Source organism: Bos mutus, chromosome 13, assembly GCF_027580195.1.
Source record: "Bos mutus isolate GX-2022 chromosome 13, NWIPB_WYAK_1.1, whole genome shotgun sequence".
In the NCBI taxonomy this organism is placed as follows: domain Eukaryota; kingdom Metazoa; phylum Chordata; class Mammalia; order Artiodactyla; family Bovidae; genus Bos; species Bos mutus.
In genome coordinates this window covers 44,602,065-44,673,653 of record NC_091629.1, presented here as the reverse complement: position 1 = coordinate 44,673,653, position 71,589 = coordinate 44,602,065, and the positions used below count along the sequence as shown (strand labels likewise).

The 71,589-nt window shown below is 48.6% G+C and overlaps 1 protein-coding gene across 1 annotated transcript; it reads right to left on the bottom strand.

The window, feature by feature from the left end:
- Positions 1–24,614: 24,614 nt before the first annotated feature.
- Positions 24,615–60,755, bottom strand: RSPO4 (R-spondin 4). Its single transcript, XM_070382104.1, has 4 exons — positions 60,677–60,755; positions 33,226–33,414; positions 32,173–32,313; positions 24,615–26,206 (listed from the first exon to the last, which is right to left on the bottom strand). The coding sequence occupies exons 1-4, from the start codon at positions 60,753–60,755 to the stop codon at positions 26,103–26,105; spliced, it is 513 nt and encodes a 170-aa protein (XP_070238205.1). The 3' UTR covers positions 24,615–26,102.
- Between the last annotated feature and the right edge of the window lie 10,834 nt (positions 60,756–71,589).

Here is a 71,589-nt window from a genome sequence, read left to right as displayed (position 1 = left end):
GCACAGGGCTCAATGCTCCACATACAGTATTCATTCATTCACTTTTGTATTACTTATATTTTTATTTATTTACCTTTTGCATACTGTGCCCAGCACTTCTCTCTAGGCAGTGGGGAAGCACTGTGAACAAAATGGCCCCTCCTCAAGAGCTGGCTGACTAGACGGGTTGATGCTGAGTAGGGTAACTAAGTGGATGTGTGTGTGGATTTTCTGAGGAAGTGGCATATGTAGAGATGGGAAGGAGACCCCACTGGTCCAGCTTTTGGGATTTAGTGGGCCCTTGCCTGAACTCTTCTTCCACAAGGGGAATAGGAAGCCTTAGCAAGTTCATGGGCTGAAAACCAAGGAGCTATTAAAAGTGAGGTTGCTGGAAAGATCCATGATACATTAATTTACAAAAGCAACCTAAGCCAAGATTTCTAAGGACGCTAAAAGCATGACTCATAACAGAAAAGTTTGATAAATTGATAAAACTGTGGTATTGGCACAAAAAACAGAGGTATACCTCAAAGACTGATAAACTGAAAGTCATCAAAGTTAATTGTTTTTATGCTTCTAAGACACAATGAAAATAATGAGAAATCAAGTCACGGACTACGAGAAAATATGTGCAAAATATATATCTGAGAAATATCTGAGTATAGAAAAAAGTCTCAAAACTTAAGAACAAGAAAACAAACAACCCCTCACAAACATGGCCAAAGTTTTGAACAAACTCTCAATGAAAGAAAAGATACAAATGGTAAATACTCACACGAAAAGGTCTTCAGAAGCATTAGTCATTAAGTGTTAGTCACTCAGTCATGTCCAACTCTCTGTGATCCCATGGATTCTAGCCACGCCCCCCCCCAACCCCCAATGGTAAAGAATCTGCCTGGCTCCTCTGTCCATTGGATTCTCCAGGCAAGAATCCTGGAACGGGTTGCCATTTCCTTCTCCAGGGGCTCTTCCCCACCCAGGGATTGAATCTGAGTCTCCTGCATTGCAGGCAGATTCTTTACCGTCTGAGCCACAGGGAGGAACCCCATTAGTCCTTAAGGTAATGCAAATTAAAGCCACAGTGAGAGACTACCACATATTTCACCTAATGACTCCAGTCAAAGAGACTGAACATGTGGAGCAAATGGTGCTCCCGTTCATTTCTGGTGGGAAGGCAAAATGGTACGGCCACTTTGGAAAACAATTTGGCAGTTGTTTTTTTTTTTTAAGTTAAACATATACTTACCATAAAATTCAGCAATTCTCCTATTAGGTATTTATCCAAAGGAAATGAAAACATATGCCCACAAATATGTATACATATGTTCCTATAAATAGCATTATCCAAAATTAAAAATTGCCCTCAAGTGAAAATTACCCTCAAATGAAAACAACCAAATGTCCCATTTTGTGACTGGATAAATAAATTGTGGTATGCGCACGCCATGGAGTACTACTTAGCCATGAAAAGGAATGAACCATGTAGAACAACAAAGATGAATCTCAAAAGCATTATCCTAAGTAAAAGAAGCCAAAACCACAAAAGAATTCATACTGAGTGATTCTATTCATACAGAATCCTAACAAAGACAGAGCTCATCTATAGTGACAGGAAGCAGGTCAGTGGGTGCCTGGGCTGGGGACTGAAAGGTAGAGATTGACTGGAGAAGAACATAACAAAGGAACATTTGAGGGTTATGGGGGTGCTCTATTCTGGATCAGAGTGGTAGGCACACAGATGTATGAATTTTTAAAATATAATGAACTATAAACATAAATGCACGACTTTTATGGTATGTAAATTATACCTTAATGAAGCTGATTAAAACAGTAACAGGTAGTGTCAGGAAGAAGAAGCATGACTCTTGGTGATCATTAAGGTGTTGGACTACCAAGGAGAAGGCACTGTGCCTCATCAGCAAATGAGAATCACCACCCACCTCATTGTGCGATCGCCTGTGAGGACAGGAAATGAGGCAGAAAACAACACTGAAAGACCATAGTTAGTGATGGTGATGACTGTTACTCCTAATAAACATTAGGGTGGGCTTCCCTAGTGGATCAGATGGTAAAGAATCTGCCCGCAGTGCAAGAGACCCCGGTTTGATCCCTGGGTCGGGAAGATCCCCTGGAGAAGTAAATGGCTACCCACTCCAGAATCCTTGCCTGGAGAATTCCATGAAGTGGGTTACAGTCTCTGGGGTCACAAAGAGTCAGACATGACTGAGCGACTAACACTTTCACTTTATTTTCAACATAAGGATGAGTGAAGGTATTCTCCGCATCTACTAAGAATTCATCCATCCATGCCTCCATTCATTTATACATCCATCTGATACATATCTATCGAGCAATTGCTACACGTGCAGAACTGTGCTTGGCCCTGTGGATTCAAGAACAAATGAGAAGAAATGTGATCCTTGTTGGTTCATATTTTAGTGCAAGACAGTGATGTCAAGCAAAAAATAGAAAATTAATCCATTTGTGACAAATGCTGGAAAGGAGGCGGCTCCAGGGAACCCTGAATCAGTGTAATAGGGTCTCAACCTAGTCAGGGTTAGGAAATGCTGCTTTGGTAAAGAAGTATTTGAGCTGGGTTGGAGGGGTGGTCAGGGGTGGTTGGGCACCTTCCAGCAGAAGGCAGAGTAGGGGCTAAGGCTCAACACAAGAAAGAAAGTGTGAAGAAGGAAGGCCTGCTTCGTATGTGTATCAGGAAGACCTGGGCTTCAAATGGGAGTGGAATGGTCCCTCTGTCACTTCATTTTCCCACAGGGCTGGGATCTGGACAGGCAGGGAGGCTGCCTCCAGTTTTCTGTCCAATAACTTCCCCATCCATCCCCACCTACTGCAAGAGCAGGGGGAATCAGATTCAGGAAGGTATTCGGGGTGCTGGGGACCTCAGGGAGGCCTGACAGGGTATGGGATGGGTTCAGATCTGGACCAGGAACATAGACTGGTGTGGGAGTGTGAGAGCTGGTGGCATGACCTCCCCTGGGATGCTTCAGGTAGGGAAGAAATGCATCTGCCAGAGAGAAGAGAGTGTGGCACGAAGCCATCATTTTGAGCTCAGCTTTATAGACAAGCCTTCCTTGGGCACCCTATCAAACAAACTCTTTATCCCTTTCCCCACTGGAGTTTCTTCATGGTACTCGAACCATATGACATCATGTTTTAAGTTTATTTGTCTGTTGTCTGTCTCCTCCATTATAATGTGGGCTCCCAATAGCATGGACTGTGTCTAAGGCATTCACCTCTGTCTCCCCACCGTACACCTGGCACACAGTAGGAGCTCAGTAAACATTCGTTGAGTGGATAAGTGAAATATTGCAGTCTCCAGGCATTTCCTGAGTATCATCGATAGCCTCTGGGCTGTGGATATGAAAATAAATCAGACACAGTCCTTGGCCTCAAGGGGCACTTGGAGGAAAAGGAAAAAGTTGGACAAATGCCACTGCAAAACACAGCTAGAAAATTCATCTTCAGTTTCTGCAAACTGAATGATAGGAGGGAGGAAGGCAGTTACTATGGGCTGAGGCCCACCTGTGACAGAACCTCTCGCATACCATGTTTGGCTTAATTCACACAGTAGCCTGTTTCACAGTGTAAGCACTGGGAATCCATACCAGTGAAATGATTTGGCCAAAATCAAACTCAAGGCAGAGCCAGCATTGGAAACTGGGTAGCCTGACTATAAACTCTGAATACTATTTCATCTACCAATGAGGCCTTTCTTGCAGAACAGAAAAAAAGATCTGTATCCAGGTCAAGAAGCAACAGCTAGAATCGGACATGGAACAAAAGACTGGTTCCAAATCGGGAAAGGAGTACGTCAAAGCTGTATATTGTCACCCTGCTTATTTAACTTATATGCAGAGTACATCATGAGAAATGCTGGGCTGGATAAAGCACAAGCTGGAATCAAGATTGGCAGGAGAAATATTGATAACCTCAGATATGCAGATGACTCCACCCTTATGGCAGAAAGTGAAGAAGAACTAAAGAGCCTCTTGATGAAAGTGAAAGACGAGAGTGAAAAAGTTGGCTTAAAACTCAACATTCAGAAAGCTAAGATCATGACATCCAGTCCCATCACTTCATGGCGAATAGATGGGGAAACCATGGAAACAGTGAGAGACTTTATTTTTGGGGGACTCCAAAATCACTGCAGATGGTGACTGCAGCCATGAAATTAAAAGTCACTTGCTCCTTTGGAAGAAAAGTTATGACCAACCTAGACAGCATATTAAAAAGCAGAGACATTACTTTGCCAACAAAGATCTGTCTACTCAAAGCTATGGTTTTTCCAGTAGTCATGTATGGATGTGAGAGTTGGACTATAAAGAAAGCTGAGCGCCAGAGAATTGATGCTTTTGAACTGTGGTGTTGGAGAAGACTCTTGAAAGTCCCTTGGATTGCAAGGAAATCCAGCCAGTCCATCCTAAAGGAAATCAGTCCTGAATATTCATTGGAAAGACTGATGTTGAAGCTGAAACTCCAGTACTTTGGCCACCTGATGCAAAGAACTGACTCAAAAGATTGAAGGTGGGAGTGAAGGGGACAACAGAGGATGAGATGGTTGGATGGCATCACCGACTCTATGGACATGAGTTTGAGTAAGCTTTGGGAGTTGGTGATGGACAGGGAAGCCTGGAGTGCTACAGTCCATGGAGTCGCAAAGAGTTGGACATGACTGAGTGACTGAACTGAACTGAACTGAAAAAGGCAGGCAAAGGATCGGGAAGATCCTCTGGAGAAGGAAATGGCAACCCAGTCCAATACTCTTGCCTGGAAAATTCCATGGACGGAGGAGCCTGGTAGGCTACAGTCCCTGGGGTAACAGAGTAAGACACGACTGAGCGACTTCACTCACTAGGTGGCGCTAGCAGTAAAGAACCCGCCGGCCAATGACTTAAAAGACTCCAGTTCGGTCCCTGGGTTAGGAAGATCCCCTGGAGAAGGGCATGGTAACCCACTCCAGTACTCTTGCCTGGAGAATCCCGTGAACAGAGGAGATTGGCGGGCTACAGCCCTTAGGGTGGCAAAGAGTCGTATATGACTGAAGCGATGGAGCATGCACACACATACTGTTTTATATGAAAACAATTATATAGAAAATAAAGACTATTTGATTATATATTTTTATTTTTTAAATTTTAATAAAATTTAAAAATTAAATGAAATATAATAATATGTCATTGTTATTAATTTTTGCTTATGTAATGAGTATATTCACAAGGGGCAGTCTTCAGGCATGGTTGGATCTAGAATCTTGAACAGCATTACCAAAATTGACTCATCCATTCTCAGATGACCTCTCACATCATAATAGCAAGAAGGCAGGCTGTCTGCAATGCCAGCCCTCCCATTCCTTCCTCACGTCCCCGAAAAACCAAGCTTTAAGGGAAAGAATATCTAAAGACAGTCCTTGGACGTGGCTAATCAAGTGCCCATTCCTATCAGTTTCCTTCCACCATAAGAGCTGTGTAGCCAAATAGCCACCGATTCAGCCTCTTCTACAGCTGTGAGTGCACACGGCATAGTGCTGGTCAGTGAGACATAAGTCAAAGCCAGCTGGCAGGAAGAGAGTTCTTGCTACTTTGATAACAAGGGCAGCAGTGGCTGGAGCCGCCTTTCTTCACTTTGTCTTGTGTTGAACATATAAAAAATTAATAAACAGAAGCCTCAATTAAATAAGAGGCAAGAAACCAGAACAGGGAGGCCTCCCGGTCTGCGATGACAGCCGAGCAACAGGAAGAAGAAAGGCTTCCCTCCTGGCAAGGACCCACCCAATGAAAAGCCATTGGCTCGTTGTTTACTATAGCCCTCTAACTTCCAACTTTCATTTCTTCTCTCTGAAAGCATTCCCCTTTCCTTACCAAGCAGGGTCTTGCACATGGCTCAACCATGGTTACCAAACCCAAATCATAATCCTCTGTGGATCCTGAATAAACCCATCTTGCAGGAGAAATATCTGGCTGTCTATTTACTTCAGGTCAACAAACACAAGCATGATGCTTGGACCATGGACCATCTTGCAACCTTGAGGGAAACACCAAAAAAATCATCATGGTATTAGCCCTGACATTGCTAATCTGCTGAATTCTTACCTGCAGACTTCTTCCTAAGAGAGAAAAATAAGCCTCTGCTGTTTAAGCCACTGCATTATTCCCAGTTACTTAGAGCGGAAAGCATTCTTGACTGTTGTACCTCTCTGTCCAATCCTTGTGAGATCTCTGGGAAGGCATCACACTGGCTCCGACGGGGTCCTGTCCCACTGCTGGACTGACTGTGGAGGCCCGCAGGGAAAGAATATGCCAGCTGACTGCCCTGGCGGCTGCCTTCACCACACAGGCTGATAGTGGGCAGGAATGGTTCCTCTGTGGGCAAGCGGAGGGCTGTCAGCAGAGGAGGGAGATGGTGGCTGCCCTCCCTACACCCCAAGATCCATGGAGACGATAGACACCTGCTAATGGCCCAAGTTTCCCTCCATCATTTCCTGGAACATGGAGGGAGATATCAGCTCATTTATCCTCCAGACATTTCATTGGGGAGGTGGAGGGAGGATAATTCAGGGGAACTGTCCAGATAGGGGGTCTCCCTGGGAGTAAAGCACAAGCCTTAAGGACTGCATCAAACACCATGTTCACAGTGTCCTGTCTGCTCTCAGGACCAGGCTGTGACCATCCTGAACCCATCCTATTATATCCTCTGACTTTCAGACAGCCCTGAAAGTCCGGCTCTCATAGCCCCTGCTCTGCCTCTAACTGTGTGACCTGGGGCTGGTCTCTGCCTGTCTCTGGGCCTCCCTTCTCTCTTCTGTTTGAAGAGGGGGCTGGTCTGGCTCTACTCTTTCCTGGCTGTCTGTTCTTGGGTGAGTTATTTAACCCCCGGTGCCTCAGTCTCCTCATCTGTGCACTGGGGATGGCCAAGTCCCTGGGGTTATGGTGAGGATTAAATGTACGGTGACTGGCACTCAGTAACTGCTAGGAGTTAGTGTCATCTGACCATTCTATTGCTATTGTTATTGTTGCTGTAACCATTAATGCGGGCTCTTTCTGAGGCCCCTTCCAGCTTTCAGACTGACCCAGCTGTTGCCTGTGCCTCCTCCTCTCAGCCAGTGTCAAGGAACAGCGCTTACCTACCTCACGGATGCCCTGCGTGGAGTTGGGGTGGGGAAAGGGGCTTGACCTCCTCTCATGAAATGGACCCAGCCCCTTCCTTCCTGCTCCAGCCTTGCCCAGCTCCCTTCTGCTGGGACCCAAGATTGCTTCCAACTTGAGGAGCAGTCAGGAACACAAATCAGCCCTGAAGCCTAAAATTTTTGAGAGCCTGGAGGGAGCAAGGATGAGTAGGGAGGAAGTGAAGCCCAGTTCTGCCTCCAGGAGGACTGGTCTCGGCCCAGTGGACCAGGTGCTTCACATTCTTTGGGCTTCTCTGCCCACCCTTCCATCCCCTTTCCTGAGCGGATGCTCCTTCTCTACCCTAAGTCCTGCCTCAGTCCCACTGGAGAGCAGAAACTTGGACTGGTCTCTTGATGCCCTGCTTGATTAAAATGCAGAAGGCACTTCTGTCCAAAAAATAAGGCTAGGGTCTAATGGCTCCCAGCCTTCTTGGCTAAGCAGCCACTGGCTTCTGGCTGCCCTCACCCAGCACTGGAAGGGGCTGATAGACAAGGGAGCAGAGGCCAGAGTGGGTCATGAGCTGGGCTTCGGACTCCTGGCCCAGTGCTCAGGCTGGGCGGGAGGTCTGTGAGCAGAGTTCTGAGTAGAGGGCTGTGAGCTGAGGAGTCCTGAGTGGAAGGTGAGGTGGGCAGCCCATGGGTCACCCCCCAAGCCTCAGTTTCTCCATCTGCAGAATGGGGATGATAATGTAAGATTTCTTGCTTAGAACCTTGCCTAGCCCTTGCAAGCAATGATAAATCCTCCCTAAGACTTCAGTTCTCAGACTCCCGCTGTCCCCTCCTCTTGACCGTCTTGTCACCTCCATCCATCCAGCTCTCAGTCAGGTACTTGGAGCCACAGTGTAGGAAGGGGCTGCCAAGGGCTCAGAACACCTCCGCCCATTTCAACTGAGCTCCATATGTGTTAGGGTCAGTGCTGCCTGCTGCTCTCTCTCTGAGAGATGATGATTCAGTGAAGGACATTCTGGAAGGGTATAAGAGTTAAAACCATGTCCCTCTGTCCACTTGCACACCCTTCCGCCCCCTTCACCATCCCCTCTGTGCACACAGACCAGCCCCCTCCACCCACCCACGGCCCTGCAGCCCCTTTGACCGCCACACAGAGGAGTGGGCATGGTGTCCTCGCAGTGCAGGGCCCCTGCGTCAGGCTTTTCCATCCTCACATAGTTCACCACGGTCTGGCTGGGCCTCGGTCCGTGGGGCCAGTGTCCCAGGCAGACCCCTGAGCTGCAGTCCAACACCTTCCATTTGTGACAGGGTGTAGGGTCAGCCCACATTTGTGCTTCTTCATCCACATGGGCACCAGTTTCTCGAAGGCTGATCCCTGGACCCGAGGCTGACATGCTCCTTACGTGCCAGGGTACCATCAAGGCCCGGCTCCCCAGCAGGCTGCTCTAGACTAGCATACTCCCTCCCCCAGTGGGTGCCTGTGGCTCCCACCCCTCCACCCTGGCAGGCCCCAGCCTCCCTGCCTCTCTGGTTTGCTTGCTGGCTTCAAGGTGACTGGAGTTCCAGCATCCTCTCCCTGCTGTGTGTTGATGCTCGTCTCTCAGTCAGCCATCACAGCTTGAGACCAGTGTTCATCACCATCTCAGGGGACACTGTCACAGGCACCCACAGGAATCAGAGGTCAGTGGGGAAGAGGTTTGGGTCTGCAGAAGTGGTGTGGGGAGCACTTTGGAGTAGAGGTTCTGGAGCCCAGAGGCCTGGGGTTCGAATCCTGGCTGACCCTTGCTGGCTGGGTGCCTTTGGAAAAATTATTCAACATCTCTGAGCTTCAGCTGGGTCATCAGAAAAGCCAAGTTAGTAGGAGCATCCAGCTCTGATGGTTGTTGTGAGGAGTCAGTACATACTCGGTGCTTACAACAACGCTGGGCATGTTAGCTGTTGACCTTTGAGCCCCTAGAGTACAGGAATGAAATGTGGAGGGGTATCAGAGACAGGAACAGTGTGGAGAGCTCGAGAGTCCCGTGGACTGCAAGGAGATCCAACCAGTCAACCCTAAAGGAAATCAACACTGAATATTCATTGGGAGGACTGATGCTGAAGCTGAAGCTCCAATACTTTGGCCACTTGATAAAAAGAACCGACTCACTGGAAAAGACCCTGATGCTGGGGAAGATTGAGGGCAGGAGGAGAAGGGGGTGACAGGGGATGATATGGCTGGATGGCATCCCTGACTCAATAGACATGAGCTTGAGCAAACTCTGGGAGATGGTGAAGGACAGGGAAGCATGGTGTGCTGCATTCAATGGGGTTGCAAAGAGTCGGACACCACTGAGCCATTGAACAACAGCCGTGTGTTGAATGCTGGTGTGCTGGGATCTGTGTATGAACTGGCTTGTTTAATCCTTACAATGACAGGAACCCAAAGCTCTGAGAAGTAAAGGAATGTGCAGTCTGGAACTGGAAAGCCACCGCCTGCTGTTCCCTTTGTGCAGGTCCTAGTGAGGAGGGTGGCTGGTGTGAGGGTGGCCTGGTCCAGCTGGGAAATGGGATTTCTAGGGCTGGAGCCCAGTTCAGAGCACAAGCCTTGATGAAGAACAGATGCACAGAGTCCGGGCCCTGCCCACCCTCCTCTGCAGCCCTGGATGGGGGTGGCGATGGCTTCCAGATGGGCTCGGCTCTGAGCGGTACCTTACTTGACTTTGTCTGGGTCCCTTCGGGGCCAGACTGCAGACCTCCTCCCTGGCTCTCAGCCCCGCTGGTCCTGGTAGATACCCAAGAGCGTACCTTGGTTTGGGCAAGGTGGCCTCAGGAATGTTGGTCCTGCCTAGAGCCTAGTTTCCCCCTCTGAGAAGCAGACATTGTCCCGCAATGAGCATTCTCCTTCTCTCTGGCCTGGCAGGGCCGTCGTGCGCCGGGAAGCTTGAGGAGCAGCATGAGAGTGTTTCCCAAGCGTGGGGGCCTGTGCACCAGGGGCAGAATCTTCCAGGCTACCCGCCACTGGAAAAGTAGGGACTTTGTGTTTGGCTTTCATTTTCTGAATGTATAATTCATATCCATAGTACAAGATCTTGAAGGTAAAAAAAGAAAGGGACATAGTGAAAAGTGAATTTCTTTCCCACCCCGTCCTCCAAACACCCAGACCCTCCTTCCTGAGGCAACCCTGTCACCAATTTCTTGTGAATCTGCCCAGAGATGTTTATGCACTTGTAAGGAAATACACAGGAATTTTTTTACCCAGTGATGGCAGACTCCACACACTATTCTGCACCATCCTTTTGTTGTCTAAAACTCCCTTTACACATCTTTCTATATGTTCCACGAAGAGTATCTCCTTCCTTTTGATGCCTGACCAAGGTGATAGTCAAAATATATTCGGTACAGACATTGACAAAGTAGAATGGATCCCAACAGTGCACAATCCCTGTGCAGAGCTGGCTGATGCCAGCTCTGTGTCTGCATAGTTTTGTCACTGCATGGATGTGTCAACATGTACTCAACCAGTCTTCAAGTGATGGGCACTTAAGTGGTTTCCAATATTTTCCATTTTCAATCTAGGTTGCAACTGCACTGAGTATCTAATTTATACATTTGTGGGAAGGTATGAGTAGGATATTTTTCTAGAAGTGAAATTGCATTCTTCATCAATGTGTAAAATAAAATTATTTTAACCTACAAAGCATACACAAGAATTAACCTCACACCATATACAAGAATTAACTTGAAATGGGTCATAGATCTAAATGTCAAAGGTGAAAGGGAAGTCGCTCAGTCGTGTCCGACTCTTAGCGACCCTATGGACTACAGCCCACCAGGCCCTCTGTCCATTGGATTTTCCAGGCAAGAGTACTGGAGTGGGGTGCCATTGTCTTCTCCGTTAACAGCAGCTAGGCATATCATATTTACTTGGAGCTGGTATACTTGGTGACAGCCTTAGTGCCCTCAGGCACGGCGTGCTTGGCCAGCTCCCCAGGTAGCAGCAAGCGCACGGCGGTCTGGATCTCCTAAAATATCCAGATAAAAAGTAGGAGAAAATCTTTGTCAACTGGGGTTAGACAAACATTTTTTCAACAAGACACTAAAAGCATGAGTCAGAAAAGAAAAAAAAAATTATGTTTGACTTAATCTAAATTAGAAACTTCTTTTTTTCTAATGACACTGTTAATAAAGTGAAAATACAATCCACAGATTGGGAGAAAATATTTGCAAAAACTATATCTGATAAAAAAAACTTGTTATCTGGAATATATTGGACTGGCCAAAAAGTTTGTTTGGATTTTTCCTCAACATCATATGGAAAAACCCAAAAGAACTTTTTGGCCAACTCAATAAAAAAAAGAGCTTGCAAAATTCAATAATGAGAAAACAAATAATCCAATAAAAATGGGCAAAAGATTTAGAAAGATACTTCACCAAAATGTAGATATTGATGGCAAATAAGCACATGAAAAGACACTCAATATTATCAATCATCAGTGAAACGCAAATGAAAGCCACAATGAGATACTGTGCTGTGTTGTTCTTAGTCACTCAATCATGTGTGACACTTTGTGACCCCATGGACTGTAGCCCACCAGGCTCCTCTGTCCATGGGGATTCTACAGGCAAGAATACAGGAGTGGGTTGCCATGCCCTTCTCCAGGGGATCCTCCCAACCCAGGGATCAAATCCAGGTCTTCCACATGGCGAACAGATTTTTTACAGTCTGAGCCACCAGGGAAGCCCAAGAATACTGGAGTGGGTAGCCTATCTCTTCCCCAGGGGATCAATTCACCCAGGAATTGAACCCAGGTCTCCTGCACTGCAGGCGGATTCTTTACCGGCTGAGTTACCAGCTATTCTTAAAGAGATGGGAATAATAGACCACCTGACCTGCCTCATGAGAAATCTGTATGCAGGTTAGGAAGCAAATTAGAACTGGACATGGAACAACAGACTCGTTCCAAATAGAGAAAGGAGTACATCAAGGCTGTATATTGTCACCCTGCTTATTTAACTTATATGCAGAGTATATCATGAGAAACACTGGGCTGGATGAAGCGCAAGCTGGAATCAAGATTGCTGGGAGAAATATCAATAATCTCAGATATGCAGACGACATCACTCTTATGGCAGAAAGCAAAGAACGAAAGAACCTCTTGATGAAGGTGAAAGAGGAGAGTGGAAAAAGTTGGCTTAAAGCTTAACATTCAGAAAACCAAGATCATGGCATCTGGTCCCATCACTTCACAGCAAATAGATGGAGAAACAGTGGAAACAGTGACAGACTTTATTTTTGGGGGGCTTCCAAATCACTGCAGATGGTGACTGCAGCCATGAAATTAAAAGACACTTGCTCCTTGGAAGAAAAGTTATGACCAACCTAGACAGCATATTAAAAAGCAGAGACATTACTTTGCCAGCAAATGTCTGTCTAGTCAAGGCTATGGTTTTTCCAGTAGTCATGTATAGATGTGAGAGTTGGACTATAAAGAAAGCTGAGCGCAGAAGAATTGATGCTTTTGAACTGTGGTGTTGGAGAAGACTCTTGAAAGTCCCTTGGACTGCAAGGAGGTTCAACCAGTCCATCCTAAAGGAAATCAATCCTGAATGTTCATTGGAAGGACTGATGCTGAAGCTGAAACACCAGTACTCTGGCCACCTGATGCAAAGAACTGACTCATTGGAAAAGACTGTGATGCTGGGAAAGATTGAAGGCAGGAGGAGAAGGGGGCGACAGAGGATGAGATGGTTGGATGGCATTACCGACTCTATGGACATGAGTTTGAATAAACTCTGGGAGTTGGTGATGGACAGGGAGGCCTGGCATGCTGCAGTCCATGGGGTCGCAAAAAGTCAGACACGACTGAGCGATTGAACTGAACTGAACTGAACCAGGGAAGTGAGATACCACTACACACCTATTAGCATGGCTGAAATTAAAAGTAACGCTGATGCAAGTGCTGATGAGGGTACAGAGCCACTGTAACTTGGGAAAACAATCTGGCAGTTTCTTATAAAATTAAACCTACAGTTACTATATGACCCAGCAATACTACTCCTTGATGTCTACCTAAGAGAAATTAAAATTGCGAAAAAATCAGACACAAACAGTTATAGCGGATTTTCTCATAATCACTCCAAACTGGAAACAACGTGGTCCTGCAACAGTGGTGGATGGATACAAGATGGAATACTACTCGGCAAAACAAAGGAATGGATCCTAGCAAAAATACAGATGAATCTCAAAGGCAAGATGTGAGGTGATAGAAATCAGACTCAAAAAGTTACATACTGTGTGATTTCGCTTCCACCACCTTCTGGAAAAGGCAAACCAAATGGACAGAGAGCAGTCTGATTAGTGTTTGCCAGAGGCAGGTAGGGGAGGAGGGGTGGGTGGAGGAGATCAATTTAAAGGGGCAGGAAAGAACTTTCTAGGGTGATGAAGCTGTTCCAGATCATGTCTGTGGTGCTGACTGCGTGACTAGCTGTTTTATTTCCTGGAGTAAATTGTATTTCAACAAAACAATAAATTCAATATTGAATATTTTAGTATGGGAAAATATTTAAGGAAACCATACATTTATTTGTAAACTTAACTACTTCCAAATGCCCCACAGAGATAGAGATTGTGGCAGTGTGTTTGCCCTCCTAGAGTGAGTGAGGGCAGGGCTTTGAAGGGTAGCAGGGCTTCCCTGGTGGCTCAGACAGTAAAGAATCCGTCTGCAGTGTGAGAGGTCTGGGTTCAATCCCTGGGTTGGGAAGATCCCCTGGAGAAGGGCAACCCACTCACTCCAGTATTCTTGCCTGGAGAATCCCAATGGACAGAGGAGTCTGGTGAGCTACAGTCCATGGGGTCGCAAAGAGTCAGACATGATGGAATGACTAAGTACAGCACAGGGGGTAGGGAATGGGGGTGCTTCAGTGACCAGATGAGCCTGTGTTCTGGGGCTTTAGGGCCATGACTGGATGCGGATCTTCTGGGGCCTGTGGATGGCACAGGCAGTGCCTGCTGCTTGTCAGGTCACCCCAGACCTCACTCTTGCCCAGAGTTACTTTCATTCACTCATCCCTTCAGCAGTGCCCGGGTCCCACCCTTGTACCAGACTGGAAATGGGCTCTGGGGATTCAGAGCTGAGTCAGACCCAGGCCTGATCCTTTTGGGGCTCTCAGTTTCGGGGTGAGACAGACACATAGAGTCAGGACCTCACAGGGAAGTTAGTTGGTGCAGAGCAAACGGGAGAAGTACTTGTCCTGCCTGGGGGGCTATCGGGGAAGACTTCCAGGAGGAGGCAGGGTCAGAGCTGAAACCTCCAGGATGATGGAGTTAACCAGGTGAAGAGGAGGGTGAGAGGGCTCCAGGTGGAGAGCACAGCTGTGTGTAGGAGGTGAGGGGTAAGATGGGGTGGAGAGGGGAGTCACATAGTTCATACCTTCTGCAGCCACGGGTCGTTCACTCTCGCTTGCAGTCGAGTTCCTCATTTTGGGAAGAGTGCCATGACCCGGCCTCTCAAAGTGGGCAAGATGATTCAAGAGAATGTGTAAGGTGACCGAAGCACAGTTAGGTCTGCACCATGGGGGAAGAGGAGGAAGAAGGACATTTCGGGGCTTGAAGGGGAGTAGGGGGACGTCTGGTGGTAGCCTTTTGAAACTGGGTCAGAACCCAGGGGAGGGGGAAGATGTAAAAGGTCAAGAATTGGATAAGCAAGATCCTTTATATCTTGATAAAGGCTGTGAATAAAAATTTCAAAGATACTAAGCAGAGAATGACTTGTAGGGAGGTGCATGCTATTCAGATAAGGTTACAAAGGAAGGACTCACTGAAGAAGTGGCATTTGACCTGAGAGACTCAGAAGAAGAGATGGAGCCAGGCATGTGAAATCTAGAGGGAGCGCATTCCAGGCAGAGAGGTTAGCAAATGCAAAGACCCTGGGGCCAGAATGAGACTGGTGTGTTTAAGAACAAAGGAAGCCAGCGTGGCTGAAACAGGCAAGGACAAGAGGACAGAAGCCAAGGTCAGAGGGGGCATGGGGGCCGATTAGGTTGGGCCTTGTGGTCACCGTGAGCTTGTACCAGCCCTGACATAGTGCAAGGTGCCCTCCGGATCCTTGTTCCTGGTGGCTCCTGGCCCCCTGCTTCCTCCTCTGTTCTTGTCAAGGTCAGTGGGCAGGTTGGCCATCCCTAGATCCCTCCCAGTGCCCCTCCACCCACCCCGGCTCATCCAACAGTAAGGCCCACCCTTCCTGAACCCCATTCTCATAGGATCCTCAGTCCTCTTGTTTAATGCTGGGTTAACATTGCCATTGCTCTCTACCACATCCCCTGAGATCATCAAGGAATCAGCAACATTCATTGACTGAGTGGGTGATGAATGCATTGTTCCCATTGTTAGGGAGGTGGCCCAAGGTGAGTATTCCTCCTTCTACTTCCTGGGGGCCTGAGCCTCAATTGTATCACCTGTAAAATGCAAGGGAATGTAGCCAACAAGAGTGTGAACAGATGCATGTAAACCTCAGCAGAAACTGGAGAAATGTGGGTTATACAGTAAGAGGCACAACCCCTCTGCCTACGCCTACTGGACCGGTGGTTCAGATGGTAAAAATCTGCCTGCAGTGTGGGATCCCTGGGTCAGGAAGATCCCTTGGAGAAGGAAATGGCTACCCACTCCAGTATTCTTGCCTGGAGAACTCCATGCACAGCCAGGCTACCATCCACGGAGTTACAAAGAGTCGCACATGACTGAATGGCAAAAACACACACACAGTGGACTGGCGAAAATTAGGAAGCCAGGAGCTTCCAAGTATTAGCGAGGATGTGGGAGATGGGAGCTCTTCATCCTGCTGGTGTTTGGACTGACATGGTGCCAATCCAGCCACCCTTCTCCTGCGTGTAAAACCCGGAGAGATTCTTCCGCAGGCCCGGGAGGGGACCCTAAGAGGTAATGGGTCTCTCGCCTGTGCTGAGGTGTGAAGAAGGGACCAGTCAACAATAAGCCACGTCTGATGTCACGGTAAGTGAGCCCCAGGGATGAGGGAGCAACGCAACTGGAGTTAAGAAACACCAGGTGCGTGGGGGGATAAAAGAAGATAGAAATCTGTAGCACGAGGCCATTTCTATAAATAAATGACCACGACACCACAAAACATTCCCACATGGTTCACAAGGATCACGAGTATTCAAGCACACAGATTGGACCTGTAAGAGTGGGTGCCTGGGTGAGAGCGGAGGAGCAAGGAACATTAAGAGGGAAATCAGCAAGAGAGGGGTTTATGGGAACTGAGAACCATTAACTCAACTTTCTTGGCATCCACTCCGTAAAAACAAAATGAAGATAAAATGGGTATGATGGAAGGGTGGCCATAGCGATGTTTTCCTCAATGAGCCAAAGTGGGCAGACTACTCAGCGCGGACATGGCACACAGTCAAGCTTCCGAGGTGTGAGTCTTCCAGCCAGTGGCTTGTCTTCCTTCTCTAGCTTCCTAGGCAGTGCTGCCCTCTCGTGGCCAAAACAGTGATAAGATCGCTCAGTCTTGTCCAGACTTACTGAGAGCCCATGGACTGCAGCATGCCAAGTTTCCCTGTCCTCTATCTCCCAGAGTTTGCTCAAATTCATGTCCATTGAGTCGCTGATACCATCCAACCATCTCATCCTCTGTCGTCCCCTTCTCCCACCTTCAATCTTTCCCAGCATCAGAGTCTTTTCCAATGAGTCAGTTCTTCGCATTAGGTGGCCAAAGTATTGGAGGTTCAGCTTCAACATCAGTCCTTCCAGTGAATATTCAGGGTTGATTTCCTTTAGGAGTGACTGGTTTGATCTCATTGCAATCCAAGGGAGTCTCAAGAGTCTTCTCCAGCATCAAAATTCAAAAGCATACTCAGGCCACTACCAGGGAATCAGACGAAGGGTGTGAAAGAAGGAAGGAGGATGGAGTCATAAGAGGAAGGGGATTTCTGGTTGGGAAAGATATGGATCAAGTGAGGCTTCCTGGAGGAGCATTTATGCTGAAGGATAGACACTATCTGGAGTCTGGGATATTGATGAGCTAATGAAAGAAAATGTGGAGTTATTAATATATTATCAAAAGCTGATTGCTGTGGACAGTGACTGCAGCCATGAAATTAAAAGTCACTTGTTCCTTGGAAGGAAAGCTTTGACAAACCTAGACAGCATATTAAAAAGCAGAGACATTACTTTGCTGACAAAGATATGTACTGTCAAAGCTGTTTTACCAGTACTCGTGTAGGAATGTGAGAGCTGGCCCATAAAGAAGGCTGAGTAAGCAAGAATTAATGCTTTCGAGCTGTGGTTCTGGAGAAGACTCTTGAGAGTCCCTTGGACAGCAAAGAGATCAAACCAGTCAATTCTAAAGGAAATCAACCTTGAATATTCATTGGAAGGACTGATGTTGAAGCTGAAACTCCAATCCTTTGGCCAAGAGCTGACTCATTGGAAAAGACCCTGATGCTTTTCCAATGAGAAAAGGGGGTGATGAGATCTTTCGATGCAACTCAATGGACATGACTTTGAGCAAACTCCGGGAGACAGTGAAGGACAGGGAAGCCTGGCGTGCTGCAGTCCATGGGGTCACAAAGAGTCAGACACCACTTATGGACTGAACAACAGCCATGACTAAGCCATGCTGTGTGCCCGTCTTCACACTCCTGATATTTCATCCTCCAACACCCTGGGAATGAGTGTTAACACTTTTGGCCTCACTGACAGCTGTGAAAAGGAAGACTCAGGGAGCAAGGTGACACACCCAAGGATTCACACCCAGTCTGGGGGACTGGCTGGTATGCTCAATTGTTTTCACTTTGGGGTGGATCAAGGAAACAGTGATCCCAGGCACAGTTTACCCCTGAATCTTGGCATCCGAACAACCCTTTAGCAGAATTTCACATCAGGTTTGCACAAGTAATGGAAATGGAACCCCCAGAGAGAGAGGGAAGCTTGCTGTGGGATGGCCGGCAGGGCCTCACCTCGGAAGCTGCTTCTTGCTCTTTGGCAGGCAACTGGGGTGCCCACACTTGGGGATCAAAGGTGGGGTCTCACTCTCTGCACTCAAGGACGTGTCTCTAAGACACTGTCTGAAAAATGCTTCATTTCAGAATTTGTGTCAAAGCCTTTTGAATTTTTATTAAGGATATTATTTAATGACCAGTTTGCAAAATGTCTCCAAAGTATTTCACTTTTACTTTTTGGACTTGGTAATATATTTCTATCTCTTAAAAGTTAAAAGGAACAAGAGAAAAGCAAATCTCTTTTCCATGCCCTTTAACCGCAGCCCAAGCACACCACACTCTGCTGTGCGACTAGCCTTTCCCAGGTAACAGTGGGTCTCGGGAGCACTCTGGGCCAGCACATCGCCTGCTTCCTCAAGTTTCCTAGCTGCACGGTGTTCATTCCATTGCAAGCTATGCGATTGTAGTGTAAACAGATCTCTTAGATATGTTCAGATGTTTCCAATATTTTGTGATCACACATAGCCTGCAAGGAATAGCCAAGTACCGTGTATGCTTGTCCCTTTGCACGTGAACAAGGCTAATTCGAGGATAAATCACTAGAAGTGAATTGCCAGGTCAGGGGACATGCACAATGTAATTCTGATAGATGTGGTCCACTGTAGAGGCTGGACTTTCCCGTCAGCTGTAGAGGCTGGCCTTTTCCTCTCTGTAGAGTTTGGGCTTCCCTGGGGAAGGTAGGAGTGAGCTCCAGAAGCTCACCCACAGCCCGGTGGTTTGAAATTCTGGCTCTTTGCCAATCAGATAGGTGGAAAACAGAAGCTCTGTGTGATTTTATTGTCATTTAATTTGAGTGAGCTTGACCATCTTCGCTAGTGCATGTGAATTCTTATTCTAGATCAGTGTTTTTGCCATAAGAGAGCAAAGCCTTCGGGTGCCCATGCATGAGTGAAAAGGCAGCCTGGTGGAGGGCAACGGTTTGAGCTCCCATTCCACTGCTTACTTTCTGAGACTCAGATTCCTTGTCTGTAAAAAAAAAAAAAAAACAAAACAGGAGTAATAATAAAATCTCCTCCAGAGAGATCTAGCAGAGCACAAATTTAAGTTTTTAATGTGAAGTGCCTGGCACAAGTTCCTGGCTCACACTTAGTGCATAAGAAATGTTTGTTGAGTGAATAAACAAATATGTCATAATAAAAACTTTTATTGAGCACTAGCTGTGTATATATAAACCCTTGCTCTTATATTAATCTATTTAAACCTCACAGTGACAATGGGAGGGACACCTATTTTCCCCTTCTACAGATGAGGAAACTGAGGCACAGAGAAAACCAGAGTGTTAGTCACTCAGTTGTGTTGACTCTCTGCGACCCTGTGGACTGTAGCCCACCAGGTTCCTCTGTCCACGGGATTTTCCAGGCATGAATACTGGAGTGAGAAAACCAGAGGGTCTTGCCGAAAGGCTCAGCGATGGAGATGGGATTAGTGGCCTTGCTGTTTGTCCCTCCACCCTAGGAGAGAGGTACCATGGTCAACCCCTGTTTCCATTGTCTGTTGCTACAAAACCTTCCAACCTGAGAGGTGGAAAGCATCATCCATTTTACCGTGCTCATGAGTTCTGAGGATCGGAGTCCAGACAGAACAGAGCAGGGCTGGCTTATCTCTGCTGGGGCTTTGGCTGGGAAGACGCTACAGCTGGGGCTAGAAAGGCCAGGGCTGGCGGACCCACTCCGGAGATGGCTTCTTTAGTGGCAGGTCTGGCTGGATGATATTCTGCCTTGTGGGTGGCAGGTTGAATGGAAAAGCACTGCTAAAGGTGAGGCTGGGAGTCATGGAGGGCAGGGTGGGGAGCCAGCAGGTCCCAGGGCTGTCCCCGTGTTCTAGGGTCTAACAGCCTAAGAGCCTTAGGAATTCTGGGCCGGGCACCCCCACGAGCAGCTTCCTCTCCAGGCCTCTCTGCACCTACTGTTTCCTTGAGCTGGGACCCTCCCTGCCCATCACATTCACACCTCCTCATTCGTCAGTTCCCAGCTTGGCTCTCTGGGCCTGGAAGTGGAGCTCCCAGATTTGCTGTCCCTCCTCCTAGATCCTGTTCCCTGTGGAGGGGCCTTATCATACCATTGTATGGACTTGTCCACAGGCTGAAAGATCCAGGGACAAGATCTGGGTCCTTATCACCAACACCCAGCACAGTCCCAGGCACACAGCAGGCACTTTATGCATATTTACCAGGTGGGTAAAGAGATGAGATCAATGACTTCTGAATGGCTTTAACTTGAGCCTCAATTTCCTCTTCTATAGACTGTTTTCAGGGATGCTATGAAGGTGGCAGGAGATAAAGGATGTGAAAATATATGTGCATAAGAGGCAGGCAGAAAAATGGGAGTTAATATAATCTATACTGAGGGGAGGAAAGTTAAGAAAATGAGATACTGCCCCTAAAACACTTAGCAGTGTCTGGCACACAGTAGCTCCTCAACACATAGAAGATATTCTTGTTATTAGTCCGCATTATTGTTATTACTTTTGTTTTTTTTGGTTATAAGAAAGCAGATTTCCTGAGCCAGAAGGACCAATAGCATGGTTTTCATACACGTGGAAATGGAAATGGAGACTATGAAGCTCCAGGAGTTGGGAATAGGGTGGGGATGTTGTGAGTCTCGGCAGGAGGATCAGAATTGCCACCGTCATGGAGACTGGCTATGGGATGTTGGGTGAGAGTCCTCTGCTGAGTCCGTTTCCCTTCTGCGCGAGAAAGGGCCTGGGCTCCTGACCTCACGTCCGACCCTCTGGAGCTGCGTGAATGCCACTCATCCCATTGCCACTGGTGGTCTGTTGCAAGCCTGTTTCTGGTTGGGCATCGCCCTCTAGTGACAGAAGGTGGGTAGAACAAGCACGTGGTGCCTGGTCAGGCAGGTATATGAAGTGAGCACAGGCCATGCAGAGAGGCTGCCTGGAGAAAGAGCCTTAGTGGGCCTCGCTGGAGTGGGGGGCCTACAGGGGTCAGGTAGGGGAGCCTAAACTTGGGCTAAGCTGTTGTTCTCTCCTTCTGGGTAGCATCCGGAGGGGCCGTCCCCCAGAACCTCCCCATGTATTCTGTCTGACTGCCCTCTCTTGTTGGGTGGCCCCACCAGTTTCTGAGCTTCTCTCTGAGCTTGATCTGTAAGAGGTGGTCACTTGGGAAGGTCTTCTTCCAAGGAAGGGGCTTAAATTCTGGAGAGATTGTGGGTGAGGCTGAGATTGTCAAGGCTGGATATTGTCACCTTGCTTATTTAACTTAGAAGCAGAGTCCATCATGTGAAATGCCGGGCTGGATGAAGCACAAGCTGGAATCAAGATTGCCAGGAGAAATGTCAACAACTTCAGATATGCAGATGAGACCACTCTTATGGCAGAAAGCAAAGAAGAACTAAAGAGCTTCTTGATGAAAGTGAAAGAGGAGAGTGAAAAACTGGCTTAAAACTCAACATTCAGAAAACTAAGATCATGTACTTTATGGCAAATAGATGGGGAAAAAGTGGAAATAGTGACAGACTTTGTATTCTTAGGCTCCAAAATCACTGTGGATGGTGACTGCAGTCACAAAATTAAAAGATGCTTGCTCCTTGGAAGACTAGCAGCGACAAACCTCAACAGCGTATTAAAGAGCAGAGATATCTCTTTGCCAACAAAGATTCGTATAGTCAAAACTGTGGTTTTTCCAGTAGTCATGTACACATGTGAGAGCTGGACCATAAAGAAGGCTGAATGCCAAAGAACTGAAGCTTTCAAATTGTGGTGCTGGAGAAGACTCTTGAGAGTCCCTTGAACTGCAAGAAGACCAAACCAGTCAATCCTAAAAGAAATCAACCCTGAATATGCACTGGGAGGACTGATGCTGAAGAAGCTCCAATACTTTAGCCACCTGATGTGAAGAGCCAAGTCACTGGAAAAGACCCTGATGCTGGGAAAGATTGAGGGCAGGCGGAGAAGGGGGCGACAGAAGATGAGATGGTTGGATGACATCAGGGCCACAATGGACATGAGTTTGAGCCAACTCTGGGAGATAGTGAGGGACAGGGAAGCCTGGCCTGCTGCAGTCCATGGTGTCGCAAAGAGTTGGAGATGACAGCGACTGAACAACAGCAGGAGCTGGGGTGGAGGGGCAATGAACCGCCTGAGATCCAAAGGTTTTGGGAGGGGTTTAGGCCCTGAAGAAACTTCATCTCCTAACTTGAAAATGTTTAGGAAAAAAACCTTGTCTGTAGCCGCCAGTTGGGTGGGGCAGAGAACCGGGTCCTCTGAGGCAAAGAATATAGTCAGGGGATAGCAGGACTGGAACTTTCCATTTCTGTCTTCGTGTCTTGGAATTCAGAACATTCAAAATCCTAGAATTTGATGCTTATCAGAAAACTCCACGTAGAATATCAACTCTGTAGAATCAGATTACGCCTTGAGATCAGAATCAGAAGTGCAGTCAACTCAACTTTAGACCTAGTAATCCGGGACTGGGAGTCAGCGTCCCTCGCCCCCAGTCTGGTCTTGGAATGAATGCTGCTCTCACCTCAGTTCAGTTCAGTCGCTCAGTCGTGTCCCACTCTTTGTGACCCCATGGACTGCAGCACGTCAGGCTTCCCTGTCCATCACCAACTCCCGGAGCTAACTCAAACTCATGTGCATTGAGTCGGTGATGCCATCCAACCATCTCATCTTCTGTCATCCCCTTCTCCTCCTGCCTTCAATCTTTCCCAGCATCAGGGTCTTTTCCAATGAGTCAGCTCCTTGCATCAGGTGGCTAAAGTATTGGAGCTTCAGCTTCAGCATCAGCCCTTCCAATGAATATTCAGGACTGATTTCCTTTAGGATTGACTGGTTGAATCTCCTTGCAGTCTAAGGGACTCTCAAGAGTCTTCTCCAACACCACAGTTCAAAAGCATCAATTCTTTGGCACTCAGCTTTCTTTATAGTCCAACTCTCACATTCCTACATAACTACTGGAAAAACCATAGCTTTGACTAGACGGATCTTTGTTGGCAAAGTAATGTCTCTGCTTTTTAATATGCTGTCTAGGTTGGTCATAGCTTTTCTTTCAAGGAGCAAGTGTCTTTTAATTTCATGGCTGCAGTCACCATCTGTAGTGATTTTGGAGCCCAAGAAAATAAAATCTCTCACTGTTTTCATTGTTTCCCATCTATTTGCCATGAAGTGATGGGACCAGATGCCATGATCTTAGTTTTCTGAATATTGAGTTTTAAGCCAACTTTTTCACTCTCCTCTTTCACTTTCATCAAGAGGCTCTTTAGTTCTTTGCTTTCTGCCACAAGGATGGTGTCATCTGCATATCTGAGGTTATTGATATTTCTCCTGGCAATCTTGATTCCAGCTTGTGCTTCAACCAGCCCGGCATTTCTCATGATGTACTCTGCATATAAGTTAAATAAGCAGGGTGACAGTATACAGCCTTGACGTACTTCTTTCCCAATTTGGAACCCAGTCTGTTGTTCCATGTCCAGTTCTGACTGTTGCTTCTTGACCTGCACACAGATTTCTCAGGTGGCAGGTAAGGTGGTCTGGTATTCCCATCTCTTTAAGAGTTTTCCACCGTTTGTCGTGATCCACACAGTCAAAGGCCTTGGTGTAGTCAATTTGCTCTCGCTGTCTGCTCCTAAGTTTGTTCACATTAGTTAAGTCTGGGACAGGGCCCCGAAATCGGAATTTTTAGGAAGCACCAGAAAATGCTGTTAGGCCACCGAGGTTTTTGTTGTTGCTCTTCAGTCACTTCAGTCATACTTGACTCTTTGTGACCCCATGGACTGTAGCCCACCAGGCTCCTCTGTCCCTAGGATTTTCCAGGCAAGAATACTGGAGTGGGTTGCCATATCCTACCCCAGGGAATCTTCTCCACCCAGGGATGGAAGCTGCATCTCCGGCTTGGCAGGTGGATTCTTTACCACTGGGCCACCTGGGAAGACCCCTCCCCCAGGTTAGGCAATGGATTTAACCCAGTTATGCCTCCTCTTCATCCATCAAAAGGGAGCATTGAGGCCCAGAATGAGGAAATGATTTGGCCTTGACCTCACCGATTGTCGGTGACAAGCTGAGACTTGGACCTGTGCCTCCCAGTGCTAACTGCCCCCCTGCCAACAGCAGCCCAGGGAGTTTAGACAGCTCTGGGGAACTGTCACTCCTCCTAGGTGTCCCTGACCCTCCAGACATGTCATACAGGCACAGATGGGTTCCTGGGGCCTCTCCTGTGATCTCGGGGCTGAGAGGTATGGGAGTAGGGGAGCACAGCACCCGTCTGCCTCTGGCTGAGCCCCCTTCTCGTGAGAGGCCTGGAGGGGCTGAGGGCCCATTCCCCACCCAGTCCCTTACACACCCTGGTCCTCTGGTCCCCGGGCATTCCAGAGAAAACTACCCTACATGGTTTAGGTTCAATTACTCCAAATTCATCAGGATCATGATTTTGCAACACCACTTGATGCCCAAGAAGCATCTGTGAGTTTCTTTTCCCTTTATTAAAAAAAAAAAAAAAAAGTGGAGTCTTGAAACAACAACAGAGCATTTCAGAGGCACTAACTTTTGCAGAAAAGAAGCTAGTGGTCTGGCCAGGTGAGGGGCTCTTGCTGACCTCAGGGAGACAAAGAGTGAGGCCTTGGGGGACAGGGCCCCCAGAGTCTGCTGGAGGCAGTGATAGGGGATTGCCTGTGTCAGGTGGAGGGGAGCCTGAGAATGGGCACTGTCTCTGGGTGGGGCTGTCCTTCTTCATCACCTTCAGCCTCTCCTCCGGCCTGCTGACACCCCCATTTCCAGGCCACCCTGGGACCCTGGGGTCTCATGCGCTCCTTGTTCTTGGCTGCTGGCAATGCCAATGCAGGAAGCACCACTTTCTGGGGAGTTAGGAGAGCAAAGGAAACGGGAGGCACTTGATGGTGGAGTGACAGGCACTGAGGAGGTGCCTTGTCTTGCTCTTCCTGCTGGTGTATGGCCTTGGCTGGTGGTTGGGGGGCGTGCCACAGGCTGGGGTGTCAGGGGTGAGGTGGGTGAGGAGGGGAATCCTCCCTTACTCCTGACCGGACAACTTCCTTCCTCACCTCCCCAAGGCTCCCAAGGCTTCCTTGCAGCTGTGGGTGTGCTGAGCAGGTGAGCAAGTGGAAGGCACAGCCCATGGGATCCCTGGGTGACCTTGGACAAGTCCCTTCTCAGCCTCAGTCTCACCAGAGGTACAACAAGCAGGAGGAGCTGGAGGGAATGGAGTGGCCTGGAGAATCTCGAAGTTCCTTTCAGCCTGCATGGCCTCTTCTGGGATGAGCTGGGACGCAGGACATAGGTGACCAGCGGCTCGGGAAACAGGGGCCAGGGCACCTTGAGAGGGAGGGTGCTGAGGGAGCACTGATGCGTGCAGCAGGCAGCTTCCAGAAGGGTGGACTCGGCACAAGGCTGGCTATCCGGCCAGAGGCCCCGTCACGGCTCTTCCGTGGCCAGCTGGGGTATCCAGAAGCCTGTGGAGCCTCTTCCAGGGGCTTCCCAGGGAAGCTGGGGGCTGTGGAGATGCCTCTAGGGATGGGCTAGAGCTGGAGGCACCCACAGCTCAGGGTTCCAGAGTCTCCTCTGGAGTGGAAATAGGGCTCTCAGGACTCAACCAGCCTGCCTGGCTGTGGCCTGGGCCCCGCTCTTAGAAACACCTTCTCTGCAATGGGGCTGAGGAGGGTCAGGGAAAGACCTAGAAAAAGAGGTGTGCTTTCTTTAAGGAGGAATAGAGAGTGAGGAGTTGGGGGGGGCGGGGTGCACAGGAGTTGGTCTCTGTCTTAGTATGTGCATGGTGGTGGTGGGGACACAGTGGAGAAAAACAGGAGGAAAGGAAAAGATAAAAGGAAAGCAAGAAAAAGGAGAAAGGAAGGGTAGGAAGGAGGGGAAAACCGAGGTGGCAGAAATGTAGGAAATGCAGGAGAAAAGAGAGAGGAGATGTGAGTGAGAAAAAGAGAACAGGGAAGGGAGAGGAGGGGGAACAGCTAGAGAGTGAAGGGGTGAGAGAGAACTCTTGAATTGGCCAAGGCCCTGGCTGCAGGTTGGGTGCCTAGGTGGGCGCTGGCCGGGGCCTCCCATCCCCCCTGCCGTCCAGCTTCCGGTCCTTGCGCGGGCGCCGCTCTCTCTGGCCCTTCTTCCGATTGGGGTTTCTCTCTGCAACAAGAGCACAGAGTGTTGCTGCTGAGGCCATCCTGACAGATGAGGGGTACCCGCACTCCCCGCAGCAGGCTCGGAATGACACAGCGGTGCTGACCTGACAACCACTCCTTTTGAGAGTTGGGACGGCAGTATCATGTACCCTAAACCGGACACTCTCAATTCCTTAGGGGCTGAAGAGGGCACTGACTTGTGGGGCACCACCCATGCTGGGCATCTGCCTCATTTAGGGCTCGAGGTCCATGTGGGGCCCCGTTTGTCAAGAGCTAGGGTGGCTTGGAGGGCCGTCGGGGTTGGGGGCGGGACAGGACCCGCCCACGTGCACTCACTGCAAGGTTTACTGGGCTCTTTGCTGGAGACGCAACACCTTTCACCCGGGTCTCAGCACCAACCTCCCCACTTAGCTCCCAGCCCAGCTCTGCCCTCAAACAACAGTGACAGCAGCACTTGGTTGATGCTCCCGCTGTTGCCAGCTGTGGCTCCAGGTGCCCTGTGTATCTCATCTCCAGGATATCCGGGAGGCAAGGGCAGCCCGGATGCCCCCTATGACGCCGTCACCGGGGTCTGTACCCACTGGCTCTCCCACCGTGGGGAGTGGATGCAAACCCCAGACCTGCCGGGGAGTCCTGACCCCGCTGTGCCCCTCACCCCCCACGGAGCTGGCGTGAGTGTCTAACACAAACACACAATCAAGTCCCATTTCTCAGGTAAGGCCACTGAGGCCCAGGAGGGCCCTCGCTTACTCAGAGGCACAGCCTGGGCTGGAGTTCTGGGCATTACTTTTGAGTGACTCCCGGCTCACCTGGAGCAAAAGACCATGTCATCTCTGTGGCCTGTCCCCCAACCCCCGCCCTTGCTCACACCATCCTGGTCACTGGCAGGTCCATGCCACTGCCACACCTTCGCTCTGGCTGTGCCTTCTGCCTGGAATGCTCTTCCTGTTGTGAGGGATTATCAACAAGCAAGAAGATGGAGCCATGGGTGGGAGCAAAAAAGTGAAAGTCGCTCAGTAGTGTCCGACTCTTTGCTACGCCATGGACTATGCAGTCCATAGAATTCTCCAGGCTAGAATACAGGAGTGGGTAGCTTTTCCCTTCTCCAGGGGATCTTTCTAACCCAGGGACTGAACCCAGGTCTCCTGCATTGCAGGTGGTTTCTTTACCAGCTGAGCCACCAGGGAAGCCCAAGAATACTATCCCTTCTCCAGCGGATCTTCCCGACCCAGGAATCGAACTGGGGTCTCCAGCACTGCAGGCTGATTCTTTACCAACTGAGCTATCAGGGAATCTGGTGGGACCAAGGACAGCCCTAAATTTCTGATTAAAAAGTGTCTGCACATCCAGGCCATCTTCTTGCATCACTAGCCCCACACTCTTCTACAGGAGCTGCTGGTTGCTTCCCCAGGTCTGGGGTCTCTTCCTTTCTGTGGTCCCATCTCAAACTCATCCCCTGTCCCCAGCTGCCCACCATGCATGGGACAGTCCCCCCGGAAGAAGGCACATCCCATCCAGTTCCCTAACGGCTGCCCTAGCTTCACATAGCGAGGAATCAGCTCGCTCAGAGCCGAACTCTTGTCTCGTGTGTGAATGAATGCCAAGTGCTGTGGGACACTTGTCCCCTTGCTGACTAGTCTAGGGCCACCAGTGTGCTGTCAATCAGGAGGTGAGACAGCTCTGTTGGACTTTTCAGAGAACTGGTCGCCATTTGGGAAACTGAGTCTCTGATAGCAACACGGTGGTGCCTGAGGCCCTGACTGTGGACGGCTACCGCCTTCACTGTGATGTTACTTCAGTCAGTACTCTCTGGTGTGTTGGACCCAAGCACAGCCATAATGAAACTTGTTTCTCCTTATAGTTAGGCACCAGGCGTGGGTGCATGCTAAGTCCCTTCAGCCGTGTCCGACTCTTTGTGACCCTATGGATCATAGCCCACCAGGCTCCTCTGTCTGTGGGATTCTTCAGGCAAGAATACTGAAGTGGGTTGCCATGCCCTCCTCCATGGGATCTTCCCAACCCAGGGATCAAACTCTCATCTCTTACATCTCCTGCACTGGCAGGCACGTTCTTTACCATTAGTGCCACCTGGGAAGCCCAGCTAGGTACTATACTGATTTTTCTTTTTTAATGACAAGTGCAAATAGGTCACATTATCCATGACTTTGTTTCAGAGTGTCAAGCGGTTGTCCCAAGTCCTTTATTATAGGAGGTATCAGTCTGAAGGGGTCTCAAACCCCTGCTGGAAAGGACAAGCTTGATCTTTGTAAGGGATCTGAGGCTAACCCTTGCAGGTGGACACTGGGGAGGGCAATGCTCAACACACAGGAAGCTGTGACTAGTGGGGCCTTCGGGCAGCCTTGTGCTGTGCTGTGCTGAGTCACTCAGTTGCCTCTGACTCTTTGTGACCCCATGGACTGTAGCTCACCAGGCTCCTCTGTCCATGGGGATTCTCCAAGCAAGAATACTGGAATGGCTGCCATGCTCTCCTTCAGGTGGTCTTTCCAACCCAGGGATTGAAACTAGGTCTCCTGCATTGCAGGCAGATTCTTTACCATCTGAGCCATTAGCAAAGCCCTCAGGCAGCCCTACAGGGACGCTTTGTGGGGGCTGGGTCCTTCAGTCACTATACCCTGCCTGTTGCCCACCGTGCCAACCCTGGTGCTCACCTCCTGGGCAGGGCCTCCGGATGGGGCATTTCCTTGACTCAGACAGCACCTGGCAGGTGGCCGCTTCCTCTCGCCCGGCCCGGCCGGCCTCCCTCACGCGGGTCTCCAGGCCCCAGGCCGAGCCGCAGGTCTTCCCGTTGTGTGTACAAGGGCTCCAGCTGCCCCAGGGGCTCAGCTCACACTCCTCTGGGGGTGGGAGAGGGAGACAGACAGATGGATGGGGTCAGTTGGCAGTGAGTGTTCCTCAGATCAAGTGCAGGGTCTGAGGGGTTCAGCTCCCTGAAGACACCATCTCCATGTGTTAGAGTCCCAGGCTACCATTAAGGAGCCAAAGGGGAACGTTTAAACAGCTACTTATGAGATCCTGGGATAAGAGCGCTACTAATGCAAACACAGGCCATGGCGGACAGGAAGCCTGAGTGACCGACTGTGTGGCTTTAAAGGGGAAGGCTTCCCTGAGGAGGTGACATAGGAGCCAGAAGAAGAGCAGACTTATCAGGTGGCAGCGGAAAGAAGTACATCCCAGATAGGTGTGCACAGCCCTGGAGGCCTGGCCATCCTGTGTGGGGCACGAGGATGCTATAGTGAGGGACAGAGGGGAGGTTCAGGATGGGAGGGACAGGAGACAGGCTGCAAGGTTGGCTGGGAGGCCCTCAGGGCCAAGACCTGGTTTCTGAACCTGATCGTGTGCTTCTGATAAGCTTTAGGAGGTGGGAGTTATGCTGTGCTATTGTCATGGACAACAGCAAAATGAGGTCATGGAGAGAAAAGGTAGGGAGTAATTTTTTTTAAATATATAATATATAGTATTCTTTCACATTTGATTCTTTTAAGAGTCCTGGAAAGGTAGGCAGAGAATAGGGCAGCTCTTAATACCTCCACTTTGCAGATTAGGACACGGAGGCCCAGAACAGGTAAGGGGTAAGCTGAAGCTCCAGTCCTTTGGCCATCTTATGCAAAGAGCCAACTCATCGGAAAAGACCTGGATGCTGGGAAAGATGGAGGGCAGGAGAAGAAGGGGGCAACAGAAGATGAGATGGTTGGATGGCATCACTGACTCAATGGACAGTTTGAGCAAACTCCAGGAGATGGTGAAGGACAGGGAAGCCTGGAGTGCTGCAGTCCATGGGGTCAGAAAAGAGTCGGACACGACTGAGCGACTGAACAACTAGGGAAAAGAGGCGCTCGCACAGCAGAACAGCAAGTGTTTACGATCCAGCAGGGCCCAGTGACCAGGTCTCCAGACCCTGGAACTACAGTCCTTCACAGACGCATTCATCTGGGAAGCACAGACTGAGTACCTGCCATGTGCCCCCTGCTGTGCGGGGTGCCCAGATGAGGCAGGGAAGGCACAGCCCCAGGTCTGCCTCCCAGAGCTCACCGTCTACAGCAGTGGGGCTGGAAGGGCAGAGTGCTTGTACAGACCTGGGGAAGCCCTGGCAGCAGTAGGAGACCAGGGGGCCCCATCCTGAGCCACCTGGCGGGCTTCCTAGAGGAGAAGACTCCTGATCTGAGTCTTGAAGTGGCATGGGGAGGTCAGCCAGATTCAGGGAGGGGCAGGAAGGACAAGTGCTCCAATTGAAAGAAATGAAAGTGAAAGTGTTAAGTCGCTCAGTCGTGCCTCTTTGTTGACCCCATGACTGTAGCCTGCCAGGCTCCTCTGTCCATGGGATTCTCCAGGCAAGGATACTGGAGTGGGTTGCCATTCCCTGCTCCAGGGCATCTTCTTGACCCAGGGATTGAACCCAGGTCTCCTGCATTGCAGGCAGATTCTTTACCATATGAGCCACCAGAAAAGCCCATAGTTGAAAGAAATACCCAAGCGAAATCCCCAGATGACTCTGCCCTCCATGGGGAAGCTGGAGCACAGACTCAAGTGGGGGAGGAAAAACCTGATAGGTTGGAGAGGTGGCAGATGGGGACCACATTGCCCACAGCCTGGAGAACAATGGGAGCCACTGAGGGGCCTTGAGCAGAAGAGAACCTGATCGGATTGTCATTCTCAGATCATCGCTCTGGCTTCTGGAAAGAGAGACAGTGTGGGCTGCAGACAGTGAGACTGGAGGCAGGCATATGGGCAAGAGGCTGTGGCCAAGATCCTAGCAATGGGCAGAGAATGAGGAGAGAAAGGGATGTTTGGGTGTAGGGTGGGGAAAAAGGAAAGGAAGGCTGGGGCAAGTTTGGGAGCTTTATTCTGCTTCATTTCCCCCAAAGTTTTTTTTTTTTTTTCTTTAAACCACCTAACATCTGTATTTATTCTTGTGCATCTTCCGTCTCCCCTGTAAAATGTCATGTCTACAAGGGCAGAAACTTTGTCTGTTTTGTTCACTAATATGTCCTCAGCAACTTAGAAAGTGCCTGGAACATAGAAGATGCTCTAGCAAATATTTCCTGAATGGATGAACGAGATTGGATTGGATGTAGGATGATAGGCAAGAGTCCACAGTGATGCCCATGCTTCCAGGATGGCCAGCCTGTGGCTGGTGGAGCAGATCACTGATGGAGGAAGCCCAGAGGAAGCACCAGGCTGGGGATGGGCAGGGAGGGAAGAAGGCACCCACAGGGCAGGTGAGGATGTGAGTCTGCTGCCCATGAGAAAATGAAGCTGAGGAGAGCGAGTTAGGAGCCATCAGTGTTTGGAATGACCATGAACATGAGCCCAGAGAGACTGTGTGGGCAGAGATATGTGATTCAGGTGAGAACGCTGGAGAACAGCCTCATAAAAGGACAGATCACAGAAGCGGTGCTCACACAGGAATCTGAAAGGAGTAGGGGGAAAACAGCAGTCGTGACAACTAATATGACAGGTAATAATAATGACATATATTGAGCACTTACTGTGCCAGCTACTGCATTAAGTACTTTAAAGTGTATTAATTTACCCCTTACAACAACCCTCTCCCATGAAGTAGATTTTATGTTCTATTTTAATTTTCTTAACATTTGGAGAAGCTGAAGGATAGAGAGCTTAACTGACTTGCTCAAGTTCACTAACGGATGATTTTTAGAGATAGCATTTGAACCCAGGTCTTATTCCAAAATCAATACTCTTCTTCTGTACTCTGCAGCTGCCCTTGGCAATAATAATGATGTAGATGTTGGTAGTAATGGTAATCATCACAATAGTGCCTATGATGGGTCTAGTGTATTGAAGGGTTCCTATGTGTCCCTGACACGGCGTTGGGTTTCCCATCATCACGTGACATTCTGCTACGGGTTCTTCCAGGTCTCCTAACACCCCTCACCAGCCCCTGCTCCAGGGAAGGAGGGGACAGGGCAGGGAGAGGATGCCCCCACTCACCCTGGCACTCCCGTGTGCTCTGCTGGGCCGCAGTGCCTGGCGGGCAGGTGGGCAGACACTTTCCCTTGTACAGGTAAAACCGCCTCTTGCACTGGATGCAGAAGTCCTGGCTGAAGCAGCTTTCACACGTGGCTCCGCATTCTGTAATACAGCCAGGACCAGCCCTGGTGAAGGGAGCTGCCTGGGGAGGGGACCCTCTGGGGCTGCCCAGGACTGGGGAGGGCCTCTGAGTCTGCATTCTGTAATACAGCCAGGGCCAGCCCTGGTGAGGGGAGCTGCCTGGGGAGGGGACCCTCTGGGGCTGCCCAGGACTGGGGAGGGCCTCTGAGTGACCCAAGCTATGTAGTACTGGGGTCCGGATTCAGTGTGTCTCTGGAGAAGGGAATGGCAACCCACTCTAGTTTTCTTGCCTGGAAAATTTTATGGACAGAGGAACCTGGCGGGCTACAATCCATGGGGTCACAAAGAGTCAGACACAATTGAGTGACTAACATCTCATTTGATGTTGTCCACAAATGGGGCTGCATTTCAGAACTCCTTTCTCATTTGAACTGAGGCTCAGTGGGGGCAGGTGTCATGTCCAAGGTAGGAAACATGATTATATTGATTCTCTTTATCATTTGAGCTGAGGCTCAGAGAGAGCTAATACCTTGCCTGAAGTCACACAGTGAGCTGGGCTGGGAGTGAGGATTCCCTACTCCATTTCCACCAAAGCTCAAAGATGGTCATGATTTGCCCAGCTCACAGTGAAAACCAAAGTTAGGAGTTAGGACTCCTTTTCCCATTGAGCTAGGCCCAGGGAGAGTCAGTAGCATGCCAAAGGCCACAGAGCAAACTAGCGTAGAGGTGGAAGTTCCCTGTTGTTAGTGTTGAGCTCAGAGAGGGCACTGACTTGCTTAGGGCTTCAGAGCCAGCCTGAAAGCTAGCATATATCTGAGTCTGGGCTCAGGCATACACTGCTTCCCCAGGGGTTGTTGTGTTGAGAGGTGGGATGTGGACCAGGAGTGCGCAGGAGCGCAGTGCTAGCATAAGACAAGGGGGGGGGCCACATACTTTTGCACCTGTTGACTTCCTGGCCGCGGACGCCGAAGTAGCCGGGGGGACAGTCGTGCACACACTTGCCGTACTGGCGGATACCTTCCCGACGGATAAACAGGAAGAGCCTCTGCTGGCAGGTTGAGCAGCCGTTCTCCTCTGAGCAGATAACACAGCCTGTGCAGTTGCCCCCCGGACCAGTGCCCACTGCCAGCCAGACCAGGGTGGAGGATGGGGAAAGGGAGAGAGAGATAGTGAAACCACATGTGTCAGCAGCTCAAACTGTCTCATTGGGATAGAACAGTAATTGAGCACGTGGCCATTCACATGACTGCACTTCCGATGCAACTAGATCATGTGACTTTGGTCATGTGACCGAAACCTGGCTAGTAGGTTATAAGGTAAAGCAGTGTGTGTGCAACTTCTAGAAAGCTTAAAGGGCAGGGGGCATGCCCTTTGTCATCCCCTGATCCTTCCTGTTGGGTGGAATGTGAACACGAGGGCTGGAGCACAAGCATCTGTTTTGGATCATGTGTTAAAGATGTTGGAGAAATAAGATTAAAAGTTTGGTCACTCACTGACATATTTAATCTTCACTAATACAGTGTGTATTTTTGAGTGTGTTTGTGGTGCACATGCATGAGGGGGTGGGAGAAGACCCTCGTCTCCTTGCTGCCTTTGTGAACAATACCCCATTCCTCACTGATGCCATTATCAAGGGCTCCCAACATCCTCAAGTACAGCAAGTAAAGGGAAGGAACTTTTTGTTCCAGAATTGGCAACCAAAGCTGGGGAGAAAAAGGTGAGAAATACCCTAGAAAGAAAGGTCCTCCAGGGCTTACAGGGAGTCTTTGCCATCCGACTACCTCTGATCATGCTGACACCAAGACAGGAGGACTCAGGAGAGTTAGGAGCTGTCAACTTGGGGAAGAGGGGGTTGCTGTGGCTTCCCCTCACTTCCCAAACCCCCAAACCAAGTGAGAGGAGATGCAAGGGTACCCCTCACAGAGACTGTTGCCTGCAAAAGGGGGTGACCAGCACCTCACACCCCGGTTGGATGTTGGCTTTTGTGGCTCTGCTCCTTCCAACCCCGCTTTGAGCACAGAAAAGAGACCAGGAGAGGGAAGGGAGGCAGCAGAAGAAATTGCACATCCTTTATGGCCAGCATGAGGGGTTCTCAGCGGCAAGTCTCCCCAGGAGTAGTCAGGCTCAAGAAGCCTCACCCAAGAAGGCTGGTTTCTGGCAGGTGCCTGAGCAAGAGGCAGTATGGTAGACCACTGGGGGTAGGTGGGAGCTGGGGAGAGTCAGAAAGTAACCGGCTGTCATTAAGGGACAGGAAAGGGCCAGGCAGCTTCATAGAGGTGGAGATTAGGGAAACATGAAACTGTTGCGTGTTTATACCTCACCAAGTTCAGCTTGTTTAATAAACTAGTTACCTTGGCACTATGTAAGCCCACTGGCCCTGAGATGTGACCCCACCAACAAAGGGCAAAGAGACCCTCTATTGGCTTGAGGTGATCTCTGCCACCTGGCAGAATAGGACTCAGATTAGAAATTATGTTCAATGACAGAGAAACAGAAGGGTATTTCCTGAAAACTGAGTTTGTGGTCGGAGACCGCCTGACATAGGCGTGGGTGGTACTGCCCATTTTGCAAGTGAAGAAACAGAGGCTCAAAGAGGTGAAATGACACACCCAGCATCCCCCAGAATCAGTGGTGCAGGGACACACGTCAGTCAGCACCACACTGCCACTCGGCGCACTTGCTCAGGGCCTCCTCTGTGTCCGGCAGAGCCTGGGGCTGCAGGCGTGAGCAACACGTGGCCCTGCTGTTCTGGGACCTTACAGCCTGGTTGGGAGGGTTGCAGCCCACAAAAGTGACTGTAACAGCAACGCAGATGGTGCAAAGCAAAACCCTTACTAACTGTTGTCTCTCAGAAGAGTTTAGGGATCACGCATCCCAACCCCTGCAGCTTCACTGGGGACCCAGACGCCAGAGAAGTTGGAGCCTTCCCCAAGGTCAGGCAGCCAAATAGCAAAGAAATTCCAATTAGAGCTACTGCAGTATTTGTAGAGTGAGATTTCAACATGCTGCAGAAAAAACAACCCAACAAGGACTCACCCCTGACCTGGGAGGGTTGTCAGTGTGTGTGCATGCATGCATGTATGTGGACAGGTGATGGATCTCAACTACCATCATTCATCACCAGCTCTTTGAAGAGCTGTTGGCTCTGCCTCTTGCTGCATCCCTGATCCCAGCAGTTGGTAGGGTGCCCTCTAGTGCCTTGCTGTTGTAATGACACCCCTGACTTTTTGAATCTGATGGCCTCACTCCGGCTTTCATCACATCTCTATAACTCATAGGAGATGAGTCCTGAATATTCTTTGGAAGGACTAATGTTGAAGCTGAAACTCCAGTACTTTGGCCACCTCATGCGAAGAGTTGACTCATTGGAAAAGACTCTGATGCTGGGAGGGACTTCAGTTCAGTTGCTCAGTCGTGTCCGACTCTTTGCGACCCCATGAATCTCAGCACGCCAGGCCTCCCTGTCCATCACCAACTCCCGGAGTTCACCCAAACTCACGTCCATTGAGTTGGTGATACCATCCAGCCATCTCATCCTCTGTCGTCCCCTTCTCCTGCCCCCAATCCCTCCCAGCATCAGTCTTTTCCAATGAGTCAACTCTTCACATGAGGTGGCCAAAGTACTGGAGTTTCAGCTTCAGCATCAGTCCTTCCAAACAACGCCCAGGACTGATCTCCTTTAGAATGGACTGGTTGGATCTCCTTGCAGTCCAAGGGACTCTCAAGAGTCTTCTCCAATACCACAGTTCAAAAGCATCAATTCTTTGGCACTCAGCTTTCTTCACAGTCCAACTCTCACATCCATACATGACCACTGGGAAAATCATAGCCTTGACTAGACGGACCTTTGTTGGCAAAGTAATGTCTCTACTTTTCAATATGCTATCTAGGTTGGTCATAACTTTCCTTCCAGGGAGTAAGTGTCTTTTAATTTCATGGCTGCAATCACCATCTGCAGTGATTTTGGAGCCCAAAAAAATAGTCTGACACTGTTTCCCCATCTTATTTCCCATGAAGTGATGGGACCAGATGCCATAATCTTCGTTTTCTGAATGTTGAGCTTTAAGCCAACTTTTTCACTCTCCACTTTCACTTTCATCAAGAGGCTTTTTAGTTCCTCTTCACTTTCTGCCATAAGGGTGGTGTCATCTGCATATCTGAGGTTATTGATATTTCTCCTGGCAGTCTTGATTCCAGCTTGTGCTTCTTCCAGTCCAGCATTTCTCATGATGTACTCTGCATATAAGTTAAATAAGCAGGGTGACAGTATACAGCCTTGACGTACTCATTTCCCGATTTGGAACCAGTCTGTTGTTCCATGTCCAGTTCTAACTGTTGCTTCCTGACCTGTATATAGGTTTCTCAAGAGGCAGATCAGGTGGTCTGGTATTCCCATCTCTTTCAGAATTTTCCACAGTTTCATGTGATCCCACAGTCAAAGGCTTTGGCATAGTCAATAAAGCAGAAATAGATGTTATTCTGGAACTCTCTTGCTTTTTCCATGATCCAGTGGATGTTGGCAATTTGATCTCTGGTTCCTCTGCCTTTTCTAAAACCAGCTTGAACATCTGGAAGCTCATGGTTCATGTACTGCTGAAGCCTGGCTTGGAGAATTTTGAGCATGACTTTACTAGCGTGTGAGATGAGTGCAGTTGTGCGGTAGTTGACTATAACTCATTAGAAAGGGCAATGCTGTTCCTCCCATTTTCCCACGGTTACAGATGTAGAGACTTGAGTGCTAATTTTATGAATAATAAGTGATGACAACTACAGTTTGTACAATGTTGCTTTAGAAAGATGCAGACTTGATGGCTCCTCAACTTGACTATGCATAAGAATCTCCAGGGAGGCTTGTAAAGCCTCTAGGCCCGGGAATGTACATTTAAACAAGACCAAAATAGACATAATTGGCATTTTGTGTGTGTCTTTTCTTGCTCACACTCTTCTTTCCCTGAGAACCAGACCTGGCAGCTATGCTTGTACAGCTTGACCCTGTTCCCTAGCCAGTGGTGGACAGGCTGTATACCAAGGCCTGACAAGTCATCTAGGCTGGGACCATTAGACCATCTCTCTAGAGAATTTTGACTGTGGGTGGACAGACCATGGTTTAGGATGGCCTCTTGACCTAAGGACATTTGCAGGAGGGCAGGGTGGCCTGTTCCAGTGTACAAGTGTGAGAAGCTTTGGTGGGCACTAACACTCTTGTCTAGCAAAGGCCCATCTCTGACTTTGAGGTTCATGTGGTACCACCTCTGTCCAAATGCAGCTAACATGGGCTTGAGCAATCAGCATCCGGTCCCCTTGACTGCAGTGATTGGTCCAGACACAGGCACGTGTTTCGACGGAAGCTAGTCTTAGGATTGTGTGTGTGTGTGTGTGTGTTTTACACTCTATTTGATTTGAGAAGATGTAGACCAGAGTTGGTGGACAACGCATGAGGGGAGAGGGTCCCAAGAATGGAGGCCACGCAAGAGATTGCCTGTGCATCTGATCTACTCCTGGGAGGGTCCATAAAGTTTCTTCTCTTCTAAAACCATTTTGAGTATGGTTTTCTGTCTCTTGCAGACAAAGACTCCTGACTACACAGAAGCACACACACACACACACACACACACACACACACAGAAATAAATTAGATGCAGAGAGGTGGGGGTGGGGGGAAACTTCATGGGGCCCAGATGGTCAGAGTTTCTGAGCATCTTTTAAGTTCAATTTCTAGTCCCTGAAGTCTTGGCTCACTCCATAGTCCCAAAGAAAGTCACTAGTTAACGTGAGGTAGCTCTCCTCACGTCAAATTACAATCAGAATGCTATAGGTCACCAGGTAAGTGGAGCCCAACGGGTCATGGTAGAGCAGCTCGGCTTTAGCAAGGCTGAGGGCCTGAAGCTCTGCCCGCTCAGCCTGACCACACAGCATACTAAGGGGCCCTGGGGTTCTAGGGCACATGCTTTGAAAACCCCTGGCTCCTTCTGTACCTCAACGGGATGCTGGCCTTCATCGCTGCCCTCTCTCCCCTCTGAGGCACATTTCTCATTGAAGTATCAGTATTTGAGCTCTGATTGCAACCTCCCTGAGTTTTCTTGGGGCATCACAGGGGATGACACCCCATGTGATTTCTCTTAGTATTTCCCTTCATCAAGACCATCCTCCCGCAGTCAAATTACCAATGGCCCCGAAAGGATGATCTTGTGTTGCTCCAGCATCCAGAGGGGCTTGGAATGACATTGGAGTCACTTTGTCTTTCCTCAAGCAGCCAGGGGATAAGTTGAGACTTGGATGTCCATCTTACAGAGAATGACAGTGTGCTTTTTATCACATCGGGGTTGTTAGTTTACTAAGGGATGCAGGCTTATAACAACTCTGAGCATGTGCATTAGACCAAGGTTCAGTAATCCATCCATCCATCCAACCATTCATTTAACAGATAGCTAGTGAGCCTCTACTCTCTGTGAGGTCCAGTGCTAGGGACTCAATGGTTACGAAATGTGGCAGTGATCACGGGAAAAGTACTTCAACTCTCTGGGCCTCAGTCATTCTAGCTGTGAAAGGGGGTGGGACTTAACTTGCAGATGTGATGAAAGCAGACGGTATAATGCATGGAAAAGTCTTAGCATAGAGCGGTTCACCCTTGGGATGGTGAAGGGCTCAGGGCAGAGACAGAGGAGGCAGCTTTGGTCTCGGGTGGAGGGCAGTTTATTCTTTCTGTTGGGATCACGGAATGACCTGTGTTCTTTGAAACGAGGGTTCCCAATCTCAGGGTCACCCACGTCCTGAGAATGACCACAAACCCCTTGTTTTGATGGGAGTCAATGGTTCGGTGTTTGCAAGTGATCACTATATTTTTTTCATTTAGGGATCTGAGTGGATTCAGAGTCATTTGCAAGTGATCACTATATTTTTTTCATTTAGGGATCTGAGTGGATTCAGAGTCGTCTCTGCATTATCATGCCTCCTGCCCACCTTTCCCTGAGGGGGTCAGAGGCACAGGGTGACATCTAGGATCCTGAAAATTACCTGGTCTCTCAGGCAGGCCCATCTTTTGGCAGCCCACTGTGAGCCTGAAATTGACAAATCCTCAATACCCAAGCCAAGAACTTCAGCTATACACTTAAAAAAACACCAAAAAACTAATTCACTAACAGTTAAAAAATCAGATTTCACATAAGAAGCTGGAAAAGTTATGAATACTTGCCCACACACCAGGCCTGCATTCCCGCAGGGCAATGCTTGGCTGGAATTCCACAGACAGGGCCTATGTTCTCCAGTTTGCCAAGGTCCCCACCACTCCGTTATTATCCCTGACACTGAGGGCAAAGGTCAACCGCCATTATTATCATCCATGTATCTTACAGCTGCTTCATTCATTCACATTAGAAGGCAATGCAGAGTAGGGGTTCCCAAACTTGGGCATGCATCAGATTCACCTGGAGGCCTGGTTAAATCACTGATTGCTGAGCCTTCCCCTCAGTTGCTGATTCAGTAAGTCTGGGCAGGGCTTGAGAATCTACACTGCTAACAGGTTCCAACTTTAAAGTGGAGCAGGGTTAAGAGCCACACTGCTTGCGTTCAAGCAGCTCTGCCCCTTATTCTTGTTCACGTCCCCTTGAACTAGTGCCTTAGCTGCCCTGTGCTTCAATTTTCCCACCTGTAAAATAGGGTTCACACTGACCAACCTGAGAGAACCCTGAGGACCTGAGCAGGCATAACAGTTAACGAGGGTCTCAGTAACGTTGCTATCACCACCGGCCATGCCTCCATTGGTGTTTGTGATCTCAGACTTGCTTTGGCAATCAGCGCAGAACTTTTAACTTGATGTTAACATTTTTAAGGTAGAGTTTCTTCACATTTGGGGTGTGCCCAGGGAAGTGTGTGTTGCATGAGAACAGTGTGTGTTGTGGTGGACTACAGGATTTAACACAGCTGTCCTGAAGGACTCACTGGGGGAGAGGAGGATGGAGAAGAAGAAAAAAAGACCACCATCACCTATCCCAAGGCAGGGCAACCTGAGGAGGGCCAGGCCCTTGAGAAGGATCCAGAACCATGTATGTGGGGGGGGAGACCCCCACACAGAGTGCTGGATGGCGCATTCTCCTATCCCCGCCTGGCAGCGGAAGATGCATGTCACCGATGACCAGAGGAAATAAACAACATCTGGGCTCCCATCTGCCTGCTCAGATCGTCACATATGGGAGGCAGTCTTTGCCACTGGAGGCTGGCTCAGAGGACCCCCGGGCACATTCCTGCCTTGGGAGCAGATTTCACCATCCCCAGCAAGGCATGGGCCCTAGCGATGACTCCTGATTGGAGAGACCAGGGCGGGCGGGTGTGGGGACACTGTCTCAGCTTCCAGCATGACAAACGCCCATTTTCTGGCTGTGTGATCTTAGGCAAGTGGCTTCACTATTCTGAACCCGAGTCGCCTCTTTTGCAAAATGCGGACAATAGTAGCAACCATCTCCCAGCACTTGTGAGCTCATCCATGCCGAGTACTTAGCACAGCTCATGGCAGACAAATGAGCACTGTTTTAGCACTTGATTGATGGGAGGTGCATGGAAAGCACCCCAAGGGGCTCCCTTGAGAGCTGGGAGTTCAGCTTGGCTCATTCTCCTTCAAATTTCCACAGTCTTGCACACTGCTGCTGCTGCTGCTAAGTTGCATCAGTCGTGTCCAATTCTGTGCGACCCCATAGACAGCAACCCAACAGGCTCCTTTGTCCCTGGGATTCTCCAGGCAAGAATACTGGAGTGGGTTGCCATTTCCTTCTCCAATGCGTGAAAGTGAAGTTGTTCAGTTGTGTCCGACTCTTAGCGACCTCATAGACTGTAGCCCACCAGGCTGCAGGTGCCTGATATTTCTTAAATGAATGAATAAATGATGGCTTAATTAAAGTTCTCAAAAGCTGTTTTCAGGGAAGCTGCAGTCTAGTTGGAGGAACTTGGTTCATATATTGCCAAGAAAGCTGATGATGTCTGTCCAGCAGAACTCAGAGCTAAATGAAGGACCCAGGCAGCCAGGAGCTGGGTTCAGACTGTAGTTCATCAGGGATGGTTTTCTGGAGAGGCAGATGTGGGACAGGACTGGTTTGTGTCAGAAGAAAGGTTTCCTAAGAATGGTGAGTTTATGACAGTACAGGAAATCCCCTACATACGAATCTTCAGGCTGTGAACTTTCAAAGATGCCAGTGTGTCCAGAGAAAGGATGAAGAGAGACAGGGGGAAGAATAAGTAACTGAAGAGCTGAAGAGGCCCACAATGCAGGAGATGGCAAGGGGATGTTCTTTATTTGAGAAGATTGTTCGTTTTTGAGAAACAGGACCTGAATGCAGAAAGGTCCGTGAAGTTTGCAGCAGCCGTTCAGAATGCAATTCAGTGCTACCATGTCATCTATGATGAGAGAAAAAGCTACTATCCAGATGTCACTGGATCAGTTTTTCAAGAGGGGCAAGAGGATTGAATCCAGCAATGAACCAGAACCTGTGCCATCAGCGTCAGGCGTGAGTGAAACTGCAGCTTGCCCCTACCTCCTATGGCTGATGACCCTTCAGCTCCACCATCCCAGCTCCCCTCCCTCTTCTAGTCAGTAATTTTCTTGCCTCTTCACCTGATGCCAGCCCCTGTGTGCCAGATGTAGTACTGTACTACTGTGCTTTTCAAGGAACTGTACTGGAAGATTAAAAATGGGTTTGTGTGTGTGTGTGTGTTTGTTTTTATGTATTACGTGTGAAAAGGATAATAAAACTGTTATAGTACAGTACTATATAGCGAATTGTTAGTTGGGTACCTCGGCTAACTTTGTTGGAATTACAAACAAATTGGACTTAAGAATGCACTTGAGAACAGAACTTGTTTGTATGTAGGGGACTCACTGTATATAAGTTGGTGGCAGGGAGGGAGCTTGGGCAAGAAGCAGAGAGCAAATCCTTGCTACAGTGTCAATACACGACACCAGGGGTTTAACGGGTAGAACCCTCAGAATATAGTATAATAGGCACACATCCAAAATGGAAACTTTTAATACTTTCCTCCCTCTGCCCACCCCAAACTGCCCCTCCTGTCCATATGTGTCAATGGCCACTCCACTTGTGGTCAAACATCTTGGAGTCACCCTGCCTCTTCTCCTTGGGATACCCCATAGACAATCTATCAGAAATCAGTCTACACCAACGCCAATTACATTCCCTCCCAATCGCCACTTGCCCTGCTCCAGCCGTGCTGGCCTCATCCTTGCTGTCCCTCAAACATGCCAAGACCACTCCCAACTCAGGGCCTTTGCACTCGCTTGCCATTCCCTCTGCCTGGAATGCCCTCCCTACATTCATCCACAGGGCTCACCCCCTTGGGGTCTCTACTGGAATGTTCTTCCCCATGAGACGTCCCTGACCACCTGCCTGAAGTCACACCCATTGCAGATCCCTGTCGCACCCTGCTTTGTTCTTCTTTGGCACTTATCTCCATCTGATATGTGAGGGGTTGGTGTGAGTTTTTGTTATCTCTTTCCCACCACTGAAAGGTGAGCTCCAAGAGGGCGAGGATAAACCACAGTGCTCTGCACAACTCTTCAGCGCCTTGCTCTGCTCACTTAAAGTATCCTGGCGAATGCTGCACATCACTGCCTTGTCCTTTTTATGGCCGCTACCCCCTCCATGCAGAGACGCTGCATGGTTCATTAGGTACAATGATCGTATCCACTTCAGAAAAGAGGAAACTGAGGTCCAGGGCAATGCTGCTGCTTGCTCAAGGTCACTTACTAAGAGGTAAGTGACTTACGAAGAGGTATCTGACTGGATAGTCCGACACAGGCAGTGTGACTGCAGAACCTGAAGGCCTCACCTCAAGGCCACACTGCCTTCCCACCGCCAGTGTATCCCAATGCCTCCCTTAATCCTCCACATAGAGTAACAGGCCCCCTTGCTAAGGCCTTGCTAGGTTTCCTGTGCTGTGCTAAGGCTAGTCTCCTTCAATGTTCATTTGACCTTGATAGAGACAGGAAATTAGCCAGACAGTGGCAGTATAGGTTGTCCCAAGACTGATCCTGCCCTTCTGCATCTCATTCAATCTCCCTTCATCCCGTGCTCATCTCCCCTTATCTCCATGACATGGAGCAGATCAGTACCTATGTGTTCAATCAGGGGGCCAAATGACCGTTTCCCTGTCCTTCAGGTCCCCTCCAGCCTCTCTGAGTAATTCTCTTGCTACCACCTGGACTTGGAAGAGTGGGTAAGTACCCTGCCCCAGCTCCTGCTTGAATCCTTCTTAGACATTAGTTTCCACCGGCTGGGGAGGTGGGGAGATGGAGGCTGGTAGTGGAGCCAGGGCTCACACACACATCTGCTGTTTCCCAGCCAGTGGTGAGCCTTAGAATCAAATCCACATCAGAATCCCCTGGGGCTGTATGCATTTTCCTCTTAGACCCTGTATCTCCAATTAGTCTTTTAAAGATAACTGCTTATTTTACTGCATGTGTGCTCAGTCGCTCAGTCGTGTCCGACTCTTTGTGACCCCCCCGCCCCCCATGGACTATAGCCCACAAGGTTCCTCTGTCCATGGAGTTCTCCAGGCAGGAATGCTGGAGTGGGTTGCCATTTCTTTCTTCGGGGGATCTTCCTGACCCAGGGATTGAACCCGCACCTCTTATGTCTCCTGCATTGCAGGTGGATTCTTTATTAATGAGCTACCCGGGAAGTGGTTATTTCGTCAGTTACTACCAAATAGCCTATCTCTTTGAAGATATTTATTATGCTTATTGAAAATTAAAAAAAAAAAAGAATCACCTGGGGCTGCTTATTGAAAACAGAGGCACTTCCACTCCTCGATGTGTACTGTTGGTTTAACACTTTACGGTGGTTCACCTGGTGTCATATGTGTATGAACTCATGTGATTTTAAAATAACCACTCTGTGAGGTCAGCCAGGGCTTCCTAAACTATTGAGCATACAAAGTGCCCAGGGGTCTTGGGTTCAAGTGTAGATGTTGATGCTAAAGGTCTGAGGTGAGGCCTGAGAGTCTGCTTTTTGACAAAACTCCCCAGGGATGCTGATGGTGCTGGCTTCCAGACCTCATTTTAAGAAGCAAGAAGGCAGGTGCTGTTATCACTTCTTATTTTATGGGAAAGGAAAAGTGAAAGTGTCAGTCGCTCAAGTCATGTCAGACTCTTTGCGACCCCATGGATTGTAGTCCGCCAAGGCTCTTCAGTCCATGGAATTCTCCAGGCAAGAATACTGGAGTGGGTACCCATTTCCTTCCCCAGGGAATCTTCCTGACCCAGGGATCAAACCCAGGGCTCCCGCAGTGCAGGTAGATTCTTTACCATCTGAGCCACTAGGGAAGCCAAGAAACCTGCCTTTAGATCCCAGTTCCATACTTCATTCCTTGGGCCTGTTACTGGACCTCAGTTTGCTCACTGTAAGCTAAAGGCAATCATCCACTCACTAGAAATCCTGTTCCTTCCACAAATATGTATCAAGGACCTACTATGAGCCAAGAAGTGTTGTAGACATTGGGGATCCATCAGAGGACAAAACAGCCCTTCTCCTCATGGAGTCTGCATCCTAAAGGAGAGAGAGAGGTCATCTGAGACAGTGACAGGAAGTGAATGAAAGGAAAGAGTGAGCAGAGGAGAGGAGGGTCCGGCCACAAGACAGGACTCACTGAGACATACAAGGAATGTATTCCTGGCAGAGGAACCAGCAGGTACAAAGGTCCAGGGGCTCAGCATGGAAGAGGGCAGTGAGGCCAGAACACAGAGACTGGTCAAAAAGGTAGGTCAGCCCAGAGCGAGGTGCTGGGCTCTTCTGAGCTAGTTCTGGGCTTTCCTGGAAGCAAGACGGGAAGACCCTGCAGGGTGCAGGCCAACAAGAGTCTGCATCTCAAGAGGTCCCTTTGGGGCTGGGCAGAATGGATGGGAAGGGGTAGCAGTGGGAGCTGGGAGCCCAAGTTGGAGGCCTGTGGTCATCTGGAGGGCTCTGGACCAGGCTATTGGCTGTGAGCAGCAGATGGACAAGTCTTGCTCAACGGTAATTATGAGAATTAAAAGGTAAGCAGTCTAGTTCATGGTGCAGCAGGTAGCTGCTGTGAGCTGCTGTCAGCTCCCCGTTCTCAGCTCTAAAGAGACCTGATCTGAGAATCCCATGATGGTATCTAGTCTGCAGCCTCCTCCAGAGGTGCCTGAATCCCTTCTGCTCCTTCACATCATTGGCTCTGGTCGTGCTTCCATGACCTGTGGTGGCCTCTTGATGTTCACAGGCCACTGGGACAAAGCCTCACTCACATCTTGCTGTTCAGTTGCTCCCTACACCTGCTGCATACCTGCCACCTCCAAGCTGGGCTGAAACCTGAGGCCCCATCTGGATGGCTCCCTGGGTCATTCTCGAAGGTGAGAAAAACAGAACAGGCATCTGCCTGCCCTGGCCCCCAGACCAACTGCCCAGCTCAGGAAGTAGGAGATGAGGGGAGGCAGCGTGGGGCAGGCAGGATTCCAGGTCATATACATCTGAGTTTGAATCCCAGCTCTGCAACCTTGACCCTGGGGGGTCCCTCTCACTTCTCTGAGCCTCACATCTCAGCTGCAAAATGAAAATGATGCTATCAAAGGGTTGTCTGGAGGATGAAGGGCAGTAATAACCTACAGAGCACCTAGCAGCACGCCCGGTTCATATGCCAAGGACTCACCAAATGGGAGTCAGCTTTATCCTCGTTGCTGCCCTGGGTTCAGCTCAGCAGTTCCTGGCACGGTGAATAAGAGCTCTGGCTTCAGAGCCCCAGCTCGGCTTCCAACCTAGATGGATGGGGGCTGTGGAAACATGGGCACGTGGCCTCGCCTATCTGGATCCTACTTTCCTCTTCTGTAAAATGGGTCCTATCTCCTGAGGTTATGGGTAATTAATGCACACAAATCACCTGGCACATAGTAGGTGCTCAAAACTGGTATGATGCCAGCAGAGAGGAGCTGAACGGAAGAAGGTGACAGAGGCTTTGCCTAGGAAACCTCTCATGGTCCTGAGGTACTGTCTCCACCACCCCAAAACCCAGTCAGTTGGAGGGACCTAGGCTTGCAGGGCTGGGAAATTCCACACCCACTGTTAGCCGGTCTCAGTTTTCTCATCTGCAAAATGGGGATTGTAATCCTTCTTATCCATTTAAAGGCAGGATTAACAGCTAGAACCAAGACAAACAGCTACAGGCAGAGATGCTGATCTCTACGAGCTCCTATAGACCCTCTGAAGGACCAGGTCTGCAGAGGGGCAGAGCAAGGCCCATGCCTGCTGAATATCTACAGCATGCAGGACCCTGTGCCATCAGGTCCTTCTGTTAAATCACTGCAAACCCATCACAGCCTTGCAAAGCTGGGCTATATTTACCCACTTTCACAGACTGAAAACTGAGGCTTAGAAAGGTAAAGCAGTTGACCCAAGTACTCACAGCAAAGAGTCAAGTGGGATGCAAACCAGAGCCCTAGCTCCTAACTGCTGGGAGCTGTACCTCCCTGATGGCCTGTCGGCCCCTTCCTGCTGCCTCACGCCTGGTGGCTCTCCAAAGGTAGAAAAGTGCCCCTGAAAGTCACACGTCCCAGAGCCCAAGGCCCACAGGGAGGGGCCCGGAGCTGTGTGGTGCAGGGTCAGACAGGAGGAGGAGAGAGGAGGTTGCAGGAATGACTCAGTGGTCTTACGCCTGAAACCACCTGCACTGCAGATGGAGCCCTTAGCAGCATCCCCAGACCGTCAATCTTCAAGTCTGCATTACTCACAAATGTCCTGAGTGCCAATTTCTTTCTTTTTCCTTTAACAGGGAGGGGGCTGGAGGGAGGATTATTGATGCAAGAGAATAAGATGGTCCAAGAATTGAAACCATTCAGAGAAAGCAGCCCTGGCAGAATGCCAGCCATTGGTGGAACGCTCCACTCGTGGGGAAAATATCCAGCCAATTCCCCATGACCCGGGACTGGGGTCATGGGGAATATCCAGCTGATACTTCTCCTATTCACTCTGTTGGGCCTGCCACCTTCATCAGTCTGGGGCCCTCAAGGACAGAGTCTGGCTGACAGCAAGGGTTTAATAGACGTGTGCGGCTGAAATGCAGTGACCCAGGAACAACCAGGAATGAAGGTGGACAGAGAAGAGTCACCTGCATTTGAGAGTTCCAGGAGTATCCTCAGGGAAGGCCCTAGGGCCGCTGCATCAGGACTGAAAACACTTGTCAAGGAAGAATCGCTCACAGGAAGGGTGATCTGCTCAAAAGACAGAGAATTGGGAACTCACATCCTTCTCATGAGACCTTTTTACAAGGAAATTTTGTAAGATCAAACAGCCCAGACCATAAGATAGAAAAACTCCACTCCTACCAAAAAAACCTTCAAACCTTTTCTTGAACAGTATTATAAGTAACAATGTCTACTCTCCGAAGTATATACAAAGTTAGCAGTTGGGATAACAGATTATAGAAAGATATCTTCCATGTGAAAACCAACAGGAGATTAATATGTAGGTAATACAAGGAAGTCTTATAAACTGATGGCTTCCCAGATGGCGCACTGGTAAAGAATTTGCTTTGCCCATGCAGGAGATGCAGAAGACATGGGTTCGATCCCTAGGTCAGGCAGATTCCCTGGAGTAAGAAATGGCAACTCACTCCAGTATTCTTGCCTGGAAAATTCCATGGACAGATGAGCCTGGTGGAGTACAGTCCATGGGGTCACAGAGTCAGACACGACTGACCAACTGAGCACACACATACCTATAAACTGATGAAGAAAATTCAGGAAACCCAATAAAAAAGTGGGCAAATAAAAACACAATAACATTATCTTAAAAGAAATTAACAACCCAAAAAGTAAAATTAAAAGATTTAAAATAAAACATAATTTAAACTAATAAAAATTTAAACTAAAAAGGCATTTTAAAATATAAGAGAAAAACAAAATGCTTAGACAAATAAAATGTAAGAATAAAATAAAAATAAATTTGTAAATTTAAATAAATTGCATTAACCCTCAGAAAAAAAATTTGAGGGCAATTTCATTTGATAGTAACAACCATTTAGAATGCATCAGATTCTGCAAAAATGTTCACCATATGAAATTCTTATCATGTTTGTTCATCTGAGTTTGACATTTCTTGGGAAAAAGATTAACATTTGATACAACCCTAATAAAATCATTTTTAGACAAGCTGAACAAATCCACAAAAGACACTTAAAAGGAGTTCATATAAAGTATTTATTTATAAATGCCTAAATTCACTAATCTAAGGAGATATGATAAGCAAATTAGATATCATGCAAATAACACAGTTTATTAGCTTTTTACCCACAAGATCATGGCCAGAACAAAGATAGTAAATTATAAAGTGCTAAGGCACTATATATAAAACAGACAACCAACAAAGATCTAGTGGATAGCACAGGGACCTATACTCAGTACTTTGTAATGGCCTATAAGGGAAAAGAATCTGAAAAAAAAAAATACATATATATATATAGCTGAATCACTTTGCTGTATACCCGAAACTAACACCACATTGTAAATCAACTATACTTCAATAAACTAAATACATTAAAATTAATAAAAATAAGATGTTTAAGTAAAATGAAAATTTTAAAATAAGTGAAGTAAATGTTAAGAGTTAGAAGGAAATGGCAACCCACTCCAGTATTCTTGCCTGGAGAATCCCATGGACAGAGGAGCCTGGTGGGCTAATGTTCATGGAGGCACAAAGAGTTGGACACAACTTGAGTGACTAAGCGCAATCATTTAAAAAATAAGGAAAAAATACGATAATACAAAATAAGCATTATCAGCTCGACTGAAGCTGATAATGTGCTATGAATTAAGTCTCTTGGGCTCACATGTCTGCCAGAAGCAGGCAAGAGGGGAGGAGGAAGGAAAAGTATGTCTGAAAGGCAGCATCTGACTGCGTTTTTCCAGCTGCTGTGGGCAGAGGGCAGGATGTCAGGCCTCATCACATCATTTATATGTTTATAATGTGCGAGCAACACACACACACACTTCTATCTTCACTGCTGTTCTCTGAGGTCCCCCTTCATAGAGGAGTGAACAGAGGCTCAGAGAGGGTGAGTCACTGTGCTGTAGACACATAGCACTTAGGGCCTCCCTAGCCTCTGAATCTGGGCTTCCCCAAATAACTTTCTTTTGAAGAGTTAGGTCTGCCAAGGACTTTCAAACCCAGGCAGGGGCTTGTCTGACGTTAGGCTGGAACGTCCTGGACAGTAGAGCAAGCTTTCCTATGACGCATGACTGGTGTCACCATTTATTAGCACCTACTGTCTCCCAGGTGGGTTACATGCACAATTTTGATCTTCAAGACAATCCTATGATGTAGATGCTACTATTGTCACCATGGTACTGACAGACAACACTGAGATTCAGTAATGAAATATCTTCACACGAACATGGCAGTAGCAGAGCTGGGAGCTGAGCCCAGGCCTGTCTGAGCCCAAATCCCGCACTCCCTGCCCGGCACTAGACACTCTTCTCACCAACTGAGCACTCACCATGTGCCGTGGGTGCCTTTTGTGCCCCATCTTGCAAATTAGCCACCAGAGGTGACCTGCCCAACATCACTCAGCTGGTGAGCAGCAGAGCCCGTGGCCTTCGTGCCAGTCAGTCGACCTCCCACCGCTCATCTGGGACATGCTGGAGACAGCCGTGCCTGCCTGCCAACAGCAGAGCAGGCTGCAGAAGAGCAGTTGTGACATTCCTTTCTGGGTGTCCCCACCCTGCGGATGTGGGCACTGCAGTCAGTCTGCAGGGAAAGTGGAGGCTTCTGGCGAAAGGGAGTGGTTTCCCTACGTGGTCTGTGTCCCCCAGGCTTGTGCATGCCTTTCTTCTGAGCTAGTGAAACAGAACCCCCCCACCCACACAAACCCAGAGAGGCCCCCATCAAGGGCCACAGATCAGGGGCCCTGTGAATCACGTGACATTATAAGAAATCATCCCAGGGCGGGCGGTGGCGGCCTGGCCTGAGGCAGCAGTGCCCAAGATGAGGGAGCTTCCCCCGTGCAGCGGGAACCAGACCATGCACTGTGGGACCCTGGAGGAATCCCCGGGGGGCGCCGAGGGTGTGTGTGTGTCCTGGGTGGTGCTGATGGCTGCACAGAGCTGAGACAAGGAGGCTCTGGCCAGGGAGACCTGGGGTGGGGGGCACATTCCAACCTCTCCCCATCCTGGCTGTGTGACCCTGGCAAGTTGATAGCCCTCTCTATGCTTGGAAGGCCTCTGTAGAACTACAGGATCCAACTACCTCGTGGGCTATTATCTGGATGTACTGGGAGAAGGCCAGGAAGGGTGGCTATGGACCCAACCTTTGGAATCAATCATCTGGGTTTAAATCCTGGCTTTGCCAAACTTACTTGCCAAGCTAGTAGACTGGAACATATGAAATCACTAATATTTGGCTTTTTTCAGCCTATAAAAATGGCAGTTTCACATTCTTTAACTCATGCTCCTTTCTCTCTTAATTCAGTCTCCTCGTCTGTGAAATGTGGATAATAACATCCTTTTCCAGGTTGCTGCAAGGACTAAATAAGGCTGGGAGGCAACTGAGCTTGGTAATTGGAGTCTGGGCTCTGGGACTAGGAAGGATTTGAATTTGGCTGTGTGACCTAGGGAAAGTCACTCAACCCCTCTGTGCCTCAGTTTTCTCATATGTAAAATGGGGACGATAATAGTACCCACATCACAGGTTTCTTAGGAGAATTTAGTCAGTTTATATGCATAGTGCCTGACATTGGTAAATAAAACAGGTAACAGTTGGCATAGAGGAAATAACCATAAAACAAAATCAAAAAGAGACTTTCTAAACCTTTGTTGCAGTGAAAATTAAGTACCTTTAAAGAAACAAATAAATGTTTGGAACAAATAAATGTTAGGAACATATATGTGTGTGGATATATACATGAGGGGCAGCGGTAAGAATCCACCTATAATACAGGAGACATAAGAGACATGGGTTCCATCCCTGGGTTAGGAAGATCCCCTGGAGGAGGGCATGGCAACCCACTTCAGTATTCTTGCCTGGAGAATCCCACGGACAGAGGAGCCTGGTGGGCTACAGTCCATGGGATTGCAAAGAGTCAGACATGATTGAAGCGACTGAGTAAGCACACTTAACCTGTTCCTTCTGGGTAATTGAGGTGTGTGTCCCCATGAGAACCCCTTTGACACATAAACGACGTGTGTGTCCCTGGGTATCCACAGAACCTGGGGCTTTTCTACGTCCTAACAGTGTCCACAGTCTGGGCTCTGACAGAAGGACTTGCTTCAAGGGCATGGCTGTTCTGTGTGGGTCCCGGGCCTCCGCCAGGTGCCTCTCATGGAACCACACACCCAGGCCACAGACCCCGTGTGGCACTCAGGTAACCCTGGAGGCCCTTACAAGCTCCTGGACCTGGGCTGGCCTCTGGTTACTAAGAAACCTCTGCAGAGCTGTGCAAGCCCTCTCTGTTGCACCCTCTCATCTAACATTTCTTCTGGGCCTGGGAGAAAGACAAAGCAGACGGAGCATTCCCAAGTGACACGAGCAACTGAGGCTCTGAGAAGCTCTAAACCAGACTGCAGGCTCTGGAGCAAGCTGCCTTCTTCTGCCTATCCAAGGCCACCCTCGCGGCCCTGCCCCCTGTCCTGCATCCTCACCTCCACCCCGGCTGGGTGATCTTGGCTGAGGCACTTCCTCGCCTGGAGCTCCTTTTTTTTTTTTTAACACAAACATGGGTCTCCAAGGCCTCAACTGGCCTTTTCAGCCCTAGCATTCCATCATTCGATAACCTGTCTCCAGAACTCCAGAGAGAAAATGGAAGTTGAACTGTTTTGCAAACTGTGAAGGCCTATATGAATGAGCGGGTGGGTACTGGCAGCATTAGATGGACCTTCTGGAGCACTCTTTAGTAGGCGGGACCTGCTCCCATGGTTCTGGAATCAGGAACATTGGCTATGTGACTTTGGATAAGTCGGTTTCCCTCTCTGAGACAGCCTGCTTCTTCTGTAAAGGAAGAAGGGTAACCATATCCACCCGGCAGGGCTGGGGGAGGGTCGATGTGAAAGGAACATACAGTGTCCAGCACTCAGCAGCTCCTTGGGGATGTCTGATGCAGGAGGACATTTAGACCCTGATGGATCATTCCATTTCCTGGGGCTAAAGTCCACCTTGAGAAAAGAAAACATCTTGGGAAGGACATGACCATCAGATTCAGGGCCGTTAGAAACAAGCGTAAGGACAAATATGTCGAGGGCAATTGCTACTTTAAAGGCAATTTAGCCTCCTGTTTGGAGCTCCAGAGCCAGACTTTTGGGGTTCACATGCCTATGGTTGTGTGACCCACGGGGCCTTCAACTCCCCATCTGCAATCCCAGGATCCCCTGGAACCCTCCTCTCAGAACTGTCGAGAGGACTGCACTGGGCCAGCTGATACAGTGGCCTCCACACTTTTTGGACAATAGTAAAAATTACATTTTTATGTCAGTACACACACAGTACACAGAGTACACACACCCCTCATCCACACTCACACACACCCACATCAATGTGCACACATCTACATACGGGTACACACATGCACCCACACACTCACATATGTATGTGAGCAAAACCCACTTCTCAAAGTGATAACTCATCTTAACATCTGCAACGCATTCTGGTATTTTCCATGAAGGGGGTTGGCAAACTATGGCCCATGGGCTAACTTAGTGGAAACAGTGTCAGACTTCATTTTTTGGGGCTCCAAAATCACTGCAGATGGTGATTGCAGCCATGAAATTAAAAGACGCTTACTCCCTGGAAGGAAAGTTATGACCAACCTAGATAGCATATTCAAAAGCAGAGACATTACTTTGCCAACAAAGATCCGTCTAGTCAACGCTATGGTTTTTCCAGTGGTCACGTATTGATGTGAAAGTTGGATTGCGAAGAAAGCTGAGTGCCAAAGAATTGATGCTTTTGAACTGTGGTGTTGGAGAAGACTCTTGAGAGTCCCTTGGACTGCAAGGAGATCTAACCAGTCCATTCTAAAGGAGATTAGTCCTGGGCATTGTTTGGAAGGACTAATGCTGAAGCTGAAACTCCAGTACTTTGGCCACCTCATGTGAAGAGTTGACTCATTGGAAAAGACTCTGATGCTGGGAGGGATTGGGGGCAGGAGGAGAAGGGGACGACAGAGGGTGAGATGGCTGGATGGCATTACCGACTCGATGGGCATGAGTTTGGGTGAAGTCCGGGGGTTGGTGATGGACAGGGAGGCCTGGGGTGCTGCGATTCATGGGGTTGTAAAGAGTCGGACACGACTGAGCGACTGAACTGAACTGAACTGAATGGCTTCTTTACGTATGGCTGTGAGCTAAGAATGGTTTAATATTTTTAAAGGTTTGTTTAAAAAAAACAACAACAACAGGAAGAGTATGTCCTACAAAGCCTAAAATATTACCTATCTGGTCCTTTGCAAAAAAGTTTGCTGACTTCACCCTATTTCATTCTACTCTATACTGCTCTGTTTTATTCTATTCTACTCCATTTCAGCATTCTAAATGCTAGTTGCATTTACTAAATTTATTTCCCAGATCTGCTGAATGATTCCAAACCTCAGTTTGAAAAGCTCTGAATCAGCGTAAGCTTCAGTTTTTTTCACTAAATGGAAGGATGGAAAGATGGATGAAGAGACAGCGGACTAATAGATGGATGAGAGGAGGCAGGCGAACAAACTGAAGAGGATCCCCTTATCCTTTGACACCTCGGCTGAGCAATGTCCCACCTCTGAGTCTCAGATTCCTCAGCTGAGATGAGGACCACCAACGACCAGCCTCTCTGAGCTATACTGAGAAGCAGCAGGATCCTGTCTGTGCCATTTTTTTTCATGATGGATTCATTTCTGACACCTCTAGGAGATGCTGAGCTCTCTGACAGCAGGGACTGGAGTAGGAAACTGCTCTAGTAGTTCTTGACTACTGGAGTATTCTTTTTTTTTTTTTAATTTAAATTTATTTATTTTAATTTGAGGCTAATTACAATATTGTATTGGTTTTGCCATACATCAACATGAATCCACCACGGCTGTACATGTGTTCCCCATCCTGAACCCCTCTCCCACTTCCCTCCCTGTACCATCCCTCTGGGTCATCCCTGTGCTTCAGCCCCAAGCATCCTGTATCCTGCATCAAACCTGGACTGGCGATTCATTTCTTATATGATATTACACATGTTTCAATGCCATTCTCCCAAACCATCCCACCCTCGCCCTCTCCCACAGAGTCCAAAAGGCTGTTCTATACATCTGTGTCTCTTTTGCTGTCTCACAAACAGGGTATTCGTTACCATCTTTCTAAATTCCATATATATGTGTTAGTATACTGTATTGGTGTTTTTCTTTCTGGCTTACTTCACTCTGTATAATAGGTTCCAGTTTCATCCACCTCATTAGAACTGATTCAAATGTATTCTTTTTAATGGCTGTGTAATACTCCATTGTGTATACGTACCACAGGTTTCTTATCCATTCATCTGCTGATGGACATCTAGGTTGCTTCCATGTCCTGGCTATTATAAACACTGCTGTGATGAACATTGGGGTACACGTGTCTCTTTCAATTCTGGTTTCCTCGGTGTGTATGCCCAGCAGTGGGATTACTGGGTCATAAGGCAGTTCTATTTGCAGTTTTTTAAGGAATCTCCACACTGTTCTCCATAATGGCTGTACTAGTTTGCATTCCCACCAATAGTGTAAGAGGGTTCCCTTTTCTCCACATCCTCTCCAGCATTTATTGCTTGTAGACTTTTGGAGTATTCTTGACTGGAAAATCCCATGGACAGAGGAGCCTGGCTGGCTACAGTCCATGGAGTCGCAAAGAGCCAGACACGACTGAGCGACTGAGCACTGGACTGAGCGACTGAGCAGGGACAATGGAGCACAACTCTGCTGTCCTCGCCAACACCTAATTTAGGGCCTGATCGCCAGGAGGGGCTCAGTAAACATTTCTTTGTGACGATGGTGACAGGCAAATGGCATCCGAGGCCCTCCATGACAGGATGCTGGAACTGTCTGCAGTCAGACCTCCACCCGCTCTGCCACACAGCCCCTTTGGCCGTTCCCACCAGCCAGACCCTCCGCTCCGCCTGCGAGAGTCCCCAGCTCCTATGCTACTGCTGCTTCCGGCTGACAAATTCCCAAGACCTAGCCCTCTGATGGGGCTCCTCTCAGATGCCTCCTCCTTGCCACAAGTCTCTCTCTGAAGATACTGCCCTGGACATGCACGTGTTCCAGATGCAACAGATCAACTACTGTGGGAAGGGACGCCAGTAGCCCCCTCACCAAACAGTGGGCATGGTAGGTGCAGCCATGCTCGACCTCCGCACTGAGCAACTGGGGATGGGGGAGGGATTGGAAGTCTTCATTTTCTTTATTTTCTCTGTGTGTGTGTGTCTTTTAGAACTGAGAAACATCTTGCTGCTGCTGCTGCTGCTGCTGCTAAGTTGCTTCAGTCGTGTCTGACTCTATGCGACCCCATAGATGGCAGCCCACCAGGCTCCCCCGTCCCTGGGATTCTCCAGGCAAGAACACTGGAGTGGGTTGCCATTTCCTCCTCCAATGCATGAAAGTGAAAAGTGAAAGTGAAGTCGCTCAGTCGTGTCTGACTCTATGCGACCCCATAGATGGCAGCCCACCAGGCTCCTCTGCCCGTGGGATTTTCCAGGCAAGAGTACTGGAGTGGGGTGCCACTGCCTTCTCCGGAGAAACATCTTAAGGATCTCCTAAACCAGCTCCTCTTCAGATGTGCAAAGTGAGGCTCTGAGAAGGGAAGACCAACAGAGCTCAGGAGACATCTTCTCAGAATCATGTCAGACTGATTTGAGCCTGTTTTACTACCAACCCTCCTCCTTATATTGAGGGTGGAGGTCCGACTGCAGACAGGGCCAGCGTCCATTCATGGAGGGCCTCAGATGCCAAACTCCAATACTTTGGCCGCCTGATACAAAGAACTGACTCATTTGAAAAGACCCTGATGCTGGGAAAGATTGAAGGCGGGAGGAGAAGGGGATGAGATGGTTGGATGGCATCACCGACTCAATGGACATGAGTTTGAGTAAACTCTAGGAGTTGGTAATGGACAGGGAAGCCTGGCGTGCTGCAGTCCATGGGGTGGCAAAGAGTCGGACATGACTGAGCAACTGAACTGAACTCCTCCTTTGTAGCCCTTGGCAAGTTTCTGATGGGATTCACTTCCTTTTCTATGCACAGACTTCAGAGCCTCCAAAACTCTGGGTCCACCTTCCAACTCAGCTGTTGGGAGTTCCTGGGCAGGTCTCTGTCTCTTTCGGAGCCTCGGACCTCTTGTCTAGGAAATAGGAGTAATGCAGGCAGCACCACAGTCAGACTTCACAACCCACACGCAGAGTTCCTGGCACGTGCTCGCCCTAAGGGTCTCCTTTGGTGGCTGGGCAGGGGTAGGCTTATCTCCACCCAGGGGAGAGGGAGGTGAGATATACTTTGCTCTGTGCCCAGCCATGGCCCTGACCTGGAGACTAGAAACCCAGGTCCTCCTCTATCACGGCCAATGCCCTGGGCACCTGCCTTCCGGGTCTCAGTTTCTCTGTCTTTGGGCAGGGGACAATGCTGCCTGTCTGGACTTAAACACAGGGGTTCTCAGTTTGGAGAATTATTATATTCAGTCCACCTAACAGGCCTCTGGAGTGGGCACTGCCATAGTCACTGTACAGATAATTTTCTTTATTTGTAAAGAAATCTCTATTTCTAGAGGCTCAGAGAGGGGAGAAGGGCAGAGGTGAGATTCAACCCACATGAGACTCCCTCCCCCCAGCCCAGGGAGCATCTGCTCTGTTGTAAAATGGAGGGGGAAGTGGTTGAGTCCTTATGAAGCACCCACTGTATGCCTTCAGACCCCTTTCCCTGTGACTGTGGTGAATTGGCCCAAACGCCAAAGAGGTATGCACAACCATTCCCATTTCACAGATGTGGAACTGTGAATTGGAGAAGGTATGTGGCCTGCCCCAAATCACACATGCAGGGCAAGAGAGGGCCCTGAATTCCAGAGCTCCTCCCTCTGCCCTTTGCTGCCCCAGGTCCAGAAGGATCTAAAGGCACCATGTGAATGTGGGGGACAACTGCATCCACAAGGCCCCTCCCTGGCAGGCCATAGACACTGAGGAGAGTGGGGGATAGCCTGTCTTCTCCTCATTGCCTAAATGAAGCTCCATATCAAGGCAGGGTTACAGACCAGGACCCCTCACCCTGCCCGACTCTCCTATTGCCGGGACACCCCAGCATGTTCAAGAGAAACGTCCCCATCTGGTTCTGATTCGTTTATACTTAATTAATCAACATGTTGTTTTGTAAGAGTCACTTGAGCTCTGAGAACCATTCTCAAGCCTTTTCTTTTCGTCTTTCTTGTCTTGGAAACAGAAAAATTAGCTTTCATCAAAAAAAAGTGATGTTGGAGCTTGACGAAGCACGGGTCTGTGGGAGCCAGGCCCTGAGGGTGACAGCTCAGCCTCGGCGGCTGCTGGGCCCAGAGAACGTTCCTCTTGACCTTGCAGAGCAGGTCAAACGCTGGAAGGGAGGTGGGAGAGGACCAGGGAAGGACATCCCTCCATACTAGCTACTCCTCAAGGGCCCCAGGTCCATTTACCTTGACACTCCCAGACTTTCCAACACAGAGCCTGGCGCAGGGTCTGCCCTGTAATGCTTATTGAATGAGCAAGGGAAAGAGAGAGAGGAAGGAAAGAAGAAAGGAAGGAATTAAAGAAGGAAGCGGGGCTGGGAAGGAGGGGAGAAGAAAGGAGAGGAAAGGAGAAAAGAGGCATTGCTAATATCTATGTGCCTTCAGGACACATTCTCTTGCCAAAGTTAGACCAGAATGTCAAAGCTGGGAAGACCCTCGGGGATCTTGTGTGGAAGTTTCCAAGCAGTTGTCTTATGAAAAATGGTCGCTAATCTGTAACTGGTTTGGGAAAGGTCCTATTCTCTGTCCTCTGCCTCTTCACCACGAATGCTCTGATAAGTCCCGCCATCAAGAAATCTGCTGAAGCCAGCAATGCTCAAAGCTGTTTGGCCAAGACTCCTATGACCACCTTGCAGAATAGGTTACAGGAAGCTTTCTGCTACCTCCTACCTCCACCCTAGTGCCAATGGGGAAACCAAGGCTGTGGGTAGGAGGTAGGTTGGGGGAATCCACTCTCCCAAAAGGAGTGGGGGGTGGGGTGGGACTAAGATCCAAGGCTATCTCCATTGCACCTGACAGGTAAACAGAGTCACAAAGCCTCTCGCAGAAGATGCTGCCCCGGACACGCATGTGTTCCAGATGCAACAGATCAACAACCACGGGGAGGGGCGCCAGTAGCCCCCTCACCAAACTGTGGCCGTGTAAGGTGCAGCCGTGCCCGACCTCCTCAATGAGCAACTGGGAATGGAAGAGGGACCGGACGTTTTCTTCTTCTTGATTCTGTGTGGCATGTGTTTGAGAACTTAGAAGCAGCTTAAAGCTCTTCTAAACCAGCTCCTCTTCAGATGGGGAAATTGAGGCTCTGAGAAGGGAAGACCAACAGAGCTCAGGAGACATCTTCTCAGCATTATGTCAGACCAGCTGGGATTCAAGCCTGCTTTGCTACTAACCTGCTGGGCCACCTTGGACAATCAGTTTTTCTCTCTGAATCTCAGTTTCCTCATGCAGAAAATAAGCATCCCCCCACCCTCCCTGGGCTGTTGTGAGTGACCAAAGACATGATGGGCAGGAAAGGAGAATGACTACTGCATTTGGCTACTCACTTACCAGATACGCTAACTCACTGAGTCTTACCCACATCTGCCCTGTGAGTTGGATATGAAGATCATTATTCCTATTTTAAAGAGGAGTTACTGAGGAGAGAGGTGTTTTACACTTTTAATTTTTTTTTTTTTCTTTCTGAGAACTAAGAAAATCTTAGAGAGCTTCTAATAGACCCTCAGATGGGTAAACTGAGGTTCAAAGAGGCAAAGTGACATCCCCAAGGTCACTCAGCTGGTAACTGAGGAAGGCAGGCTGACTCCAGAGCCTATGAGCTTTACCATAAAAGGGCCGTTCACAGACCAGTGTCCCCATGAGGTCGCAGACTCCCCGCAGCTCACCTGAAGCCCACCCACCTCTCCCTTCCCTGGACCCCTCTGTCTAGTCACGCCTGGACCTGGAGTCCTTCAGGCCTCAGTCTCTCTCTCCCACCCAAACCCACGCCTCCATTCTCCAACAACCACTCTCAGCCCCCTGTTTCACTCCAGGAGTGATTTTGTCTATTCAGGGCTTTATACTAAAAGGGACTAGAAGCCCCCAGAGAACAGTCTTGTTCTCTTTCCCATGCAGCCTTGCTCAAACCTAACACCAGAGCTGGAAAGAAAGAAGACACAGGGTCTTACTCACCTGCTGGTCAACTTGGCAAAGTTACTCAGCCTGTCTGAGCCTTGGCACCTGGCTCTATGAATAGGATGATCCTTATGTCATGAGGATGCGGTGGGGACTCCCTCCGTGCGTGGAAAACCCTGGGCACAGAGGCTGGCATTTGGCCGTCAACTCTCAGACTGCCAACTGGACGGAGGTCAAAGGGCTGCCGGCTCAGGTGTGGGACTCGCTTACCCTCCTCGGTCTGCAGGGACAACCTCAAACTTACCTCCTGGGACATTCTGACTCCCGCAGAGAGGGAACATGGCATAGAGTCCCAAGGTGAGAGTGCAAGGGGCCCCTGACTTTGTGCCCCTGGTACATTTATAATCTGAACCTTGGTTCATCCTCTTAGTGGCCCTAGGTCAAGACAGAAAAACTGAGGCTCTTGGAGGGTGTAGATGTCTTCCAGGTCATCCCAGAATAAATGTTGTCAAACTCCAGTCTCCCTGAGCTCACGCAGCTCAGGCCCTCACCCAGGGAGAACCTACCAAAAACTACTGCCTTCTGAAAAGTCATGCAGAGATTCAGGGTCTATACTGAAACCAGGGCATTGGGACTCCCAGCTCAGGGCTCTTTACCTCACCTCCTGGCTCAATACTGATGCTTGGGATGATTTCTGAGCCACTAACTCTGTCCCCTAGTCCCTTCCACCCCTAGCCTGTGTCACCTGAGGCTTCTTGTCTCTGCAAAAGTCACTTTCCTTCCTCCCAGCAATACTATTATTACAGGGAGTGGGCATAAGGAGTCAGCCCTGCCAGCTCTTTCCCCCTAGAGACCCTTCTTGGTCCAGCTTGCCCCACAGTATCCTGGGGCCTCAGTCTCCCCATCTGTAGAGTGGGGTTGACAGCAGTCTGGAAGAGCTAACAGTTTGGGGAGCCGGGCATCAGGCAGATGCCCCCAGGGCCACCCCTCGACTATCCTGCTGCACTGCCCGGCCATCCTGCCGGCTGCCCCTCATACCTTGCTTCTTCCTTCGGTTCAGGGGGAGCATGTCCACGGCGTGGGCGACAAGCAGCAAGAGGCAGAGTGGCGCCCGCATTTGGGCAGCCTGGTCCAGGCGGGCGTGCGGGCGCCCTGGGAGAACCGACGACCCAGTGGCTACCCTGCGGCTGCGGTGCGGCGGGGCGCGGGGGCTGATTCCGGCGCATCCGCGGGCGCGGGGTCAGTCCCGCCGCCAGGGACCCGCCGTCCGCTCAGGGCCCGGCCTCCAGGTCGAGCGAGGGCGTCGGCAGAGCCCAGACGCGGCGGGCTGGGAGGAGCTGGCGCTTCGGGGGCGGCGCGTTAACCCGCGAGGGGCGGGCGCGCGGTGGGGGCGGAGGGGGTCGCCAGGCCAGGGGCCGAGAGGTCGGTCTGTCGGGCTGTGAGCGCTCTGGCGACGTTCCTGCGCTGCCCCGTGGCGGACACAGGTATGGTCCCCCACGCCACACACACAGGTACAGACGCTCAGACGCCAGGTGACCCTGTCCTGCTCTCAGCCTCTCCCTCCACCCCACTCTCTGCCTCCGATTTTCTTTTTCTTCTTTTCTCCTAAGCCTCAAAGTGACCAGCACCTCATAAATTCGCCAGGGAAGGGGCCCGGGGCCTGGACTGTGTTTCCTCTAACCTTATCTACAGGTTGGGAGCAGCTGACCCAATTTTAACCCTTTCAGGGTGAAATTCCTCCTTCTTCCCAACAAAGGGTACGTTTCTGCCTCCCGCCGCCCTGCCCACTGAAAACTGTAACAGTAATTAATAATACTGCCTGTCACTTTTGAGGCCTATGTGCTTGGCGTTGTTCTAAGCACTTTATACAGAATATAGTCTTCAAAACAACCCAGTGAGATTCTGTTCTGATTAACTCCACTTTACCGGCAAGGAAAGGGAAGCTCAGAGAGGCTGAGAGACTTATCTAAGATCACACAGCAGGTCACTGGTCTGTCTGGGTCCAGTGTCTGTACCCTTTTAGCTACTACTTGGGGAACTTACCCTTGACAGTCTGTTGCTGAAACATTGTTCTTCCTTTTACCTGTGTGTGTAATTTGATTAAAAACAAAAAGGTAAACGCCCACATCTCCTTCTCCAGCCCCTATTTTCACCCTTAGTGAGATGCCCAGTGCATTGAGGACATTTGAGGGCGTGCCAGGGGAAGGGAAACAGTGAGGCCGCTCTGCCCTGGCCGGTCTTCTTCCATGCTAAGTCGCTTTGGAGAAGGAAATGGCAACCCACTCCAGTGTTCTTGCCTGGAGAATCCCAGGGACGGGGGAGCCTGGTGGGCTGCCATCTGTGGGGTCGCACAGAGTCGGACACAACTGAAGCGAGGGCGTGTCAGGGGAAGGGAAACACAGAGAGTGAGGCCGCTCTGCCCTGGCGGGTCTTCTTCCATAGGGTTCCACGAACACCAACAAACAACCTCATAGGGATCTGGGTAGAATGTCAGAGCCATCCCTCCCAGTGGTGCTATATTCTACAGATGGGCCACTGAGGCCTAGGGATAGGTGGTGCCTACCCCAGGAAGCCCAGAAAATCTAGGGCAGAGGTGGGATGGCATCAAGGTGTCCCAGCATGGTCCCCATCCGCCAAGCCTACCAAGTCCTCTTGCTCTCACCTCTTTGATATCCCCTTCCCCTCTACCCCTCCTTTCACCCTTTGATCCCAAAGATCTCAACTCCTTGCAGTATTTCACAGATGTCTCCAAGTCTCTCACACCTCTGAGCCTTTCATGAGTGATCTCTTCATGGAATGTTGGCCTACATTCCATCCCCCTTCCCCACTGAGTAATTCAGGACCCATCCTGAATATACCCTTCATCCAGGAAGCCTTCCCTGATTCTCGGGCCAGTCCAGGGCCTCCTCTGGGCTTCCACAATCTCTCTGTCACCGCTTGGATCACATGAGGTAGTAACTATAAATGTGTCTGTCCCTTCCTCTGAATTGTTAACTCTTTAAGGCCAGAGATGAGGTCATATCCGGATGCCAGAACCTGGCTCATGCTGGGCACAGAGGAGGTGTGCAACTTGTTTGTAGAGAGAATGAATGAATGAGTTCTCCAGATGCAAGAGTCTCTCAGCTTATACATGGAATTTGGGTATGCAGAGAAATAAGGTGACCCTAGAAGATCAACCGTTAGGAAACTGGAGAGTCAGCCCCTACCCATCCAGGTTGCTCAGTGGTATAGAATCTACCTGCAATGCAGGAGACCAGGGTTCAATCCCTGGGTCTGGAAGATCCCCTGGAGAAGGAAATGGCAACCCACTCCAGTATTCTTGCCTGGAAAATCCCTGGACAGAGAATCCTAGTGGACTATAGTCCATGGGGTTGCTAAGAGTCAGACACGACTGAATTACTGAGAATGTACACACTGCCTGGAAAATTCCTGATATCCTCAGGGCCTGTCTCCACTCTAGGTTACCTCCTCTGAGGGGGCCGTCTCTGACTACTCCAGACCAAATAGGATGCCTGTGCCCTTTGTCTCTTGGTCCTGTTTTAATGCCTGTAGTACCAAGCACTACCAGGCCTGTTCATGTTTGAAATTTGCTTGTTGGTGAGTTCCATGAGGGTAGGAATCTTCTATTTTATCCTTGCACTGGACACATAAACTGCTAAATAAATATCTGTGAAATGAATAAAAGAATGAAAAAAAATGAATGAGTGAGTGCCCACTCATCCCTTGATTTATTGTGGGACCACAGGTACCTCCTATTCTCTCTCTTGGCCTTAGTTTCCCCATTCATTCAGTGGCACAGATGAGATTTTGTGTTCTCTTCCGATCCTTTCAGAATTGGTATTTCTAGGGTTCTAAGAGCCAGAATTCAGGTCCCCACCCAACCTAGAGCTGCTCAAAGGGTCTTGGGTTCTCTGTAACTGTAGTGGGGAGGGAGTCTGGGAATCCCAGTCTGCCATCCAGCCGCCCTCTCTGAACATAGGGAGGACATCAGGGTCAGTGGTGCTGATGGCAGAATAGGAGGTGTACACACCAGGAGCCATCAGTTAAGGAACTACTGGACGCTGTCACAAGTAAATGAAGCTAGATATAATGGCTGCACCGCATTATGCTCAGAGTGTGTATTCCTGATTAGCAAGTCCTCCTTTGCAGGATAGCCAGGACTTCAGTTCCTTCCAGCTTGTGCTGTGCTCTCTTTGTTGTCGCTGTTTAATTGCTAAATTGTGTCTGACTTTTTTACGATCCCATGGACTATAACCCATGCCTCCTGCATTACAGGAGGATTCTTTACCACTGAGCCACTGCGTGGCTTAAAGCTCACTGTGGAAGGGGCAGGGCATGGAGGACCACCTACGGAAAGTAAAGAGCGTGTCCTTCCATGTCTCATTGGTCAGAACTCAGTCATGTACCCCATATACCTGCAAAGGTGGCTGGGAAATACAGTCTCGCCTTACCATGTGCTCAGGAGGAAAAGCAAACGTTTGGCGAACCTCTGGCCAGTTTGCCCCATTGGGCCACGCTCACCCCAGTGATGTGGTGGCTCCTGTCTGTGTCACTTCCAGCCCCTGTGAGCTCTTCTTCCTAAGCAGCCAGAGGACCTGGCTCTTCTTCCAGGTGAGCAGCAAGGGCTGCTGGATGGCTCCTGCTTGAGTGACTAACTGTCCTGGTTGGCCAGGGATTGAAGAGATTCCTGGGATGCAATTTTATCTCCTGTACAGTTTCCTGTAACCATCACCACATTTAAATACCTAACAGGACCATCACAGCACTCCCTTACTCATGCTGTTCTTTAGGGCTGCACCCACTCCCTCCCCAACACCCTAATCCTTAACAAACCACTAATCTGCTCTCTGTTTCTATAATTATGTTGTTACACTTATGTTATATAATGGAATCGTGCGGTATGTGTCTTTTTGAGACTGGCTTTCTTCACTTAGTATAATTTGCTTGAGATTTATCGAGGTTATTGCATGTGTTAATAGCTTCTTTTTACTGCTGAGCAGTATTCCATGATATGGATGTTTTATATATTTTGCTTAGCCATTCATCCATCTAAAGACACTTGAATAGTTTCCAGTTTTGGGTTAATAAGTATAAAGCTACTATGGACATTTGTGTACAAGTTTCTGCCTATCTTCTTTAGCAAATGTCTATGAATGTCAGACATTTGCCCATTTTAATTGGATTTTCTTAATTGTTGGATTTTAAGAATTCTTTATACTATATGTTATTTGCTAACATTTTCTTCTAATCCGCAGTTGGTCCTTTCATCCTCTTGCCAGCGTCTTTCATAGAGCCAAGGTTTTACTTTTGATGAGGTTCACATGATCAGTTTTTCCTTTTTTTTCCCCTAAAAGTCTTACAGTAGTGGTTTGATTATTTATTTATTATTTTTGGTTGCGCTGGGTCTTTGTTGCTGTGTGCAGCTTTCTCTAGTTGCAGCAAGCCAGGATTATTCTTCATTGCAGTGGCTTCTCTTGCTGCAGAGCACAGGCACTAGGAGCATGGGCTTCGGTAGTTGCAGCTCACGGGTTAAGCTGCTCTGAGGCCTGTGCGATCTTCCCAGACCAGAAATCAAACCCGTGCCCCTGCATTGGCAGGCGGCTTCTTAAGCACTTTACCACCAGGGAAGTCCCAGGTGTACATTTTATGGATCACGCTTTTGGTGTCAAATCTAAGAACATTTGCTGGTCCCAGGTCTCAAATATTTCCTCTTCTTTTTCTTCTAGATGTCATATTGTTTTACATTTAAGTCCATAGTGCATTTTAAATTAATTTTTGTATAAAGGGTGAGGTTTAAGTCAGGGTTCATTTTTTGCCTATGGATGTCCAATTGATATGCTGAAAAGACTGCATTACCTCCATTGGACTGCTTTTGCTCTTCTGTCAAAAAGTAATTGCGTATATTTATATGAATATATTTCTAGGTTATCTATTTGATTTCACAAACTATGTGTTGTTTTGTCTGCCAATACCAAGATTATGGTAGCTTCATAAGAAATCTGAAGTTGGGTAGACTGATTCTACCCATTTTATTCTTTCTCAGAGTTGTTTGATCTATTCTAGTTCCTACGCCTTTCAATATAAATGTTATAATAATTTTGTCTATGTCTGCAAAAAATCTTGTTGAATTTGATCAGAATTACATTAAACATGTAGATCTATTTGGGGAAAATTTATATCTTAACTATGTTGAGTCTTCCAATCCATGAATATGTGTCTCTCCATTTTTTAAGATCTTTGATTTTTTAAAAAAAATCAGTGTTTGGGATCATTTTCAGTACACACACACACACACACACACACACACGTGTGTTTTATTAGATTTACACCTAAGTATTTCTTTTCTTTTCTAAAGAAGCAATTGTATTTTTAGTTTTGCTGCCCATTTGTTCATTCCTAACCTATAGAAATGCATCTGGTTTTTAAAAAATTGCAATTTGACTGATTTGCAATATTGTGTTAGTTTCTGAGGTACGCCAAAGTGATTTGGTTTTCTTATATATATATTCTTCATTTGTTCTTTTTTTATTCTAGGTTATTATATGACGGGCTTCCCAGGTGGCGTTAGTGGTAAAGAACCCACCTGCCAATTCAACAGACCTAAGAGACATGGGTTTGATCTCTGGGTCAGGAAGATGCCCTGCAGAAGGGCGTGGCAACCCACTCCTGTATTCTGGCCTGGAAAACCTCATGGATAGAGGGGCCTGGCAGGCTATAGTCTGTAGGGTCGCAAAGAGTCAAACACAACTGAAGCAACTTAGCACACATGCACACACACATAAGATAGTGAATATAGTTCCCTGTGCTGTATAGTAGGACACTGTTACTTATTTTATTTTTAAGACTTATTTTTTTTTTTGCTCTGCCATAATGCTTTTGGGATCTTAGTTCCCCGACCAGGGATTGAACCCAGGCATGTGGTAGTGAAAACAGAGTCCTAACCACTGGACGGCCAGGGAATTCCCCTATTTTATATATTGTAGTTTATATCTGCTAATCCCAGACTCCTAATTTATCCCACACACTCCCTCCTTTCCCCTTTGGTAACCAAAGTTTGTTTTCTATGTCTGTGAGTCTCTTTCTGTTCTGTAAATAAGTTCATTTTGTATTATATTTTAGATTTCACAGTAAGTGGTATCATATGATATTTGTCTTTTTCTATTTGACTTACTTCACTTAGTATGATTGTAGTTCCATTTATGTTGCTGAAAATAGCATTATTTCATTCTTTTTTGTGATTGAGTAGTATTCCATTGTGTATATATACATGAATGTTGAATCAGCCTTTCCACCCTGGAATAAACTCTGCTTAGCCACGGTGTATGATGTGTGTGTGTGTGTGTGTGTGTGTGTGTATGCGTGTGCACACGTGCACACTCAGTTACTCAGTCACAATTGATCTTTGCACCCCTGTGGACTGTGGCCTGTCAGGCTCCTCTCTCCATGGGATCTTCCAGGCAAGAATACTGGAGTGGGTTGCCATTTCCTCCTCCAGGGGATCTTCCCAACCCAGGGATCCAACTTGTGTCTCCTAGCATCTCCTGCATTTGCAGGCAGATTCTTTAGCACTGAGCCACCTGGGAAACCCATATGATTCTTTTTATATATTGCTCAAATCTACTTGACAATGTTTTATTAAGGATCATTGCTCTGTATTCATGAAGGCTGTTGATCCCTGTGCATTTTTGTCTGACTTTGTCTGATTTTGGTAGTAGGATAACACTAGCACCACTAGCACCAGAAGAGCAAAGCAGACCAGACTAGAATTGCAAGGGCTCTGGAAACCAAATGGTCATTGCAACTACAGCCCCCAAAGTAGGTGAGAACCTATATGTACACCTAAACAGTGAAACTGCCTACTAAAATTAAAGATTTAAAATAGACCTAGATATAATATAACAGCCCAGATTTCTAGGATATGTGGAAAATTAAATGTCATACCAGAAACCAGAAAACCATAATTTGAATGAGAAAAGACAATTAACCAATGCTAATACCTGATGATTCAGATATTGGAATTATCTGACAAGGATTTTAAAGCAGCCATAAAAAAATGCTTTGAGAAGAAATCATACTTTCTTTTGAAAAAATTAAAATGGAAGATCTCAACAAAGACATAGAAATTAACTAAAAAGAACCAGAAATTTATAAAACTGAAAAAATATTTGAAACAAAAACATTGCTAATAGAATCAATAACAGAGTGGAGATGCCCAATGATGGACAAATACCCCAGCTCCCTCCTTCAGCAAGTGGGGGAGCCTGAGGCATGGTCTACGCTGTCTCCCAGAACTCCCCAGCAGGGTTGAGCTCCTGTTTTGCCCAGTGGTAACTGTCTTAATGATCCATGGATTGCCTTTAGGTCCTGTTTCACTCATTCTCAGCCCTGTGTTTCCCAAGATCAATTCCCAAGAAAAGTTCTTGAACTCCAGTCTGTGTCTCAAGATCTCCTCAGCAACCCAACCAATACAGTTACTAATTCTTCTGACCACTCTTGAGGTGTGCAGGTAAAAGCAATGCCTATTTCAGAGTAAATCTTCACTAATAATTTCCATTATCTATACCAGTTTCATCATCTATAAAAGAGAGTTGGGCTTCCCTGGTGGCTCATTACGATAAAGAATCTGCCTGCGATGCAGGAGACATGGGTTTGATCCCTGGGTTGGGAAGATCCCCTGGAGAAGGAAATGGCAACCCACTCCTGTATTCTTGCCTGGAGAATTCCAGGGACAGAGGAGCCTGGTGGCCTAAAGTCCGTGGGGTCACAAAGAGTCAGACATGACTGAGCAACTAACACACAAAAGAGAGGCACCCCAGCTTCTTCCACTGAACTTTGTATTGTTCTCTTAAATCACAACCTCTGCAACAACCCCTGTCTTTCTTCTTTACTTGGGCTATTTTTTCCCAGGGGAAGGCTAGCAGCCTTGGCCCTGGGATGCTCAGGCAAACAAAGGCACTGCTTTAAGCCAGCACTGCCCCCCGCCTCGCCAACCCCAGTGGAATCACAGCCTCCATGGTAGGTTGGGGTTATTGTTTTTAATACCAGTGTGAAATAAATTGAAAAATTACCCATAAAATACAGGTTTTCAACAGCTGGCCTGAAATTTCTTTCCATAAACAAACAAGTTTAAAGAGATGCCTTAATGCCACCCGCCAACTCCTCCCCCAGTCTTTTATGTCCCCCTGTGGGAGTGGGGTCTGCTGAAAGTCTCGCCTCCCGGGCACAGGCAGGCTGCTGGGGGCCACGGGTCATCCCTAGGCCCTTTGCTAACCTGCATCTCTTACCCTAGTCTGTCTGCTCCATGAGGAACCTCTCAGACTCATCCCCCACCCCTAGTTCCCATACTGAGCATAGACTTAGAAGCCAAACTATCTAGGTTTGAAACAGAGATTTCATAAATATTTTTAAGCAAATTACTTATCTCTGCTTCTGTTTCCTCCACTGAAAACAGGGATCATGTTAGTACCTACTTCATAGGGTTGTTTGAGGATTAGATTAAATATATATGAAGCTCTTAGAACAGTGCCTGGCACGAGGCCACTCGGTGTAGCTGTTAGCTATTATTAGTTTTACAGGCAGAAGAGAAAGTAGGATAGAAGATGGAGCAGGAGGCTTAGTGACATTTAGATTTTCCACAGTGAGCCTTGTTTGGGGTTTCCTCTGGGGTGTTTATGTAAACATCTGCCCAGTGCCCTGCAGTTTGCAAAGCTTGCTGACATCTGCTCTTTCATCCCACCTGACATTTAACTGCAGAAGAATACAGGGCATGGGTTATGATTAGCCCAGCTTACAAAAAGGAAACTGAGGCCTAGTAGGTGAACAGACTCCCCCCATGTCTCATAAAGTGGTAGACACCTATTTGGTGGTTCGAGGATACAAGATGAATCCTGATCCTGGTTGTAACACTCTGCCTTGACTCTCATCATAGACTTAGCCTTGGTCCTTCATCACACACTGATTCTTGACCCTGATCTTAGAATGAATCATAATCCTGGTCCCATATGGGGCTCTGACCCCATTCTTGATCATGGACTGAGTCCCAGTCTAAGTTGTCACCTTGGGATCAGTTGGAACCTCGAATATTGTTTCACAGTAGATGCTGACTTCAGGCTCTGATGGAACCCTGATCCTATGACAGACTGAATCCTGGTCCTTCTTATAGCCCAAGTCATACTCCTAGCCCCATACTGACATATGATCCTGGTTTCATCCTGAGCCTCCACTCTGGCCCCAGACAGAGCCCTCAGTGGGGTCTCTAACCTGGGACACTACTTCTAGCCTCTTTCTGCATCTACTCTGTGAATCCCAGTTTCCCCTCTTCCCCAGGATTTAGTCCATCGCCTGGAAGACAATGAGAAAGAAAACTGCTCTCAGCACCCTTTGGAGAAGACCCAGGCATCAGAGCAGGATTTACAACCTATTACAGGAGGCAAGACCCTCATCTCCTTACCTGTGTTTGAAAACCCCCCTAATCCCACCCAGAGCCAGCCTCGAAGACCCAAGCCCTCCTGATGCCAGAACTCTGAGGAGTTCTATTGTTTGGGTGGCTTTTAGTTCTGATTATTTAATACAGTAGTTCATGGTTTTACACTCACAGCCCTGGTCCGCTGGGATAGGGGTCTTCTTGCTTTTGCGGTTAAAGTTGTAACACTTTTTCAAACAAGGGGAAAAATTTTAAAACAACAGTGAAAATATTTCTAAAACATGTTCACCATCAAGTTGATCTCTCAGGAATTGACTGGGGGAGAGAAGGGAAGGACAAAGAGAAGTTTTGCATAGTTGGGGGAGGCAGGTCTCTGGTGGGCTGGGGCAGATGTGCAGGGACCAGCCTTGGCTCTGGGGAGATGGGGGGGGGGAACTGACTGCAGAAAAGTGAAGGAAAAAGTCAAGGTTCATACCTCTGAACCTTCCCACTCTGGAAGAAGTTGAGCCTCTTACTTGCTACGCACCCTTAACTGTGAGCCTCACTTTTTGTCTGTGAAATGGAGATGATACATCTGTCCAAGGAAGACTCTGGAGATCAAATGACGACTGCAGAGCACCCAGCTCAAGTTCTGACTTGAGTGGGGGTGGGTGCAAATTATAGCAGTTGATGTCGTTATTATTTATACATATTTATATATAAAAATATGTATATATATATAACAATATAGAAATATATTGTTTGTCAGCTGAGAGGCAGTAGAGCTTGGTGGTAAATGGAGGCCAGCATCAGACCACCTGGGTTCAAGTCCTGGTTCTATTACTTATTTATTACTTGACCTTCCGATGGCTCAGCAGGTAAAGACTCCACCTGCAATGCAGGAGTCACAGGAGACACAAGTTCAATCCCTAGATCAGGAAGAGCCCCTGGAGTAGGAAATGGCAACCCACTCCAGTATTCTTGCTTGGGAAATCCCATGAACAGATGAGCCTGACGGGCTATAGTCCATGGGGTTGCAGAGTCAGACATGACTGAGCATGCACACATGATATGTGACCTTGGGCAATTTGTGGAACCCTTCTGTGCCTTAGTTTCCTCATCTGTAAAATGGGCATGGTAATCAAGTTATTGTGAGGGTTAAAATGAGTTAAGGCATGCAAAGCACTTAGAACTTGCCTGGCACATTTTAAGTGCCTAATACGTGTTGTTGTTTAGTCACCAAGTCGGGTGAGCATTTCAGGCAGTGGAAACAGCAGATGCAAAGGCTCAGAGGTGGGAATGAACTTGGGCTCAAAGTAGTGAAGGGAGGTAGAGTGGCTGGAGTGGAGGGAGCAGGGAGTGGTGTGTGGGAAGTAGGGCAGAGCAGAAGCACCGGTGGTGGGCTTGGGACATGCACAGCCTTGTTGGGGTGTATTCCCAGGGAGATGGGAGGGGTGGGTGGTGGTGGGGATAAGGAAGCAGGAGCTGCGACCTTTGAGGAGGACTGGGGAGGGACAAGATCAGACACTAGCATTAGAAAAGCTGGAGT

Coding starts and splice junctions, on each gene's coding strand:
- RSPO4 (XM_070382104.1), bottom strand. CDS start 60,755: ATGCGGGCGCCACTCTGCCTCTTGCTGCTTGTCGCCCACGCCGTGGAC. Junction 33,415..60,676: donor GAACCGAAGGAAGAAGCAAG/GTATGAGGGGCA, acceptor TCTGGCTGGCAG/TGGGCACTGGTCCGGGGGGC. Junction 32,314..33,225: donor GGAAGTCAACAGGTGCAAAA/GTATGTGGCCCC, acceptor GCTGTATTACAG/AATGCGGAGCCACGTGTGAA.